This window comes from Rhipicephalus sanguineus, chromosome 6, assembly GCF_013339695.2.
Source record: "Rhipicephalus sanguineus isolate Rsan-2018 chromosome 6, BIME_Rsan_1.4, whole genome shotgun sequence".
Lineage (NCBI taxonomy): Eukaryota > Metazoa > Arthropoda > Arachnida > Ixodida > Ixodidae > Rhipicephalus > Rhipicephalus sanguineus.
The window spans coordinates 68,342,698-68,405,005 of NC_051181.1; the positions used below are offsets into that span (position 1 = coordinate 68,342,698).

The following is a 62,308-nucleotide window of genomic DNA, read 5'->3' on the forward strand; positions in this document are numbered from 1 at the left end:
TCTTCATACAGTCACATAGCAGAATACCAATTTTGGTGGATATCAAGCAAGCGAAACGGCCACGAGTCCGCCATGAGCATCACATGTAAGTCATGTCGTACATGTCATGCATGTCATGATTTTCATGTTACCACATCTCATTTACGTTCGTCATACAGTCGCTGCGCGCAATACCAATTTTGGTGTCCATCAAGCTAGCGAAGCGGCCGCAAATGCATCATGAGCGTGGCATGTAAATCATGACATACATGACATGCATGTCATGGTTTTCATCTTACTAACTGTTATTCATGTTCTTCATACAGTCACTTCGCGCAACACCAATTTTGGTGTATATCAATCTACTGAAACGGCCGCTAGCGCACCATGAGCGTGGCATGTAAATCAGGTTGTACATGACTTGCATGTCATGATTTTCATGTTACCACCTCTCACGTTCGTCATACGGTCGTGTCGCGCAGTACCAATTTTGGTGTATATCATGCAAGCGAAACGGCCGCAAATGCACCATGAGCGTGGCATGTAAATCATATTAATGAGAACTAACAGACAATAACGCCAAGGGAAGTACAGGGGGTGTTATCTGTAGTATTTAGAATGTAAATGTGAAGAAAGTAAAGTGGACGAAAAGATGACTTGCCGCCGGCAGGGACCGAACCTGCGACCTTCGAATAACGCGTCCGATGCTCTACCACTGAGCTACGGCGGCGGTCATCCTCCCGTCCACTTTCTGGGGTATATATGTTGATTAAACCTAGGAGTGTTAGTCAGCGCCAATCGCAGCCATGGCGGCGAGTGTGGAACACTCTTTTTTTTTTTTGACTCTTGGCGTCACGTAGCACGTGATCTTTTTACGAGTTGGCAGCTGACCAATAATCCCTCGCATACTACCTGAAGGCATTAAGTCTGCCAGGACGAGACCCTCGCTATGAATGAAGGAAAGCTATGATTTTTCAAGGGCCCTTGAAAAATCATAGCTTTCCTGCATGTAAATCATGACATTCATGTCATGGATGTCATGGTTTTCATGCTACCACCTGTTATTCATGTTCTTCATACAGTCACATAGCACAATACCAGTTTTGGTGTATATCAATCTAGCGAAACGACCGCGAGTGCGCCATGAGCGTGGCATGTAAATCATGTCATACATGACATGCATGTCATGATTTTCATGTTACCACCTGTCAGTTATGTTCGTCATACAGAAATATCTCGTCATACCAGTTTCCGTATACAGTAAAACCTCGGTGATACGAATCTCGCAGGGTTACCAAAAATATTCGTATCATCCGAAATTCGCATCACCAGAAAACATGGAAAATTAGTATGCGACAAAAGAAAGTTGGCATACGTTTTGATTCAGTGTAATTCCCAGGGCTGCAGCGACGTCATGAACAGCTCTGAATTATTGCCAGTAAAGTTTTTAGACGTCAACGATCACACTTGCGCTCTTCAATATACGGTGCATGCGCGCGTGTGTAATTAATGAACCAGACCAGATGTGTTAATTGTGCCCCGTGACCGCTAGTAGCCCCTTCATAATCTTACGACGCTTTTCTGCATGACAACAGAGTACTGCGGTGAAAGTGACTTAAGAAGCGCTTTGCACACGACAGATAGAGGCCAAGCTCCTTCGCCCAAACCGTCCGCTTCGTCTCTTGGGGTCTTCGTCCAACTTCATGACGGACCCGCAGCCTAAGTTTCAGTCTTGTTTTATATAGAACGTCTGATTGCGGGGACACGGCTTGCATCGACGTGGCAGGCACGTGTTACTGCTGCCTCGAGCATAGGAGCGCGCGTCAATGCGTCGGAAAAAAAAAAAAAAGCGCGACGTCAACGTCATCTGTAATCTAAACGCGAAGACGCCTAAGGGCCTCTAAGATTCGCGCGCACTATCTGGGAGCCAATGAGGCACCGTTGATGGTCGCGCAGCGCGCATGCCCGCGCCCGCGCGTGACTGCCGCGTCTTCCGCGACAGCGCGGGCAGCCCCTGTTCGTACCTGTGCGCTAGCGTACGTTCGTATCAAACGTCGCGGGTGCAAATCGGTTCGCAACAACCGTACTCCAATACATTGCAGGCTATTGTGCCTTGGCCGGGACCAGAGAAAAATTCGTATGACACCGAAATTCGTACGAGCCGTGATCGTATCACCGAGGTTTTACTGTATATCCCTTCATTTAAACGGCCGCGAGCGCCCAGAGACCATGTCATGTAAATCATGCTGCACATGACATGCGCGTCATGATTTGCATGTCAGGACCTGTCATTATGTTCGTCATGAAAATTCTTGTCACGCCGTACCAATTTTGGTGTATATGAAGTTAACGGAATGGCCGCAAGAGCCTAAGGTCGTGGAATGTAAATCATGCTGTTCATGACATGCGTGTCACGATTTTCATGATATGACCTGTCATTTATGTTCGTAATAAGGCCATGTTATGACACACCAATTTTGGTATACATCCGATTAACGAAACGGCCAGGAGAGCACAAAGTCGTAGGCGGCTAGATAGATAGATAGATAGATAGATAGATAGATAGATAGATAGATAGATAGATAGATAGATAGATAGATAGATAGATAGATAGATAGATAGATAGATAGATAGATACGCTCAAAGTCGCAGAAGTTCGCTCAGAAATGCTTCGCATTTAAAAAGGATACTTGAAACGCTTACTTATAACCCCCGGCACAAGGAACACAAGGCCTCCCTTCCCGCGAATGACGGTGCTCATATGCTGAGCTATTGCAGGCAGCGCGGGTGTACTGCTGTGTTTGACAACGCTAGCATTTTAGGCTGGGGAAAGACTAAGACTCAAAGGGAAATTTTGGAAGCTTTCTGTATAAAGGAAGGGGGAAACAACTGCGTCATTGACACGTCGTTGCATCTGTCAGGTAAGAGGACGGCCTTCGTAAACGCCATGATCGCACGTTAGGATTTCGTACAATGCGACGCATCGTTTATCACGTATGCGCGAGGTGGTTTCCGGGGGGTATAAGTAAGCCTTTCAAGTATGCTTTTTTGATCAGTCGTAAGTGCCAGACTGTCCCGTCGTTCTCTTCTCACTGTGTCGTGTGTTCCCCGCTGGTTTTTATCCATTTATGCGTGGATGGGTGTAGGCTAATAATGTTTCAAGGGGTGGTGCCATCAAATTTCGAGGCTATAGCAAGCCTGTTGTGGGTTTACCCTGTATGCAAGGACACTCCACACGAAGGGTCGGACACAGCAAACGTTTAGAATATATTTTAATTCACTTCCAAAGTGTACCTAAATGCCCATTCTCCCGATCAAAACCCATCGCTAGCGCGCCAACACTGACGTAGATCTGTAGGATGGACAACGAAAGTTGTAGTGACGTCACATCAGATCTGCTGTAGTGACGTGAGTGGCCTGCGGACCTCCGCCACCTCCGCAACGTACGTACCGGCTGTAGTGAACTAGAATATATTCTAGTTCACTATAGTACCGGCAAAGCATCGGTTGCTACATCACTCGCCGAGTTTCGATCGTTTTCTGGCTAAGTGCGTCACAGCCTTGTGTGGTCACGTGACCACGCCTCCTACACTTTGTAGCGGCATCATCATCATTGCTCACGATCATCATCATCGTTTTACCATTTACGCGCCGCGCCTCTCGCGCAGCTCATGCTCAGAGCTCGAGGCGCGAGGAGTTGAGAACGAGCTCACGCTCCTGGGGGCTGGACGCCAGCAGCCGCTGCCGCTCTGCTTGTACCAGGGCCTTCGAATAAAGTGGCGAGACTTCGGCACGGCCACGTCGGCCGCCTTCACGTCTCTCTCTCGCTACTATTGGTGACCTGGAGAACACGCCCTTCGCCGAGCGGCCCCCTGCCATGCTTCCTCCACTCTGCCCTCCAGTTCCGCCGTTTCACCCGGCCTACCCCCGAGCGTGGTTTATGCAGCTCGACGCCTGCCTCGCGGTGAACGGCGTCACCGCACAGCCACTGATGCACGACATCCTGCTTGACGCCCTCTCAGCTGAGCTGCGTCATCTGTCCGCCGCGTCGTCATCCAGCCCGCAGCCATACGACGACCTCTGCGCTGCGGTGCTGGCTCGCTATGGCGAGACGTACCGCCCGCTACCGGGGACCCGTGAGTTCCGGGTTTCCCCTCCGCCAACGCGAGCGGTACCACCCGGCCCGCAGCCATCCCATGACCGCGACCTACCATCCCCGGCTACGTCTCTATCCACCTCTCGTCCGGCCACCAGCGCAGTGGTTCCCGCGCCGGACGACCCGCCCGATGATGTTCAGGATCCTACGCCCGAGGTTCCCGCGCCCGACGACGTTGCTGCTGCCATCGACCAGTCCGCCACGAGCCGCGTTTCTTCGACGCCCTCGGCCGACGGTCCATCAGGCATGCCCGCCATCCGCCCGTCGTCCCTGTCCTCGCCGGCTCTCGACACGTCCCTGACCTCAGCTTCCACGCTGGCTGCCTTGCCGCACGACCTGGAAGCTGACACGGACAACCTCTCGCCCGCTGTTCGCCCCTCGCTCGCGGAGGTTTCGCCGACGACGGTACTCGAGCACGATCTTTCACCGACCTTTAAGCTCTGCGCCTCTTGCCAGCAGCGACCAGCATCGCCCTCGACGTCTTCCGCAGCAGCAGTTCATTCCCCTCACCAACTTCGGCCGAACATGCGGGGCGCGACAACGACGACGGAAGCGCCTGGGGACGACATGCCTGCCGGTTCGCCAATAGCAGAGCAAGCCACACATGTGACGCCTGCCACATCGGCCGGCATCCAGCATCCTGACCTGCGCACGAGCCCTCGTGTGCCACCTGCCGTGGGTGCTTCAACGCGCACAGGTGCATCATCCGAGCCCGCAGCGACTACGCCTGCTCGGTGTCACCGCAGATTTGCTCCGGACCTCGTGACACAGGATGCCGCCCACCCGACATGTGGCCACTGTGCAGGCGCGCTGTGCAGATCTCCCTACGTCTACAGCCACCGTACCTGCCGGTATTTCGTCTCGCGCCGAAGACAACGTGCACCGAGTGCGCGCAGTGGTTCCCTTCGCCGATCTTGCCGGTGTAGCGTCTGTCATCGCCTCCAGCCATTTTTGTTGGTTCGGCTCCGACGTGTACGGCCTCGGGTGCATTCGCTCCTGCCTACAGCGTCCATTCGTTGCGACCCCCGCCCTCTACGCTTCTCCCAGAGCCGCCCGCCAGAGACCCAATGGTTCCCGACAGTCCTTCACCGTTGACGACCAGACTGCCCACGGACATTTTGTCTCGCGTCACCAGCCTTGTATATACGCCCCCATAGTTTTTCATTTCGGCTTCATTTCTGCGGGAGGGGGGGGGGAGTAATCTGTAGCGGCATCATCATCATCGCTCACGATCATCATCATCGTTTTACCATTTACGCGCCGCGCCTCTCGCGCAGCTCATGCTCAGAGCTCGAGGCGCGAGGAGTTGAGAACGAGCTCACGCTCCTGGGGGCTGGACGCCGGCAGCCGCTGCCGCTCTGCTTGTACCAGGGCCTTCGAATAAAGTGGCGAGACTTCGGCACGGCCACGTCGGCCGCCTTCACGTCTCTCTCTCGCTACAACTTCTACGTCACTGCCCAACCTCGGCGCCCAGAAACCGAAACCGAAAGTTGTCCACATCAAAAGGCGATATTAAATTATTTAGCGAGAATACATGAATCTTGGTGCGTGCATCGTTCTTCCTGGAGCTATAGGAAACGCTTACAGCAAAGAACGCGCAAGCCACAAACATGGTGGCACCACCCCTTTAAGGGAACACCAGGCGAGGATAGCGAACACTTGAAACGCACGAACACACGGGTTCTTCATTTTCCTTGCCTGGTTGCACTCGTAAACATTATTAGCGATGTCGTACTAACCATGGCGCCCAAACAGCCCCGTTAGCGTAAGCTGATAATCAAAGGATAATGTGTATATTCCTTTACACCGTTGCACTACGGTGAAAGCATCATAAAAAGCACGCATGCGAGATTTTATTGCGATAGCAGCTATATGGACACTCGAAGAGCACCTCTGCCGTCACCGTCGCCGTGATGATCTGCATGAAGTCGAAATCTACCCGCAAGTCTTATGTTCTATGTGCGAGCGATATCTTAAGAAGGCTGCAGAAGGGCGCAGCTCAAGCAGACATGAACCGCGCCGGCCGGCTCCGTCCGGCGAAGGAGCATGAGGGGGCGCCGGTTGGAAAGCGGGCTTGGGAGGGGGCAGTGCGTCGCTTGGGCAGCAACTGCAAGCTTTATTCAAACGGGCGCGGTCGCGCGTGCTGTATCGACAGAGATCGGTAGACGGCTCATAGCCTTGTACGGGCTGTACTCTCACCACTTCGCGTTGAAGCGACAGGCGCCTTGTTCTTTGTTTTTTTTTCGCGCTAATTCCATATGTCTCAAGTCAGCTATTCGCACAAACTAGCTGTTCTCTTACCGCTAGTACATTACTTGCAACGAGATCGCGTTTTCTCCGTAACCAAGCTAACAAGGCACGAGGACTGAGAAAAAAGAACATAAGAAAACATTTAACACAGAGAAAAGTAAACAAAATTACACCAACTCCCTCTAAAGAAGACCATGAGGCGATGCGAAGCCGGAGCACTTGCACGATCGCGTTCCGTTGGCGTTCGTTGGGCATGCTACCGACCTCGCGTCATGGGACGCGAAGAGGAACCCTACGCGCGTCTTGTCTTCCCTCTAGCCTGGCCGTTAATTCTCACAGGGCGAGCGGGGAACGCGGTCGACAGGCGCGCGAGAGGGAAGCAGCGTAGAGAGGAGAGAGAGGGGGAGGGGACGCGCATGAGCTGGCGCTCATCGCGGCGCTTCGCAGGAGAGAATTTCGGCATGTCGAGCCCGCATTTCAGAGGAGTCAACCGAAGCAAGCGCTGGACAACGCGCGCACCGCTCTCCCGGCTTCAAGGAGAGGAGACTAGAGGAGGAGAGTAGCGCATGCGCCGCGACAGCAGAAGCGAGAACGCAAGAGAAGCGCAAGCAGCTGCTGGGAGAGAAGTGGAGAGAGTAACGCACAGTTGTTGGAGAGAGGGAAGGAGGAGTATTGCGCATGCGTAGTGTGAGTGCGGACTAGCAGGCCGCGCATGCGTAGTGTGAATGCGGACAAGCAGGCCGCGGGACATACCCTCGAGCAAGAGATGCTTCGCATCTAAAATTTCGGCAGATCTCACGTCTTGCGGGAATCGGTTTTATGCGAATCAGTCAGCGAGTTTGTCTACGCTGCATTTTTTTTGGCTTTGAGCCAAGCGTTACAAGGTGGATTGATGTGTTTTTGTAAGCGCAGCAGTTGTGTACACATCGCGGCCTTACCAGGCACGCCGACTACACTGGCGTTTAATGGGTAACTCATGGTCTCACGTAACGTCAGCGCTCACTTTAGAGCACAGACGTGAGTATTATAGAAACGAAGTGCACTTTTCGGTGCCATGACGTGAATATCATATGTAACTTTCGTTAGTGTTTTCCTCCGGGGTCGAGCAACGCTTAAATATAGCTTTCCGAATCATAGAAATACAAATGTAATGTTTGTTCCACTTCTATGAAGGCGGAGCCAACACTGAAACCACAATTGACATATATATGCACATATGTATTGTTTAGTGCTTTGTTATAAAATTAGATAGCCAGCACTGGGACCACAATTCACGCTGCACCGACATTACGCTTCCATAGGGTCTTTTTCCAAAGCAGTTTGAATACGTGACGTGGCTCTGTGGTAGAATACCCGATTGCCACGCAGAATGCTCGAGTTCAGTTTCTGCTGGGATCCCGATTTTTATTCTTTGCATTCGTGGTGTCAGCGCTGCCGATTTCGATTTTTCTTTACGCTCTCGCATTTATATTAACAATGTCTGTTCTCGCCGTTCCTGGGAAGATACAAAATATCAATAACCTGTGGCGCATACCCGCTTACGGTGGTGTACGGCTATGTGCCACACGTGTCTGGAGCAAAGAGTTTGACGTTGTACGCGACAGGATTTTCACTTCATTCATATCATCACCAGGCACTGATATTCGTGAAAACCTCTTGCCCTTCCATGCCAGTTTTAGTCTACACCAAATTAAGGAAGCGATCCCGAGAGCACCCATACGTAGGCGGCTGATAGATAGATAGATAGATAGATAGATAGATAGATAGATAGATAGATAGAAATGCTCAAATTGCCTTGGGTCTGCTAAGATATGCTTCGCATTTGAAATGGGGATATGATAGAAAGAAAGCCTGGCGGCAGGAGAGAAGGTTATATCCGAAAGGTTTCCACGTAACGTCTCCGTGCTGAGCGCATCGACACATCACCGCAACGCGTTTTACGCCGGCGCACAAAAACTGCTGAATGATTGATTCCCGCTTCAGCGGCAGAAACTTCACAATCACGAGAAATCAAATTGTTTGCGACTTTGAAAAGCGCCATCGAAATTGCCGCTTGTTTTTGAAACTGCAACTTGCATACTTCATTTTCTGTGCGAATACGCCGCGTTAGCACAATATTTTCTTTATACGTGCGATGAAAATATTGCAGCTTTTCTTAGGTTTCTTGGTTACATCGTTGATTTCCTCGTCTTCAAACCGTAAAATCTATATATGAAAGTCTGAACAATACGCCTGTGACCTTGATCGAAAAGTGTAATATTCGAAAGCTCGCACATTTTCGGAGAAGCGTTCCCGGCATATATCGTTGCCGATCTGTGCAGCACTTCCTGCTTACTTCACCAGCCCACGTTCTCGAGTCATTTATCGACGAACATGAAAGCTCGAGTCTTCCTCAGTGAAGAGCTAGTGGCGACGACACTGGCGAAATTACTTTTTTTAAAACTTGCGCCAATTAGTTGCAGCGTCCTGCAGCGTCCTGTAACAGCTTCTAGCCCTACAAACTCCGAGGATCTCGGAATCCCGTCGTCAATCATATGTCTTTTTTTCCTCCCATGGTCTTCTTTCTTGGCCAAAAGTTCAAGAGATATACGAACAGTGTTACGATGCAGTCAAGAGAGCTGGATAAACGTTTGCTGGCGGCGTAGAAACCACAGTGACATCTTTCTTGGGAGATGGAATACCTAATGCAAAGCAGTGTTTAGGAATGAAGTCGACGAACCACGCACCGTGTTTATGAGGGAAATAAAACGGAAGGAGAAAAGAAAATTGTAGGAAAATATTTTTATTTCTTTGTGTGAATCTCCAGCAACGGGGACTGTTACGCAGTCTTTCTTAAAACTTTGGAAATCATTGAACATAATAGTAGCTGTGGAAACGTGGCCGTGAGCCGCAGTAACATTATTGAAAACCCCCTTCCCCATTGCCCCCGTGAACACACGCGCGTACACACACACACACACACACACACACACACACACACAAACACACGCACGCACGCGCACACACACGCACACACACACACACACAAACGCACGCACGCACACCGATCTACGCTGACCTGCGTCGTTGCAGGATTAACGCCGCGCTTATAAAGGTCCCATTCTTCCTCGCCTTCTACGTGAAGCTCACACTCGTCACAGGTGGGTAATATGTTCCGACGCTGATCTCTTGGATATAGCCTCCCGCTTATGCTTTGTGGCGAAATAGTGTTGTCAAAAGGTAGCACCGCTTATGACTGTCTCCCTTTGTCTCTTGAACCTGCGCAATGCTCTAATTAGGAGTGGGTAGCCATGAGTTGTCTACTACTTGTTTTTTACCAGTAAACGCTATGCACCGTTTTCAATATTGAACATTGCTGCTGTCGCTTAATTGTTAGCAATATTGTACATCAGTTAAAACAAGCAATGGTGAACTTCCCATGAGAGTGTTTTATTCCTGTCACGAGGAAGAATATCGCCAAGAAATCCTACTACAAAAGTCATTAACACGTAGAATGCGGTGTTCCAAAAGCGTTCGCAGTATTGGTGCGAGCCATTAAACGACATTGTCATTTTTCTTTAATATTCTTGTGACTTTCGAATAAATAAAAGAAAAATCTCATATATTTGAGAATTTATGCTCCGCGCGCGTCACACTTCTTCTAAAGCAAACTGCAACTTCGCATCGTGAACGTGCGAGGGACTCGAGGGCCGCGGTAAGAGTTCAGTAAAGAGATCTCGGTGTCATTGGCACGGTGGTCAGCACCACGCCTCTCATCATGGCGTCCTTCTTCCTCAGGTAGTACACGTATTCGAAGAGGGAGCACAGGATTTGGCTCTGCAAAAAAATAAAATAAAAAAATAAAATAGAAGCGACCAGTAAAACGGTGAATGCTAATACCGGACACATTTACAAAGAAAAATTAGAGCGGATTTACGAACATTCAGCAAAGTATCCAATAACTGGAAGGAATATAAAGTTCAAGAATGCCCATTGCTGGGAATTGTCGGCGGCTTTCCACACTATAGCTCGTGTGCTGGCGCTTTACTCGAAACAACACGCAAGAAAAATTCTAGGCGTCCCCTTTCCTTCGCACCAACGAACAACGGAGATGAAGGAAAGCATCAGCGACGACATTCCTACGCCGCTTCACTATGCTTTTGCTCAAACGTCATCGTTAGGTACGCGTGATCCGGCAAAAAGAAACCAATTGTACCACTAGTCAGGACATGTTTGTATAGCGTGTTTTCAAATTAGGTGCTAGTGCATAAGCAACTAGGACGATAAGTGAAATAAAAAAATGATTTGACTTTATTGAAGTACTCGTGACGAGCATAATGGAAACAAAGTCTTGAAGTACCGAGCTTGGAGCTGGGATCGAATATCCAGACCAACTGAATAACGCATAAGAGCAATGAAACTAGAAGGATTTTGTTACGTACAGATTGTTTCCGGAGGCTGGACATTTTAGGGAGCTCCTCGCGGCGTAGACACTTCACTTCTTATACAGTGATTTAACCGCGAACAATGCCTGTTATTTCAGCAGAGACCTTGGTGTCTAATTAGCCAGTGTCACTCCTCTTTAGTTATACACCGTAATCAACATCGGGCTAACCTATTAAGCTGCTGGCAGCGTGATCAATGCACTGGATATCCAAACTAGATGAAAACGGAAGAGGGAGGGCTTGAAGGGCGACTCATGTTCATGTATCTTCCGCTCAGCAATGTTCCTTGTTACATCAATGTTATATTTTATTAGCTTGGACTCTCGCGTATTGGCCTTGACATCCACATGAATGAAGCGGTTAGGGGAGGAAGTGAAAGAGTGACAGCGCTTTCCTCGTCGTGGTGCGGAGGTGCTGCTGCAGTATGACGTAGGGCACTGCGAGAAACCGGAAATGGCGAGTCGACTCATCGCGCTCACGCTGAAGGAACAAACGAAGAGGCGTCGACAGCAGAAACGAGAATACAGACAGCGCAATTGGAGAATGCGGCCGAAAACTCCGAGTCCGAGGAAGGACGTCGCCGTTTGCTGTCTCTCACGCCGTAGTAACGAGTGGAGAAGGGTGTACAGCAGAAACGCGAATACAAACGCGAATACAGCTTCGCTAATCCGTCCCCATATGAATGTTGCGGCACCATGAACAATTTTCCTCGCTCTTCACGTTTCATCATCCATTTTTAATGTGTAAGTATTCTAAGGAATACTTACACCGCTAAAGGAAAGCACTTCGCAAGGCAACGCGTTGCTGCTCATGCGGATGCATGGGGTCTTACGCTGATTGTTAAATGACAATGTCACATTACTGCAGTACGAAACCGGGACAGTAGAGTTGCCGCTACAGGTAACCATACCCTTCAAGTTATGGCGCAGCATAAATGCTGACTAATGTTGTCTACTGTTGGCTAAAATGATGACTAATATTAACTTGTCGTGGCTAAGTGGCGGATAATGACTGCTAGTGTTGGATAACCTAGGCTACAGCGTTGTCATGGGCACTCACTACGGTGAGGGGTCCCGTCTCTTTATATATCTGTACTGCAGAGACGGCGCCACAGTTATCACACACGTGCGGCATCTGAACCGTATGGCCACGCAGCACACTCGAGTGTTCTGCCCGTGTCACTTGGGCGCATGTAACATACTGTTCGGCCAACGCACGTGCATACTTAACTTTTAGATGCGAAGCATCTTATGGCGGAGTTCAATCCGGTGGTGGTGTGCGGCGTGACCACTCTTACTGTGCATGCGCAAACCCTCTCCACACACCTCCTTTCCACTCCCCTCCTCGTTTAGATAAAAGGCTCGCGTTAGGTCGTACACACGCTCAGTCACTGCGCCGACTGCGCCGGTGTCACGAGTTCCAACGTCAACGTCGGCGCCAGTTGCAGTAATACCTTAAAGCCTGCCGAGATCACGGAGCAGCGGGTGGAGCAGCGGAAGGCTCGACGCGCCGAAGCGCAACGTAAACGTCAGCAAGCTGACCCCAAGCTCCGGGCTAGGGAAGCCCAGCGCAAACGGCAACGTCGGCGGGAAACTGCTACGTAACGAATGAAACGCGTGCTCGACATGCCCAAACGCTGCTTTGCGTCGCATCATGGTCCCCTTTAGCGGGAGATGGTGTAATTTATCATTCATTCATTCATTCATTCATTCATTCATTCATTCATTCATTCATTCATTCATTCATTCATTCATTCATTCATTGACGTGGCTTACGAGCAAATGGTACGACGTCAGCCATTTGTTCGTGGATGACCCGACGGAGTTGAGGAGTTGGGCGGCTGGCAGAGGAGACAGCTGGCGCGCGGCTTCTTCTCGAACAAATTGCTCGGTTTGGCCGCAGAACGACGAATTAGAAGGCACAGCACAAGAAGTGTCCGTTAAGGCCGAAACCGTGTCACGTGGTACGAACGCTGGGCGCGTATAGAATGCCATAGTTTGTGTAGCTTTTCGTAGCTCCAGCAAAGAGTAATGACATCGAAAACATTCTGAGGGTTCTTTGCCAAGGGGATTTGGAAGGCGTCATCCTCAATGCCTTTCATGACGTTCTTCATCTTTGCGTCATCGTTTATGGAGGAATTACCGCGGTGCAAAGATCAACTACATTTTCAGTGTAGCTTGAAGTTTTCACCCTGTTGTTGAGCGCGGCTGTACAGCTGTTAGTCAACCCGAAGCTTAGGCCCGGCAGAGTGACCGAGTACTTCTTGGAATTTACCTCGAAGTGCCTCGAAGTGTACTTCTTCTCAATTATTTTTACATCGTCGGTACTACGAATTCATATGCTTAGTTAGGTTCACACTGGGCAAGCATGGGCGCAGGGCCTAGTGTTCAAGACTCGCTTTCAGACCCTGGGGGAACCGCGTTCAAAGCCTGGCCGCGAAAAGGAAATTTACCTTGCTTTATTTGTTATTTATTTGGTACGCGCTTTTTTGGAACACCACCACTGGCAACACGTGTCAGTCGATACAAGCACCACGGCCGCTCGACATGTTTTCATAGAGTGGCCATGACACAAGCTTCGCTTGAAAACTTCACGCATTCATACATATCTATGGCTATCAGCGCTTCCTTTCATTGCATCTGCCCCTCGCTACACAACTTTACACAACTCTACCACGCGCCATGCATCAGGCGGCATAATGACGGCGAGTTACCCCTCGCGGTACGCAGATCTCGGAGGAGCTTGAGCGTGTTCTCTATCACGCAACGCTCCCTACATTTTCGTTCAGACGCGCACGAAAAGTGATCCCTTTCTGTACCCAGTCGCGATAAAGAACGAAAAAAAATCACAGCATATCCACGGAGTGAATGATGATGAGTGGGCGAAGCTGCGGAGGTTCATCGGTAAACCGTGAATCTTCCGTGAATTCTGCCCAGTACATCATCACCGACGTGAGATCGGGTGCGTTTATACTAAAGGTTCGATGAGTTATGACGACTTGCAGCTGACTTTAATTTTACATGTACGCTGTGAATTTTCATTGTTTAGAAAACCATTGCTTTAGAAAACATCTGGCGTCTTAAGCAGCTGGCGTCTTTTTTTTTCGTTTTGCTTTAGAAACATCTGGCGTTCTTTCGTTTTGCTTTTACAAAACATCTGGCGTCTTTCGTTGGTTTATTTCATCAATCAACGGCGTTTTGAACAAAATTTTTATTGTTTAATCACGCACAGGAGAAATCTCACCAGGCACTACCTTGGAGGTAAAGAATGGCTGCTAATGGGAATGAGAGACAGAAGAATTCGGCTTTTAGCTAACGCTGCGAATTTTTTATTGTTCAACAACGCACAGGAAAAATCTCCCACCGGCACCACCTTGGAGGTCAAAGCGTAAGACTGGTTACGCACTACGACTACGACTACGAGGGACGAACGGGTGCCGCCTTAAGGAGCTTCGCCCCTAAAAAAAAATCACAGCATATCCACGGGGTGAATGATGATGAGTGGGGCGAAGCTACGGAGGGAATCATCTGTAAACCGTGAAACTCTTCCCTGAAATGCGCCCAGTACATAATATAAAGATTGTGAAACATCGTGTATATATTAAACATCAAACTTTTATTGTACTGTTGGTTTACGTGGTCCCTTCATTATCACTTGTGATCGGTGAAATGCAAGGAAGAAGTCCGCTCCCGAGCGAAAGAGCGCCAAGAGCGACCGCATTCCCCGCTCGCCCTGTGCGAATTAAAGGCAAGGCTAGAGGGAAGACAGGACGCGCGTTCCACGACGCGAGGTCGGTAGCATGCCCAACGAAAGCCAACGGAACGCGATCGTGCAAGTGCTCCGGCTTCGCATCGCCTCATGGTTCCATTTAGCGTCCCAAAACCAAATATATTGCTCAAGGTGTGCCTTGCGTTTTTCGTAGAAATAATTTCTTTATCATGTACATTAAGACGAAAAGTTGAAAGCTCACTAGAGTGTATCGCCCGCAAAGTATGTCTTTTAGTGTGATTTAACTCTCGTACGGCAGGGTCCTCGCGCCGTTGCCGGTCCACCTCGCCCGTTGACGATCGGGCGAGGTGGCTACATACAACTACTACTACTACACTTTAAGAAAAACATCTGGCGTTCTTTCGTTCTGCTTTTACAAAACATCTGGCGTCTTTCGTTGGTTTATTTCATCAATCAACGGCGTTTTGAACAAAATTTTTATTGTTTAATCACGCACAGGAGAAATCTCACCAGGCACTACCTTGGAGGTAAACAATGGCTGCTAATGGGAATGAGAGACAGAAGAAGTCGGCTTTTAGCTAACACTTACACTTCTACTTCCACTAACGTTTCCTACTGGAACATGCCAATGGCTGCTAATGGGGAATGAGAGACAGAAGAATTCGGCTTTTAGTTAACGCGCACGCTGCGAATTTTTTATTGGTCAACAACGCACAGGAGAAATCTCCCACCGGCACCACCTTGGAGGTCAAAGCGTAAGACTTGTTACGGACTACTACGATGACGACGACTACGAGGGACGAACGGGTGCCGCCTTAAGGAGCTTCGTATTAATTGTTTCTTTGTTGCAGGACCCTTTGCCGCCAGAACCTCAGTTTTTTTTCCCCCAGCAAGTACCCGCGCGAGGGCGGCACGCGGGTTGCGACCATGCCGCCACCGAAGGAACACTTCTTCAACGTTCGTACTCCGCCGGGGACGTCGGTGGACGAAGTAATCGATGCCTTGGAAGGCCTGGTCGGCATTCAGGAAATACACAGTGTCCAGCACCATGGAGGCTTTGACTTTCAAGTCGGCGTCAACTCTGTTGCAGCAGTCCAAACTTTATTAGAAATCGGCGGTCTCCGCCTCGGAACCAGAACAGTCCCACTAGTACCGGTGGCACGACAGGTGGCAAGTGTCACTTGTCTGTACCTGCCCTGTTACGTGCCAGACAACGAGGTCGTCACAGGCCTGAAGTCTTACGGAACCACGTTGAGAATCGAGGAGGTCCGATACAAAGACCGTCCCAGCATCCGCACAGGAACAAGGTACATTAAAATGGACATGCGACTGGAAAACCCACTTCCGAATTTCGCGCGAGTGGGGGGTCATCGTGCGACTCTCGAGTACCGCGGCGTACGTCGTCTTTGCCGCCGCTCTAACCAGGAGGGCCACTTCAAGGCGCAATGCGACACCCCGCACTGCGCCAGGTGCGGCGTCTTCGGGCACCGCACAGATACCTGCACCGAACCGTGCCGACGCTGTGGCGGCGCTCACGCGAGCGTCGACTGTACCGCGAGGAAGTCGTACAGCATGGCGGCGGCAATGGACGTTGACGAATTCCCGGCACTCGGTACGGCGACCGCTGCAGGCCAAACGCAAAGGCGTATGACTACCCTGCGCCCGGCGAAACGACCGAAGCCAAACGAGGACGGCCCGGAACCGCAAGTTATCCCAGAAAAAACGCTCGCGCAAGCTGCGGCCATTACGGCACCAACGGCACCGGCGCAGCAGCAGGAAGGCAGACAGACAGATGCGCCGACGCTAGCGAGCATGCGCAGCGGCGAGAGGCAGGAGGAGGAAGGCAGCCATGGCCATGGTGAGCCCAACCAAGCTGCCGCCGCTACCGAGGCAGAGAGGGCCGCAGACAGCGGCGAGGGAGAGAAGCGCGGTGTACACGGCGCACTAAGCGCAAGCGGCGACGACGAAGGAGAAGACGACGCCGCCAGCGCAGTCAGTTGGGCCAGCGTTGACGAAACGGCCGCCGAGGAGAGCGGCCACGAGGACGGTCAAGGCGTCGGGAAGGAAGACCGCCCCGAGGCGCGCAAAGGGTCACAGGGAGAGCGGAAGCTGAGCCTTAAGGGGAGGACCGGGCCGGCAGCCAGTACCGCTGCGCACAGCCCTTGGTGGAACAAGACAGGAGACGACGACGTGCCGCGCGGCCGGGAGGCCCCGCAGCCCGCAAACGACCAGTCCGTCAGCGGCTCAGTCGAGCAAGAGAAGTCCAGAAAAGCGCCAGGAGAAGGAGACGCGCCGAAACCCACCGAACCGTCCATTTCCAGTCGGAAGCAACCGCGACCCGAGCCGGCGCCGCAACATGGCGGCGCCGCGCAACAGCATAGCCGGGAGGGAGCTCAACATGGCGTCCAACATGGCGAAGCAGGAGGGAAGACAAGCCGAGGAGAGGAGACGGCGGCGGCTGTGTTGGAGGCCCAGAAACCTGCAGGAACACCGTCGTCAGACGAGCTTGAGCCCGGTGAGCTCGTTATCGACGAGAGCGCACCGACATCTCCAGAATCCCCGAAGCGTACTTAGCAGCAACCGTTGTCGATGCCGGCAGGCGTCGGCCGAGGGCGGAACAGCCGGAGCCGAGAGACTGAGGCCGCCCGCGGTGGAACTCTCTTCCAGTCGCTCAGGCCCTCGGGCCCGGGCGCGCACAAGGCTGACGGGGAGCGCCCTCAACGCAGCGTCAAAAAGGTGCGACGTGACTCCGCGGGGCGCCTGCGAAGCCGCACGTCGGGCAGTGAGCACGAGGAGGTGACGTCAAAACAGCGTCCAAGCCAGCGGCCGGCGGCCGACGACCTGGACACAGACAGCGACTTCTTCTGATAGGTGGGTGCGTTCCATGTTTTCCCCCAACGTCCTGTGTCTTCAAGGCTGTCCTCGCCAACGAGGCGCCGTAGACTGACCGAACATCTCCAGCAATATGCCTATGAAACTTTCGAATAATTGTCACGCGGGGTTTTCGCCCCGGCAGAAATGTTAGGTCGCGCAATGTCTGTGAACGTCTCCAGGACGTGCAAGAGGCGAGTGGTAACAAGGTTAAGCGCTGTCAATGCACTATGCATCATAGTCTGTGAACATGTGTCCGCCCCCCCCCCCCCCTTTTTAGGGGCGAAGCTCCTTAAGGCGGCACCCGTTCGTCCCTCGTAGTCGTCGTGATCGTAGTAGTGAGTAACAAGTCTTACGCTTTGACCTCCAAGGTGGTGCCGGTGGGAGATTTCTCCTGTGCGTTGTTGAACAATAAAATTCGCAGCGTGCGCGTTAACTAAAAGCCGAATTCTTCTGTCTCTCATTCCCCATTAGCAGCCATTGGCATGTTCCAGTAGGAAACGTTAGTAGAAGTAGAAGTGTAAGTGTTAGCTAAAAGCCGACTTCTTCTGTCTCTCATTGCCATTAGCAGCCATTGTTTACCTCCAAGGTAGTGCCTGGTGAGATTTCTCCTGTGCGTGATTAAACAATAAAAATTTTGTTCAAAACGCCGTTGATTGATGAAATAAACCAACGAAAGACGCCAGATGTTTTGTAAAAGCAGAACGAAAGAACGCCAGATGTTTTTCTTAAAGTGTAGTAGTAGTAGTTGTATTTAGCCACCTCGCCCGATCGTCAACGGGCGAGGTGGACCGGCAACGGCGCGAGGACCCTGCCGTACGAGAGTTAAATCACACTAAAAGACATACTTTGCGGGCGATACACTCTAGTGAGCTTTCAACTTTTCGTCTTAATGTACATGATAAAGAAATTATTTCTACGAAAAACGCAAGGCACACCTTGAGCAATATGTTTGGTTTTGGGACGCTAAATGGAACCATGAGGCGATGCGAAGCCGGAGCACTTGCACGATCGCGTTCCGTTGGCTTTCGTTGGGCATGCTACCGACCTCGCGTCGTGGAACGCGCGTCCTGCCTTCCCTCTAGCCTTGCCTTTAATTCGCACAGGGCGAGCGGGGAATGCGGTCGCTCTTGGCGCTCTTTCGCTCGGGAGCGGACTTCTTCCTTGCATTTCACCGATCACAAGTGATAATGAAGGGACCACGTAAACCATCAGTACAATAAAAGTTTGATGTTTAATATACACACGATGTTTCACACTCTTTATATTATGTACTGGGCGCATTTCACGGAAGAGTTTCACGGTTTACAGATGATTCCCTCCGTAGCTTCGCCCCACTCATCATCATTCACCCCGTGGATATGCTGTGATTTTTTTTTTCCTTTTTTTAATAGTACTGATGTCTTGTGCGGTTCAGATGCCGAACAAATGTACCTCATTTTCCGCGCCGTGAGTGTGCCGCTGTTTCACGTCGGTTTAGTGCCGACAAAAGTTCTTACCGGGTGACGCGGTGCGCGTGGCATCTTACATCTGTCCTGTCAAGGCGTGCAACGTGTTTATTGCACTTTGGTATTTATTACCATTAGATACGCCATTATTTAGTTATCAAGGAGCATGAAGGGCTTCATGCGCCCACCTTTCCGAGAATGTGTCCTGTGATATGAGTGCACAGCTGAGCAATGCTACCGCAAGCGATCTGTCAGAATTGGCACGGTAGCGTGCCCGCGATACCAAGCAACGTGAAGTCCGCGCCAAATGGGCGCCAGGTTGTTTTTTTTTTTTAATCAGAAACAATTTGTCACACAGGGCATTGCTCAGTCGTGCACAAAGATCAATCAATGAAATTATTCTTGTGTCGCGTGAAAGTGAAAATGTCATGTATCCCACTTGTCATGCGCCGGAGCGGTCACCTGCCTTTTAGGTGGTGACGATAGGCAGTTGGCCGATTCTGCTGCGCACAAGTTTGTGCATTTCGCAGTGCAAGCTGTATTTGACTGCGCCATAAGGTTAACGTCATGTTAGCAGTGATGGAGTGGACGAGTTCCCGATACCGGGCACGTGTCTTTATTTGTTTGTTTGTTTCATCTTGAGGGACTTATGATAGCGATATATTCGCCCGGGAACGACATATATCAAGTTGGACATACAGCTCGAGAAACCTGGCAAGAGTAGATGGCCAGTCTTGTTTTTTTTCCTTTCATCTACGGGGATCAAATAGTAGAGAAGTGCAAGCGCAATATGCGCGTTTCTGTCCTTATGTCCACAGTTGGGCTGCCATACAGTGAAGTGGCATACTGCCCAAACATGAGTGTCTGATGCATTATGTCCGGTTTTTACTTTCTGAGAATAGGGTATTCTCGCCAGTATAATGGTATCTCATGCACGACGGCCCCACAAGAAGCGTGACTAGTCTCCCCTACCAGGTGTGTACGGGGGCCTACCGTAAACTGTGAGTGAGATACTTGTTGCATTTCGTTTGCCTAGGTTCCACTCGTAGTCCAACCAATTCGTGTTCTCGCATCGCTTAGTGAAGAAGCTGTCACTCGGCAATCTTGTTGTGTTTACATGGTTTCTAGAATAGCATAGGCACATAAATTAGGGGCAGCAGGAAAAAAAAAAACCGCCCCGCCCATTTCTGTTGCTCGATAAATGTAAATGTCCCTAAAAATAGTCACATGGAATGTCCGGGGCTTGCGCACCCCACAGAAACAAAAGTTGGTAGCTAGAACAGCCAGAAAGTTGCAGTGCGACATTTTATGCCTGCAGGAGACGAACATAGATACCTTAAGCAAAGCCAGGGAACTCGAAAAGCAGTTCTCAGCCCGCGGGTTTTTCTCATTTCCCACACACCTAGCGTGTGGCACAGCCATAATAGTCTTCAATTGGTCTCTCCTTAACGGGGGCCATTTCACCTTCGACCCAGATGGTCGAATGGTAGCGTTCGACTTTGAGTTTCAGGCGGAGCAGTTTAGACTCATTAGCATATACGCGCCGGTAAAAAGTCATGCCATGGCAGGCTTTTACAGGCAACTGAACCCGATGCTCCTGGAAAGGAAGCACTTAATCTTAATAGGGGACTTCAATTGCGTTTTGAATAATTTAAGTGATAGCATAGGCCCGGGTAGAGAAAAAAAAGACAAGTATAGTCTAGAACTAAGGAAAATAGTAGAACAATTCAACCTCGCAGACGCTTATGTACAGCGCCACGGGCAGATCTTCCAGCATACTTGGTCGCGTACCGGTACGCAGGCGCGCCTGGACCGCGCATATGTGACACCGTCACTACACTCAGCAGTCGTGGACTGTCAGGCGGTTGATCCACCCTCGTACGCTCTGGATATCTCTGACCACAGGCCGGTGGTAGTGACTTTAGAGGTTAAAGACAGGTCGCCATACCGCCATCCGTGGCGAGTCGACAATAGACTCTTTAGTGACGAGACGGCGAGGGCCAGTCTACGCAACCGTCTGGCAGCCTCTATAGGCGGCCATAGTTGGGACGCTCTCAAGCAGGAGTGGCGTGACATCTGTACCGACGAGGGAAAAAAGTTGAAACATCGTTACTCTGGTCTGGTGAGAGCAACGCTTCAGCGCATCCGGATAGTCGAAAGAGGGGAACCCACCTCTCTACTTATGAAGACCTACGGTAATGACTTAAAGTTAAGATTAGCACGACTAAGGACGCTGACGTCCACCACGGCTAGCTCTTACCAGGCCAGACATCTACCCAGTTCTCACCCAGAGGTGCTTAGTTATGTCAACAGTACACGAGTCGGTCGGATGGAAGACCGTGGCAACCTGAGCAAACAGGACATACCTAGGTTTTGTGCACATTTTGAAAGCATGGGGATGAGTGAATTACATCTCGATTTGGATTCGCTCTTAAATCATCCGTTTCTAAGCAATCTCCCACAGCTCTCCCCCGAGGAGTATTGCAGTTTAGTTGCCCCCATAACCCTGGAAGAATTAACGATAGCAATGCGTCACCTCCACAGAGGTTCCGCACCGGGAAACGATGGTTTAACTGTTGAATTTTACAGTGCATTCTGGGATGTCATAGGACCCACCCTGTGTGAGGTCTTTAATGTATTCACGAGTAGGCACACGCTGCCACAGTCATTTAAGAGCGGCAGGATCATCCTGCTTCCAAAGACGCAAGAACGTCTCGAGGACCCCCGTAACTGGCGTCCGATTACTTTACTAGGTACAGATTACAAAATGTTAACCACCGTTTTAACCCTGCGTCTACAGGGAGTCATGCCCTCGCTTATCACGTCTTGGCAGTCGTGCTCAGTGGTGGGCCGTAATGTCCAGACCCTGAACATGCTCAACAGGGATATCATAGATTACACGAGACAGAGACAAGCGAGGGGATGGCTCACCTCCCTGGACCAGGCACAGGCCTTTGATAGGGTAGAGCATAAGTTTATATTCGCCACCCTGCTGGCATTCGGTTTTCCTAGACAGTTTGTATATCTCATAATGGAACTGTACAATGACATAAATAGTGACCTGTCCATAAATAATGAAACCGTAGCCTCTTTTCCAGTGACGAGAGGCGTGAGACAGGGATGTCCCCTTTCCCCCCTGTTGTTCGCGCTGACGATAGAACCCTTCCTGATCCAAGTAGAAAAACACCCAAGTGTCCTTGGGTTGCAGACTCCAGGCAGCGGTACAGTTAAAGTAGCAGCTTACGCAGATGATATAACGATATACCATAGAGACGAGGACAGCCTCGCTGCCGTCCTCAAGGTTTTTTCTCTGTACGCTGAGCTCTCCGGAGCAAAACTTAATTTACACAAGTGTAAATCCTTATGTCTTCATAGGTCTCCGTTAACAAGTCTTCACGGCATCGCTGTGGTAGATAGCGTGTGCATTCTAGGGATCAGCTACAGGGCCAGTGGTGCGACCAGCAAGAGCTGGGAGGAGGAGGTGAAGGAGCTAAAACAGCAGATCACCAGGGCCCTAGAGTTTAACTTCCCGTATTATGTACGCCGGTACTTACTCATGGGCGTCTTTACAGGTCGCCTCTGGTTCTTGTCAAATTCATTAGTTATGCCCTATCAGGTCGCACGTAAGGTAAAGTCTCAGTTTATAAAGTTTTTCTGGAACTCAAAGACCCCTCTGGTCAAATACGAACAGTTAGGCTTGCCTCGCGAGAGGGGCGGATGGAATATCCCTTCGGCCGTCGTCTTGGCAGACACCTACGCTCTGAAAACGACCCTCAGGGTTTTGCAGTTACCTGAGGAGCACCCCGCCAGGAAACTGGCAACGTACTTCCTAGGAGTCCAGAGCCGTCTGTTTTTACAGACGCAGCCATCGGGGCCGAAGGCGATAAACCCGACGCCCTTCTACAGGCATGTGATCGGAATATACAAGCGCATTGCCCAACTGAACCTGGACACTCCTCTCCTGGAGTGCCGAAATACAGAACTAGCACAGGAGTTATTGGTCAATTCTGGTTGCGAGGCTAAAAACCCCGGGTTCCCGTGGGTCTTGCTGACCCCCAGCTGGCTGCCAGGCAGCATTCAGGATGTGGTGTGGCGTTTCGGGTGGTCCGTCTTGCCTACGGCGGACCGGATGTACAAGTGGCATTACGTTCGTTCGGAGCAGTGCGTGCACTGCAAGAAACACGAAAATAACAAACACGCGTTGATAACGTGCCGCGTTGCCAAGATTTTCTGGTCCCTCGTGGACAAGGCGTACCACCCGTTGGGTATAGAAAGGTTCGTTAAAAGAGACAGGTGCCCCAACGGCGCACTGGCACGACTAGTGTTGGCCGCCGGGATGTTTACACTGTGGGAAAACAGGGGATTAGCAGTCAAGCAGACAAAGGCTCGCCAAAATCAGTGGCCGCTGCTGATGCGAATGTACAATATTGTTTTGGATCACTTGGACACAGAATTTTTCCTCTTGGGCGAGGAAGAATTCTTGAAACGCTGGTCATGTGCATTTGTTAAAATTGTCAACAACAGAGTTACGCTCACTTGTGGCCCCATACAGGGTCTACGAACAACATAAATCCCACTGCCATGTCTTGTGGTGTGATGAGTGCTAAAACATTGACTGTGACAATGTGAAATATTGTGTGTGACTTTATTGTGGAACCTGTGGCGATGTAACCCAGTGTCAAATCGATTCTGGAACCGTACTTTGTGTGGAACCAGTGCCTTGTACTTTATTGTGGAACCTGTGCCGATGTAACCCAGTGTCAAATCGATTGTGGAACCGTACTTTGTGTGGAACCAGTGCCTTGTACTTATAGAGGAAAAATAAAAATTCCCTTTTCGCCCCTAAAAAAGAACGCCGGGCACACCTTGCGTCAGACGCCAACGCGTGGCAGAAGACGCAGAGCGTTCACTACCACTGACCTCCATTAAAAAGGTCACTACACGCGCCGCAGCTTAAAGGGCCCCTCACCAGGTGACACAACGAATTCTAGTTAGACATTGGAAGTTGTTGCGAGCCCAATAAAGAGCATTATGCCACAATAATTTTTCTAATCGCTCCGTTAGAAGCCGAGAAAAACAATAATTTGTAGCGGCGCGAAACGATGATGCGAGCTGCAAACCCTTGCGATTATTGTAGCGATTATTGCGCAAGAGTGAAGCCGTGCCCACGAAAAGATGGCGGCTGCGCCCGCCATCTTAGTAGGGGCACGATAAACGATCGGCGTTTGGCGAAGGGAAGCGAGCGTTTTCCTCGCACGCCAGACGAGTTTAATATGGGAATATTTACGGGTCAGATACTGCTCCAAATGCGAGCCTCAAATTCATGGCAAATTTTATTGGAGATCAGTCGCCAATACTCCTCTCGACGGGTTACTTTTGTAGGCAACAACGACCTTTTATTTTATAATTAACGTAGTATTTACACTGACAGATCAAAGTCATTTGATCTCTAAGTAGGCATCTCCAGAAAAGAGCATGTTTCCGAGCTCTTTGGTGGGCAAAAGATGGCTTCACTTTTGCTGGCAAGGCGTTCCGAGAGTTTCCACTCCAGAACTTTTTTAGATGCGAAGCAGCTCTTTGACTAGCCTGTGTAACGCTGTCCCTCCGTGCGTCCCCTCGCCACAAGTGTTGGAGCGGTGCCAAGTAGGTCACGCCGCAGCTGGGCGTTGACGTCACGCTCCCCTCGCAGTGCGCGCTGACGTCACTCTCTCCCTCGCCTGCCGCGCGCTCGCTGCAGCGCCCGCAGCTGCCACCTCCTCCGTTCGCCCGCAATACCTGCCGCTACCGGAACGCTACCGGAACGTTCGGCGGCGGGAGGAGTCGCCGTTTACGCTCGGAGTCGGCGTGCGCTACGCGCGTTTAACGTCGACCTGGAAGAACGATCTCAACCTCTCGAAGACGCTCCTGCTCCGAGTGCGTTGCCGTGCGCGTAGGCGACGTCGCGATCCTCGCGCTGTACCTCGCTCCCAACCTGCCGAAGGACCAGGTTCAGCGCTGTCTGGAAGAGACGCTAACTGACTGCGGCGAGGCGTGTCGACGCGCGCCTCTTATAGTCGCTGGAGAATTCAACGTTGACGTCAGCGGAGGAGGAGGACGTCACATGCGTGACGTGCACGTCACATGCGAGTGCAGCGAGTGCACGTCACATGCGTGACGTGCACTCGCTGAAGTGCGTGTCGGCGGAACGGAAACTACCCACCACGATAAGGAGAACGTGCGTCGATCTGGTCTTTGCCAACTTGGACGTCGAATGTCTGCAGGGACCTCTCAGCGTGCACTTCACCGATCACAAGGCCGTGGTAGTCAAGGCGAAACGCGCGCCAGCTCCGGTCCAGCGCCCGTGTCCACTCTGAAGAAACGACGAGACCTACGCCAGCCATCGCTTCAAACAAATCTTCCAGCGCTCACCGCAGCACCCGCGTTAGCGCCGTCCAACCAGTGACGCCACCCGTGCGCAACGCTGCTGCTTCGCATCCCATCAGAGTTCCCTTTGGGAAGATGGTGTTAATTTTAGGGGCGAAGCTCCTTAAGGCGGCACCCGTTCGTCCCTCGTAGTCGTCGTCATCGTAGTAGTCCGTAACAAGTCTTACGCTTTGACCTCCAAGGTGGTGCCGGTGGGAGATTTCTCCTGTGCGTTGTTGACCAATAAAAAATTCGCAGCGTGCGCGTTAACTAAAAGCCGAATTCTTCTGTCTCTCATTCCCCATTAGCAGCCATTGGCATGTTCCAGTAGGAAACGTTAGTAGAAGTAGAAGTGTAAGTGTTAGCTAAAAGCCGACTTCTTCTGTCTCTCATTCCCATTAGCAGCCATTGTTTACCTCCAAGGTAGTGCCTGGTGAGATTTCTCCTGTGCGTGATTAAACAATAAAAATTTTGTTCAAAACGCCGTTGATTGATGAAATAAACCAACGAAAGACGCCAGATGTTTTGTAAAAGCAGAACGAAAGAACGCCAGATGTTTTTCTTAAAGTGTAGTAGTAGTAGTTGTATGTAGCCACCTCGCCCGATCGTCAACGGGCGAGGTGGACCGGCAACGGCGCGAGGACCCTGCCGTACGAGAGTTAAATCACACTAAAAGACATACTTTGCGGGCGATACACTCTAGTGAGCTTTCAACTTTTCGTCTTAATGTACATGATAAAGAAATTATTTCTACGAAAAACGCAAGGCACACCTTGAGCAATATATTTGGTTTTGGGACGCTAAATGGAACCATGAGGCGATGCGAAGCCGGAGCACTTGCACGATCGCGTTCCGTTGGCTTTCGTTGGGCATGCTACCGACCTCGCGTCGTGGAACGCGCGTCCTGTCTTCCCTCTAGCCTTGCCTTTAATTCGCACAGGGCGAGCGGGGAATGCGGTCGCTCTTGGCGCTCTTTCGCTCGGGAGCGGACTTCTTCCTTGCATTTCACCGATCACAAGTGATAATGAAGGGACCACGTAAACCAACAGTACAATAAAAGTTTGATGTTTAATATACACACGATGTTTCACACTCTTTATATTATGTACTGGGCGCATTTCACGGAAGAGTTTCACGGTTTACAGATGATTCCCTCCGTAGCTTCGCCCCACTCATCATCATTCACCCCGTGGATATGCTGTGATTTTTTTTAAACCTCCTTGCATAACGCATACGCCTGAACACGTCATGTCACGAACGCATGACGTGCCCGAACCAGCCCTAGCCTCCGAGACGCGAGCGGTGTTGTGGCGGCGTTCTTTGCGCTTCGTCTCTGCAAGTTATGCCGAATGCGCCCTCGTTGATCACTTGGCTTTGAACCTATTACTGAGCACGAAAGCTGCGACATTTGCACGGACGCGAGACTAGCGGTGTGCCGCATGAACATCTAGTTAGACACGGGAGGATAAATAAGCCTAATGAGCGCTGGAACGCGGTGGAAAATTAGTTTCGTTGTAAGAGGTGGCGTCTGCACGATGTGCGAAGCGCGAGAACACGAACGCGTGCGAAATGGAGATCTCGCTGCGATTCGAAGTAAAAATTAAAAAAGGCAACGCACACATTCCGTTTGTGTGTCTTCCACAAGCTCTCAAGTTTTATTCATCTATTGAAGCAACAAATTACACAAACGACACGTCGTGTCAAATATTTATCGCGGTGTCACGTGCTACTGTTGGGGACGTCAGAGCACAGTCGTCTATGTAGAGGACCGATGTCACAGCACTACCATCTACGTAGGGCCATTCCCTCATGTACATACGTCATCTCCTCATTCTTTGGGCGCGCGGCCGCGAGAAGAAGGGCAAGCAGCGTTCAGCTTGAAATATGACCCATTTCTGCGGCGCGTAGCGTTGCAAATATTGGCAGACGTGATCGTGAACGCCCAGTGTATACATTGCGCTCGTCAGCTCAAAATTGTCAAATCTGGTGAGGAGCCCTTTAAAGGAAAAGAATATCTAAGAACGTCGGGTTCTGCATAGTCGCCACTTGCAGCGCGGTGCTCAAACACAAAGACGTGACAACTATGACAGCTGTTAGTTCGCGTTGTCTTGTGTATACCTGTGCATTCTTTACGAGCGTCCTTCGTTGTGCTTTAGCGACGCACTGCAAGTTTCAAGCTGCCTGTCGGTCTTCGTGTGACATTCCAATTTTTTGCTATCGCATTCATTGCTTCACCCTTGCGGCTAAACTGCGCCTTTTTTTAACTAGCAGTCGTTTGGTTAAAATACGAAATGGAAACATAGTTGCTTTTTTCGCAATACTCTTATTGTGTAGGTTACAAGTAAATCTATCTGGGTAAGCAGCCGTACTATGCAATATAACCAAATCGAACACGGTGGCTTTTCAGCATGACTTAAGCGAAGTGTGCCCAAGTGTTTTGGCTCTATAGATAGTAAGGTTTCGGCTGCACAGATAGCACCAATGCTGTACTACCGTTCACCTGTAGTCGTCTCTATAGTAATCCGAGAGCATTACTTAGACCAACGTGCGATCGCGCTGTCGTCAGAAAGCCGTGGCAGAAAAGCGTAACGTAAATTACGCCATCTTCGCCGGAGCGTACGCGTTCTTCGAACAAAGAACGTTCGGGAAGGGAGCGTTCGAATACCGAACGTTGACAGGTGATTTACTAGGTGGCGCCCAAGTTTCCGACAACGCCAAAGGGAGAATATTGCGAATGTGTTCTGCGGAAACCCGCAAGGTGGCCGAAGGCTTATGAAAGGGATGAATGACAACCACTCGTTTGTACCACGAGTCCACAAAAAAAAAGAAGAATCCATGCATCTTTATCAGAAAGGAAATCTGCAAGGTTGAAGAAAAATTCGTCTTGGTCCAGGGATCGAACCCAATACCAGCGCCTTTTTCGGAGCAGTTCTACCGATTGAGCTAGCCAGAATGCTAGCAAATGGCAGCGCGAGGACGAATTAGTCAACAACTCTAAACACATGAACACCGAATATTACAATTAGTTCTGCGTGCTTCCTGGAACAGGGTGGAGACACTGCTTTTGTGGACGCCATATTGGTTCTAACGTTCGCTTCGGGGGCAATGCCTGACATGCAAAGATGGAACGCTTTCAGCGAAATGCGCAGTAATTTGGCTCAGTTTATCCCTTCTGGCGGTAGGGCGTGCACATATAATGTTGGTAACAAATAGATTAGGTACTAATTATTACGTACGAAGCATTTGATGGCGAAATAACGGAATGTTAGAGCGTATCTACCGGTCTATCTATGTCACTGGCTACGTAGGCCCTCGTGCTCTCGCGGCCGATTGATTAAGTTGACGGGTACCAAAATTGACATGGCATGACAAGAGCATGTGAAAAACATAAATGACTGCTCATTACATGAAAATCATGACATGACATGCCTTTAATGTACGCCATGACATACGTGACATGGTCGAGGAGCTGCAACGGTCCTTTGGTCAACTTCATGTATACCAAAATTGACATGGTATGATAAGAGCACGAGGAAAATATACATGACTGGTCATAACACGAAAACCTTGTCATGCATGTCATATAGGCCACGATATACTTGACTCGGTCACGGAGCTCTTACGGCCGCTTTATTAACTTCATGTGTACGAGTGTTGCGGAATGGGCGCCTCCATTCCATTCCAATTCCATTCCGGAGAATTAAAACTTGCCTCAATTCTATTCACTTCATTTCCTCAGAATGAAAAAACTTAGCCCATTCCCACTCCGGGAATGGCCGGGCAGTTCAATTCCATTCCTGTAATTCCTCAACGTAGGAAAGACATCGTGATAGCTTTATCGAGTTAAGAATGAACGTCTCATAAAGCTGATGCCATAAGATGCATTCAGAACTGCAAAAGTACGCAAAACACGTTACCAAGGTCGAGGGATAGTAGCTTGGTGACCTATCTCGTGCAGGAGAACCACCCTACTAATTCCCATAGGGGCAGTTCTTCCGCGACGTATAGTATTTGCATGGTCAGCATGTTTGAACGAATGGTGATGTCTTAATATTATTTAAGCTTATATGTGTTAATGCTAAAATATATGTGTTAATGCTAAAAGCAGTGCTCAAAAAGACTAAGCAGTTTTGCCAAGCGTCTGGAACGGTCGTGAATATGAAGAAAACTAAGAATTCTTTAATGGGGAACAGAACCCTATTGATCTGCTGGTATTAGTTGGAACAGTGCACCGCTAAGGCACCTTGTGTCTTTGCATCGAATACGGAACACTGCGCTGCACTGCTCGTCAGCACACACGCTTGTCAAGCGCGCCTCGCAAGCATGGATGGAGTGAGAGAACTTTCTGTGTTCGCCTGTGCGCAGGTATGCAATGTCTTCCTTGTCGCAAAGGTTATTTACGTGTGTCAGGTATTAAACTGCTCGTAAGATAAAGATCATGCTGTGCATGGAGTATCCGCCACTTTCATGTGGGGGTATCAATAGGAACCAACGCGCAGGGATAATTTGTTTCTCCCTTCAGTATCTGCTGGGATAATGCATTTGTTTGTACACTAACTTATGCCTCGGTTTGTCGTAGGCGCTTTGCTTATAAATGTACCATGCTTGTAATCAGCCAAGCCATTTTAAAAATACTACTTTATTGTTAAATTGGAGGCTCTGACTTACTAATGTTTGGAGTTTGAAAAACAGCGCGTAAACAAAAACGTGCTCTATTTTCGGAAAAAGACGTAATTCCATTCCCATTCCATTCCGTACAAAAAGCGCTTAATTCCATTCCCATTCCATTCTTCCAAGCGTTGTCCCCATTCCATTCCCATTCCATTTCGGGGTCGCCAAAATGTGGGATGATTCCGGGGTCATTCCAATTCCGGAGTGGCCACTCCGCAACACTGATGTGTACCGAAACTGACACGACATGATAGGAGCGTATGGTTAACATGAATGACTGGTCATAACACGAAAATCATGTCATGCATGTCATGTGCGCCCTATACTCTTACTGTGGTCATACTCAGTCATCCAACTGGCTAGGCAATCTCAGCTTACTCAAAATAGATTTCTTTAGGATTAGCTTATTTCGGATTAGCTTAATCCGGGCTGGCTTAACGTGGACATGCTCAGGAATCCAACAGGCAAGACGATCTCACTCCAAATTCACTTGCTCGTGATTAGCTTAATGTAGATTAGCGTAATCCGGCTTAATCCACATTGCCTTATTGTGACCATACTCTGTCATCCAACTGGCTAGGCAATCTCAACTTACTCAAAATTAGACGGCTCAAGATTCGGACTACCTTTATCCAGCCTAATCGAATTTAATCAGATCGGCTTAATGTGACCATACGCAGTCACCCAAACGACTAGTCATTCTCAGTTCACTCAACAATGACTTGTTCAGGATTAGCTTAACCCGGATTTATTTAGTCATGCTTAATCCGAAAGAACATAGCCTAGTCGGGTTTAATCTACCTCACGGCTATGCCATCACATCTTGGACCGGATTAGCGTGATCCGACATAATCTCCACTAATCTTGCCTAAACCCACTTGATAGGTATCTATCAGTATAGATTGCTATCGACTAGCGTTAAATTGCCTTGTCCAAACTCAGTTAGGCTGCGATATACTGGCGTAACTAGGCTTTTTCTAAGGTAACCCTGGTTTATCCGGCGGCTTAATTAGTATGAATGAGTACAAATGAGTATTGATTTGTATCGATTACTATTGATTATTTTGACAATGCTCATTTAGCATGAGCTAAGATTAACTTGTCTTGACCAAGCTTATCTAAGCTTATCGGCAAGGTAGCCGAAGCATCTGTTCACTCCGCACGGCTTAACGCAAAGCTTAACATCCTCTTTGTAAAAGCAGCTTCACGCGATTATTATGCGATGAAGCTATAGCGAGACAAGCAAGGATTTCTTTAACAGCATGCTCACTGCCAGCGATAAAAAATGCACGGCCACATGCTGGACAATGTAACAACTAACCACGCATATCTTGGTGCTGTCGGTCGGATGCCAGCGGTCGCATTTCACTTGTGCTTCCCATTTTTTTCTTCGCTCGCTGTTACGAGGGAAGTGAAACATCCGCTGGCCTTTCGCGTGTCAACTAGTACACAGTGGCACACAGCAGCCTGTCATAGCGGCCAAAGAACGGATCTCAATACGTCAAGAACAACGTGTTTACAGCACCATTCCCGCGCTAGCCTCTGCGCGCCGCCCGACACTTTTGAACCAATTTGGCCGCCAGGCGGCGCGGAGTCTTTCAAAAGGTGTCTCCACCCTGGAAGCGGAGGCGCGCGCACATCGAGGCACCCTAAGCGGCGCTCTCCTCCTCCGCTTTTGTTCATCCTCTGTTTCACTTCGTTTCGCGCTCCCTCCTCGACCGTGGCGCCGCCTGCACCGCTCCAGCATAGCAGACGACATTTCGCAGAGTTAAAAGGACACTAAAGAACAAAACGATTTTTCTCATATTAGTAAAGTACTCTTTCGCGATACCAAAAACACCACGCTTGCTGGGAGAAGACGTTTAGTACGCGAAAAAACGCGCAAAAACAAGATGTAGGTGGCGACGCCACCTTGAAGTTTCCGCACCATTCCCCGTGTCGTCACATGTTTTGACGGCGCCTACTAGGGACTACGTAGTTCGTAATCGGTAAAAATGAAGTGCATTGTCCTCTGAGGGGGCCATAGACTTAACATACCAAGTTTGGGGTAACTTTGTTGAGCCAATGGCGCCAAAATACGATAAATACACATTGAAATCCGTGACTTCACGCGGGGAGATTTCGGCGCGAAATTTAAGAATGAAACTTTGAACTTGATTTTCTACTCTATTAATAAACCTATGATGGCGAAATTAACGGCATTAGAGTTCTCAGAGCACAATCTATCGATCTAAACCGATTCATTGTTTCTCTTTAGTGTCTCTTTAATACACGCACCGCCAGGCGGTACGCTACAAACAGTCTGACTGCGAGAATCTTCATTTGCGGAAGAATATTTCTTTCCGCTGGTTATACAAAATTAATAACTGCAACTTTCCATTGTTTTGATAACTATTCCGCAATCAACGTGTCTAAACTAGCGTAACGGTGGCCCACATATCTGAAGACACTGCGTAGTCTACACTTCAGTGCGCAACTTTTGTAAAGAGCCCGTATCACCAGGTCCTGTTACGAATCGTTGTAAATGACACGTTCGAGACTGAACGCTAACGACCCGGTATACAGCAAATCCTCTGAAACCTAGATAATCCTCGCCTAATGCCAGGTGAATTCGCTGTGTATATCGGTTATGACGTACGAATGCTGGCAGGAAGAATGAGTGGCAGTCGCTCCGAAGGTTCGGAAGGGTGTTACAGCTTCAGCACCGCTTACGTACCAATGTTTCTACTAACCACCCACAAACGCACAGATGGTGGGCACCGGCGCTATTATGTCTTTAACGCATCAGCGTCAACAGCAGTACACGCTGCGAAATTGCAAGTGCGTCTCCCAGGCTTGTAATGCTGTCTAGCGAGGACCGCACTACGTATCTCGGTCACGCCCGCACCTTGTGCAAAGTCACATAATATACCTTTCTATCGCGAATCCACCGCCTGATCGTCAGCGATAAAGTGGAAGAAAGCGCCATTATCTCTAAAAAGCGATAACGTTGTAAAAAGAGACGCAATATTGCAATCCTACCGTGAGCTTTCGCGACCCAGCCTCAGGTTTTATCGAAAGAAGTGTGGTGAATTTCCAAAGTTTCGAAACCAAATTCTTGTACTACGTGTCCACGCGTGCCCGTAAATGAGTCAGTTCGTTTTTTTAACGCTAGGCTCGCGAAATATAACCGCGACTTGAAGCAGTTCGGCGTGTATAGCGTTAAGCGCACTACATCGGACTTTGTATTGTTGATACAAAGTTTAAGATCCCACAGAAGCTGTGTTAGAGCGTCAAGGATAAACAGTGACGTGCTTCTTGAAATTTAACTTGTTTGCGGTGTTATAGCGCGCAGCAAATTACGCAAACCTAAAAACTTACTACAATGAGATACTCATAACTTAACTCGAACCGAAGATATTGGCCTGAATTTCTGCGTTTTAGTTGAATGCATTCATATGTCTTTCTTTGTAACTGGTCACAGCTATCTACGGGACGGTGTCGCGAGGTTTTGCCATCGCTAAATCTGTTTCGGGTTCATAAAGCGCACCACCCACCCATGGCGATGAAAAGTGACGCCGCCCTTGTAATAAAATTTATGTCGCAATACAACGCGGACGGAGTGGCAACTACGTATAAACGCGATATATTCATTCTTTGCCAGCACGCGGGTAGATCTGGAGCAAAGATGGCCATCCAGAGCGACTGTGAACAAACGAGTTCTGCGCGCGTCCCACGTGACGCCAGTTGGCCAATAACGACACGTTATTGAGCCTCGGAGAGGGCGGAGAAGCGAGAAAAAGGGAGGCGCGCTTTCTTCAAAGCATTCCGCTAATTTACGAAATTTCAGGGGCTTAGGCCCCTCCCGCACTCATTCGCGCACCAAACGCTACGGGCTAGCGCCACTCAAGGCACTTTAACGAACATGACGGTCGCTTTATTTTTGAATGTGAAGGCCTTAGATGTCGCATCAAACGCGAAAATTGACAGTCGGCGGCGTCGGTGTCAACACGAATGATGCAAAAAAAAAACCATCATCATGCGAAGACGTCAACATGTGAGGTCCTCATGCGGTCACAGATAGGTAAATTTAGTGATGTCGTTATGACGTCATCATGACATCACTGTGGCGTCACATGATCGTCATCACATGAGATTGTCGCTTGGTCAAAGGTGGGCCAATCACGGAGGCAGTGCGAAACCACGTTAGGAACAGAACGCTTTCGGAAGGGGAGGATAATACATCGACTGAGAACAAAAAGAAGAAAGCGCGGCTTCGCCTTCGAGTCGTCTTAGGCGAATGCACTAGGGACCCTGCGAGTTTTTAACAACGGCGCTGTTTAAGCTTGAGTTTCAGCCGTGGCTGGCGACCGCTCAAAACTCGGTGCAGCTGTGCAAAACGAAGTGGAAGCATAGCAGAGCCTTGTATGGTATAGTATAGTATAGTATAGTATAGTATAGTATAGTATAGTATAGTATAGTATAGTATAGTATAGTATAGTATAGTATAGTATAGTATGGTATAGTATAGTATAGTATAGCAAGTCATGGGAAAGATACGTGAGGAGGAGCCGAAGACCACCAGTTCCACAGTTCTCTCGGTCTTCGCACCAGTTGTGCGTAGCTGCTCCAGTATTTTCGCTTTCCTAATGAAAGAAACTAACAATAGAAGTAAAAAGATTTCCACATCCAGTAAGCTGTGCTTGCGTTGTGATTATAAGCTATCGTTCGAAGGTTTTACAACACACTGGGACCACCAAATCCGGTGTGAGTTTATGCGCTCGTATTTCAGAGTTCGTATTTTTGCTGTTCAGAGTGTTTGCTGTTCGTATCAAGAGCTCAGTATAAAGCGGCAGCCAGCAACGCACTCTTCACTACTTTCCGTAACAGGTGTACGATCAAAGTGCACTGATGAAACATGCTCCCCGATGCCAGCGTCAGTGATGAACTATCTCTAGCAGACACCCGCCGCGTCACTAACAGGTAACGACCAGTAGTGCGGTGCAGTAAGCGGGAACTAGTGTCGGTTATAACTGGTGGTACATGCAGTAATGAAGCAGGGCATAGCGAAATACTTGACAAGGCTACGCAATGGCGAAGAAATTGCACGGTATTTAGTAGACCGTTCACAAAATATTGTGTTGGTTTTGGGCCGCGGCAAAGGCGACACTTGTACACCTTGCATGATGTGAGGGCTAATGCTGCACAGTTCCACTGCCTTCCATGTACGAGTTTGGCTGAGATTGGCAACACCATAGATTTTGCCAGGGCAATAAAAAGTGAATAAATTCGACGCCAACTGAATAAAATAAAAATACGAATACCCAACCTTCAATACAAGTCGCGTTAGAACCCAGGTGAAGTGGTAAAACTGTCTTGCGACCTGCAGGAAAATGAGAGACAAAACGAAAGAAATAATCTTACTCCATCGCTGCATCCGTCAGTCTTTGCTGAATACTCGTACAAATAAGAGCAACAAAAACTCAGCGAACCATGCAATAGTAATACCGAACTAAGTTTTTATACGCATATGAAGATGTAAAAACATAAAGGGTAAAGAAAGAGAGGATGTACAGAGGAAATGTAGAGTGGCCCTCAGGATGCGAAATTTGTCTACTATATTATGATAGCGAATCATTTCGTTTTTTGTTTCTGGGAGCGAGGGTGGCGCGGTAAAAACACATTTCATTTCTGTTGAAAGGCTGCAATGTTGCACCAGCATTCAACCGCATTGCCTCTTCGAAGTGTACAGTATTGAAATTTGCCAGCTTAAACAATCTTTTTCTTGCAGAATGCCTTTTGTCAGGGGTGTAATTCTTCTTCTTCTTCTTCTTCTTCTTCTTCTTCTCCTTCTTCTTCTTCTTCTTCTTCTTCTTCTTCTTCTTCTTCTTCTTATTATTATTATTATTATTATTATTATTATTATTATTATTATTATTATTATTTGTGCAACAAAGTAAGATTATCAAGGCGCCTGCCGCAAAAGGTGACGTTAAAAAAGGTCACCTGACTAGGCCTCTAGCACCATATACGCATTGATCTGCACAGAATGGCATAGGTGTGGTACATATTATACAAAATTAACGCAGTAGTACTGATGATTGAACAGTAGAAGTAACATATAGACAGTAGTGGAATTACATAACACACAAATGCTACTATAACATCACAAGACATATGATATGGTCCACTGCCTCCAAAATCTAGTAATTGACAGCGTCATATCATGAGCTACCAGACCACGGAGGCCAGCTTTATAAATACGGAAAAAGCAACTACATTCTCGCAATCTGTTTCACTCTGCTGTGTTATCTGTGTAGCAACGAGTCTGGACTCGGCGTTGATAGGGTTAACCGTCACAATTATGTTTGTATGCTTCAGAAATATTGACAGCTGCAGGCGTGCGAAGGGTTCTTCATTGGGGAGAGGGGGGTGTTGCACCGCACCCCTTTCTCCCCGCCTCTTCCCGACCCTCTCCCAATGAAGCATTCACAATCAGACCATACGAGAAATTAGGGATGAGGGGCGCGGGTGCCCTGCCATATGTTGAATCATCGCCATCGAGTTTTTAAGGGTACTTACTGCCGTTTGACGCTGTCGTTCTAGAAGTTCGTCTTGTGTCTGCGCAAAATTCAAGCGACGAAACGTGTGTGAGAGATTGCTTTGTGAAAGGTGCAAGGAGTTTATCGATTTCAACATTTCAAGAAACGATGACACATTCCATACGCTCAGTCCAGAGCTAAAGTTCAGCCAGAATTACCGCATACCTTCTATCCGGTGGCATGCAATGTCTACGAAGGATGTCTCGCAAGAAAATCGCAGTTTCGCCATAAGGGCGAATCAATGAACGGGATAACAACAAATTGGGATGTTCTACGAAGTGAGGCTAGCAGCTAACTCCTTTAGGATCTGATCTGGAGTAACTCTACAAGGTGCGGGCGTAAGGGAATACGGCTGCTCCAATGAGCGAAGCGGCTTTCGTGCTGTCCAGTCGCTTGACGAAGCGCTGGTCTTGCCCTCTTCGTTTCTTCTTGTGCCCATGTTTTGCTGCGCTATCAGGATGGCATTTCAACTATGTCTGACGGACAAGACCATTTCGCCTCCTTTATTGGTCTTCTTGCTGTCTGTCCTTTCAGTACAATGTAAGCGGCGAGAGAGCAGCACGTACAAGAGTATGCGTCGTCTAGTGATCTACACTCTAAGAAAAAAAGGACTAAAAGGGGTAGGGAGGTTAGTCCTTTTGGGGATCAACTGATTTGCCACAACCAATAGTCCTTTTGGGGATGAACTGCAAGGGGATAAACAGTTAGTCTTTGAAGGATTAACTGCAAAGGACTAACGGTTGCTCCTGTAAGGAGTAACAGTTGATTTTCGGAAATGGTCCCTGAAGGAGCAAATGTTACTCCTGTAAGGACTAACAGTTGGTTTTTGGAAATGGTCCCTGAAGGAGCAAATGTTACTCCTTTAAGGAGTATTGGTTGATCCTCAGAAATGATCCTTGGGAGAGCAAATCGCGCTTCGCAATTGTAAAAAATGGTGGCGAAGTTCCTGCGCTCTTAGGAACGGACATTTCACGGAAACATGCCACTTAAATAGTGCTTCAGAAGTGGTACCCAACTTATATGTATTAACTGCTATTAATGCATTCAGTGAGCGCTTGCAAGCAATAATGCTGATGATTAGAATTTACTTTGCCGAACTTGAGAGAAATTGTGTATACCAGCTTCAAGACTTGCCCTAGCGAGAATATTTAGTTGCGTGCCCTGATCTTTCAATCCTTTAAAGCACTTTGAATCCTATGAACAAGGTAAAAACTTGGCGAGAAGCGGCAAACCACGACACGGGAACACAAGTCACATGAATCACACAAAACACACACACATGCACAGTGATTCAGGTTACCAACGGTTTTGATTTGTTGATTGTGTAAGTTGCAGATAACTTACGGTGTTCTATAAAGTATTCAAGGAAGAAAGAAAAACACGATTCTATGAACATCAATCTTTATTTTTACGAAAACAGCAAAAAGGAACGAATGCCATCATTTAGTTGGTGTAGGGCCTGTTCCCGAATTACTATAGGGCGAGTCCTACCTGGAAGAAATACAAAACAAAAAATTTTGTTACAAAATAAAGTAGCTAGAAGAGAACGACTTACTCACGTAAGCCCCAATAATTGCGCAGTCGCATGTTCAAAAACATGCGACGCACAATGCTTTTTTAGTCTTCATATTATTTATAATACAATGTACCAAGGCAATGAAAATAATAAACTTACCTTCAAAATTAGCAGAGGGACGTTGTTTGCAGAGCAACTAAATCCAGAAATGGTTGATCACACCTCGATGTGACGGCGTCCATCTCTGAAGCTTTGCAGAAAGGAAGCTGCGATGGAGTCTTGCATGTAAGCTGAGGTGTCCATTTTTCCGCAGGAAAGTTATGATGCTGGGTCCAATAAACAGCCGGTACACAGAAACAAACGCGCATGCGCGTCCACAATTGCAGCCCATGCAGCGAGGTATGTTCTTCACAGCTGCGTTCATAGTCTGCGTAAATAGCGGCACTCGCTGACCCCGAAACAAGAGCAAGGTAGATCACAAGTGACGAACACGACCCGACACTCCGGCGAGCGATACTGAAGAAGAAGGAGTGCGGCGCGGAAGGATACCCAACATAAGCGCTGAAACGTCCGTCAGATTTACACGATGGTCACCGCCAGTGAATATTGGGAAGCTTATTGGTGAGCTAAGTTTCAAGTCCTCATAATTGATGACACAATATTAACACCCTTCAAATTAAATTAATCTTTTCTCGCGTTATTTTCTTGATCGCAGCAGTGAGCGGGCCGACGCGCCGATGCCTTCTTGTCACCTGTGCAGTGGACGTTTGGAGCATGCGTTCGCCGAATTTCTCACCCCTCAGGTCATCGCCGCCTGCAACCCGCACCGCGACAGAGTAGAAAGGAGGGCTTCGGAACAATAGGGCGCACCTGGCCGAGAGCTAAGCTCATGACCTTTGAAAGGCATTCGTGGGTCTACGGTCACTGCTTCGCGTTCGATGCTGAGCCTTGCTGCAAACAAAGGCCACAGAAAAAAACGTCTTCCCTTCAACCTCTACCCACGGGAGTAAATGCAACCGTTCGTCCCCCCATTAGTCTTTTCCGAGGTATGTCTAGTCCTCCGAATTTGCACACGACACGCACTTCGCGACACTTGGTCCTCTCGCGGACTAACGACACGATTTGAGGACTAAAGCTGACTTTAGTCCCCCTTCAGCCGGTTTTTTTCTTAGAGTGTACGTGGAGACAGGCGCTGCGCCGTGCTTCCGACCGGGCTGCAGAAATTAGGCGCCTTTTTCCTCTTCAAACCACTACCATGTATGTGGAGATAGTGCGCATGACAGCGTCCTTTTCGACAAAGTTCCCAATTGCGGCCCGAGCAACGCAGCCCTTCCCATCAGAGCCTTCGCCCTTATTGCTCCTTCGCTTGACAGACCCGGCCGGCGCGCTTTCTGTCTGCTTGAGCTGCGCCCATCTGCAACCTTCGCAAGCTTTCACGCGTACGTATACAACGCGTGAGGCAATGCTATCGATTTGGACTTTATACGGAACATGACGGCGACGGCAAAAATGAACCTCGAGTGTATCTCAAAAAAACACAGCGAACCCAATGCCACCCCATTCGTGTCGTTCTCTCCTGTGTGATCTCCCCTCTGCGTTCGTACTCTCTACTCACGTAGCGCGTGCAAGGCAAGTCGAACCCTTGAGAACCTTCTCAAAAACTTGAGAAGCTTCTCGGAGTACCGAGAAACAATCAACGGAATCCAATAAAGGAACAAGTAAAAAGGCACTTAAGCGCACACAACGTCTTACAGCAGACAATTACGCCTACAGAAGTAAAATTCCTTACCTGTAAGACTTGGGGGGCCTAAAATTGTGAAGAAAACGCCAGCGTTATATATTTCACAAACGCTGAAAACGCGCCACGTCTATATTGTACATGTCTATAACTAGTTCCCCTATTAATCAAACGATATGTATAAAAAATTGGACCATCTTCCCGAAGGGAACCCTGATGGGATGCGAAGCAGCAGCGTTGCGCACGGGTGGTGTCACAGGTTGAACGGCGCTAACGCGGGTGCTGCGGTGAGCGCTGGAAGATTCGTTTGAAGCGAAACTCGGTGTAGCGTTTACTGGTGTAAACGTTTGTTTGATACGCAGACACGGGAGGCGAGCGGCCGTTGGAGCCGGCAGCTGCGGGCGCTCCGGTGGGTGAGGGAAAGTGACGTACGCGCGCACCTGCGAGGGAAGCGTGCGAGGGGAGTGTGACGTCAACGCCCAGCTGCGGCGTGACCTACTTCGCACCGCTCCAACACCTGCACCGTGGGAAGCCGTTGCCTCGCATTTGTGCGGACGGAGGGACACTAGTCAACGAGCTGCTTCACATCTAAAAGCTGATGAACGCAGGTGCGCGTAAAGCCTTACAGAAAGGCAGTGACACTTCGCTACAGAGGCGGAGCGCAGGATAACGCTCTCGCGTTACACTCATAGAGGCGAAGCTTTCTTTGTGATCAAACTATTTGGGAATCACTGCAGAATGCCAAGAAAACATCGAAAATACTTATGAAAAGATGAACTGTAGTGAATTAGCTAGGAAATCTAGGAATATATCAATTACTCTGGAGATAGGGATGCCTGATGTTGTGTGCCCCAATATAAGAGTAACAATACATTAGAGAATTTGGACAGGTTCACTGTCCGCAAATGTACACATGAACACCTCGCTACTTTGAAAGCCTTACCGAAAATGCTCGAAACCGGCTCCGACGGTGAATACCCTGCCGAAAGAATCATAATGCGGAAATGACATTCGATTCATCGTTTCTTTTTTTTTTTCTGTTGGCATAGCAATTATATATGGACAATCTCGACGGGCTTTTGCCGTCAGCGTCGCGGTGCCGCTCCGTACACACACACATATCTCTATATACATACATATGTACAAGTCACATAAAAAATAGTTGAGTAGAAAATTTTCCAGAAGAGCGCGGCCGGAAATTCTAACCTGCGACTTTTCGCTCCGCGGGATGATGCGTTAAGCCGCTCGGCCGCCACGCATACATCCTCCAACGTACTAACGGTGAACTATTTATTAATCCACTTACCTCTGGTGGTACGCACATCTCTGATGTGCTTCAGCGTTGCGGAGAATTGTTCGCTATCACCCGCGAGACTGCGCAACGGACCTAAGGGCGCGCTTTAAACGGCGTCACCTCGCGGGGTTTCGTAGCGCTGCGCGTAGCCGAACGGCGTTCGTACATTGACTTACAGGGTGTGGCCACCTGTTATCGCGCGCTTATCTCTAGACAGGGGTTCAGCAGGCGGCTCATGGTTTTGTATGGGCTTCACACTCATCGTGGCATTTTAAGGCGAAAGTCTTAGATGCCTCATCAAACGCGAACTTTGACCGTCGCGGCATCTGGGTTCTGCAGCGTCGGGGGCGAGAGATGCAAGAAATCATTGTCACGAGATGACGTCACCATATAACGTCATATATAGCCAAAATTGGTGACGTCATTATGAAGTCACTCATTTTGTCTTAATGTCTCGTGATGTAACGTCACATGATGCCGTCATCACATGACATCGCAGCTTGGTCAAAAGTGGACAGATCACGGAGGCAGTGGAAAACCAGGTCAGGGATCCTGGAGGCAATGCGAAACCACGTTAGGTGCACAAAGCTTTCGCAGTGTGGCGGGGCGGGATCAGTGCATCGACTGGGAAGAAATAGAAGATGGCTTTAGCCTTCGAGTCGTCTTAGGTGAATGCATATGGGACGCTGTGAGTTCTCGGATTACAAGGCTTACCATTTCATTGGGCTCGCTCGTGGTGAAGATTGTTCTACATATTATTACTCGCACTTTTCATATCTGTCGCTTAAGCCATTGTAGAGGTCACAAGGTGCATAACATATTTTCGTAGCTGGAAGTGAGACTAGCATCAACTTACCCTTCTACTCTCAAACTGAAAGAAATGAAAAAGAGTCGAAAATTTATCAGTGAAGATAGAGATAAGGGAGTGGGACATGTCAGTGCGTCCCCAAAGACCACACGGACAGATGGTTTGCTGTTAGTTCGCTGTTCGTGCATTCGGAACAAGAAAGAAAGAAAGAAAGAAGGAAAGAAATAAGGAAAGAAAGAAAGAAAGAAAGGGCAAACATGTCAACCAGGGAGCGTTTGTTTTGATACCTTTCACTGGAGGTAAGGAAATGGGGTATCAGGAACACCAACACAGGTCACATACGCATAACCATCACTAAGGCAGGCCGGTGCACTTTAACTGCAACAGCCTTATGCCTCAGCAAGAGTTAAACTGTGAAATAAGAACGTCAGAGATTCAGCGGCAAATAAAACGGACCTGTTACAAGCATAAACAAACACCAGAAAGTTTAAGCAATTAGTAAGAACAGTAGCAGATGATGGGCTACCCAATCGCTTGCAGCCTCTCACGTGAGCACGAAGACTGTGCATGATGTCTATGTGACTCAAAACGTGAACCTAACATTCGCTGTTTAGTTTCCTATAAACACTACTCTTAGTTCACAGCACACGTGTTCGAGCGGTGGCTTTGCCAATCATTGTGAGGTCTTTCTGCCGACAGGCTTCTGCGACCTTACCGTTATTTTATCCATGACGTGTCTGTGAATTTAAGGAAGGTGCTAACAGTACGGAAGCAATGAAAGCAGAGGTTCTAAATGACTAATGACATATTTCTATTGAAAAATCGAGAAGAAATACATGACCTTGCATATCCCAAGGCCCCATGTGAGAGGCCTTCAGTACTCACGAAATAAACCTATAGGCTCGGCATTCAGAGGCTAGGTAAAAAAATACAGGTCTTCTGCATTCTGGAGTAATTGATATTTTCCTATCAGGCTCATCTACATTCTTTGTTGACAGAGAAATAGATTTGCTAAGAGGTGCCATTGGTTGAATGGTATACCCGTGCTGAACTCCCCCTTTTTGTATCTATTTGAGTTCTTACAATAAAAGTGTCATGCTTCAGTACCACGTTCTTCTCTCTTGTGCGCACGGCTTTGTTTTAAAATAAACGTTAGCAAACTCGCTCAAATGTTCAGCGTATTCTTTAACGCTCACAATATTTGTCGCAGATTGGAACAGCGTCAGCTGCATGCTACTTACGCGCGTACTCTTTTCATAAATCACTCTCGCTGACTTGCCTCGCAGGCAATGCAGAGACTCACTAAAACGTGCTGGGACGTAATCACTTGCTGAGGCGAATTTTCAGTGCCTTTCATTCCATCGCGCCACCATCCTTCCTAGCATTTCCTTTTCACCTCTGCCCAGACTACACCTTTCGGACAGGGACACCCCGAGTGGTAGCTGACGTTATAGACTGAATGTCCTTCTCAGCCTTTTTCGCGAGCGGTGGCTGTATTCTGTCAGAAATATCTTGCTCTCACATTACGTAAAGAATGTGAAGGGCATGAGTGATCGATAACTAAAAATTGGAACACTGAAACTATTATACATGGCCTCAATCGCGTCCTTACCTGAGCTCTGTCCTTGTTCAACTGCAAAGAAAAAAAAGGAGAGTAGGAAAACTCGCATTTTTGACATAATTTGGACATATTTAGTAAGGCAATGAAGAACAAATGGACTATAATTTAATTTTAGCTAAGTTATAACTATAAAATGCTGGGAAACATGCTGGAACGCTGGTCTCTATTATTACAAACTTTTCGCAAACATCTATTATTGCATTGCGAAGAGTATTGTAAAAAAGTTTTTATTGGCTTCGGTTTAATCTCGATGTCGTCAGATATTAGTATATAGAAAGTTATGCAAGACGCGCGACATTGCGAGTTGCTTACTTCAGTTGCGGTTACAGTAACTACGTGCTATTGATCAATTTATGCTTCAATAAAGCTCGAAAACAGCAATGTAATGAAAAGTTATAGGCTGGCGAAGAGAAAATGCAGGACAGCTTAAATATAGGAAGTTGAAGTTAGTCACACTCAGTATCTCGAGGCAATTACGGGGCGTAAAACAATTTCGCATTAACATGTCTCACGCATTAAAATAAGCATGAGGCTCTAAATATTCGCGCCGAAATTTAGAACGTTGTCGAAAAGTTTCATGCCTGAAAAATCTAAGAATATCACCCATGAAACACGTTGTATTCTGTTTCAATCGATTATGTTCGTACCACGTTTTCGAAATGAAGGAACTGCTAGAAGAATACTGTTAGTACAACTACGTTATACGTATGCAGCTGGTAGCCAAACCTACGTATGAAACTTGACTTTCCGCGGCCTATTGCATCCATTTTGCCGATTTCGTTTTTGAATTGAAGTTTCTAATATGCATTCCCACGTGGTCTGGCATGGTTTCAGTAAACAATTATGTCTGTAGCCTACGCCGTGGCGCTGACGAAGGGCCGGATTTGTCTCAAACATGCAGAACTGTGGAATACATTAAAATAAAGCGGTTATTTTTATGTAGCATACAATTCACCGCATTAGGAACTAAAGCTTAGACTACTCGTGAGGGCAGCGATATGCAAGTGTGCACTGTAAAAGATTCCTTGCTTCCAATATGCAGAAAGGCTTACAAATAGGAAGTCTGATATTTTAAGAAACCGATTACTGCGGGGTGTTCAGAGAAAGTTACATAAAATGAAAAGAGTAGAGTGCACGCTTGCCAGAGCCTCACAAACATTCGACGGTGAAATATCGTATTCCCATATAAGCTATTCATGACCAATGGCTCACATTGCGCCGGAGTATGTTATTAATAAACACGAGATCGCAATGGACGAAAGAAGGGAATTTAAGGGCTCGTTTTGCTTTGATAGGCACAACGTTAATGAAAACAAACAGACTGTGAAGCCAAAGATGGTATAGGGAACGGTATTTGTAGTCTTTTAACTGCACTCTAGTAATTAGGATAACTATTACATCCTAATCATAATCCTACAATCGTAATTACTACAATACAGTTTAAGGACTACAAATAATGTCTCCTATATGGCTTCATTGTCTGTTGGTTTTTATTAAGATATTAGATTGCAATGTTATTCATGGTCAACGCTCAAAAGCGTGCTAAAACATGCCTGAACAACATGAGATCATAGTACACTATGCATTCTGGTCGAACTAGTCAGCAGTTGCTTTCCTCTCTTGTAGACTAGATTAAACACCATGTGCGCACAACACTGAAGAGTTCATGCCACTGTAGATTATCTCACTGCAACACCGCGCATGAACAGCGTATATATGTATATACGCCAGGAGGCAATTCCATAGCCCTAAGTCAATTCGGCATTACAGTTGCGCTCAATTTTCAATTCATGCACTGTACGGTCCACTGTTAAAGGAACACTCGAATAAGCATCTTTCCCATTGCTGGCCCCTTAACTTCAAGTGGACGTGGAAACATTGTTCGTGAACGGCGCAAGTATGTCAAAAAAGAGTCAGAAGAGTCGAGCACGGTAGTCTTATCCAACTCTATGCCACTATGCTTTTGCAAGAGAGAGTGAAATCTGGGCACGCCTTCTTGCAAAGAAGTGTTCCCTTTAGCAGTGTACGCGTCTGTACATATACGCTTTATGCAGTGTCGTTCGCACTGCGGACAAAGTAACTTTGTGGATACTAACGAAGGCAGGTAGTGTGTAGTTGGCCGACAGGAACCCAATAACCGCGTCTGTGACGCAGTCGATCGATCCCCAGAGTCCGGCGATCTCTATCAGAAATACGTCGTTCTGGAATGCGTGAAGAAATGCAATAGATATCAAGAAACAAAAACTGTGACTGCAAACGCGCAGTACGATACGATGATTACTGTGCTTTCCGCTCGCCAAGCATTCCTAACTTTTCTTAAAGAGGTTTAAGTGATGCGTCAGGTGACGGTTTAACGAGAATCTTTGATGGGCGTTTTTTTAATGAGTTCCTTGTTCCCACCAAGCGCACGTGTACTCCAATATCCGATGCATGGTCGTAAGATTAAGACATACCGCTGCAACCAGTGTTCCAGTTTGTCGGTCAATATAAATGGCTTCGAAATTTTGTGCACGTGCGAATTAACCTCAGTATTTATTGAAAGATGTTATATAAGACCGCTATCGTAGCTTGCGTTAAGTACATCACGGTACCCTCTAATCACAGTCACGTCTATTGATGTGAACTTTCCAAACCTTAAATTATTATCGACAATAGCACGTTTCAGCATATAAATGATATTCTCCTATTTGTGATGTTCTGGTTGTTTTTGCCAGGTATAGGCAACAGATTTCGTGGCTCAATATGGCAACATCTCGCAATTATGAAGCTGGCATGTCTAAGCGTGAAAACAGCGCGCCAAGACTAGACGACGAAATGAAGCACACAGACACAGCGCTGATTAAGAATTCAATTTATTATAAGTTGACAAGCAATAAATAGAAACAGTGTGTCCTAGCAATAGATAGGAGAAATAAATAGGACCGCTGTGTCTGCGTGTTCCATTCCGTTGTGCCGTCTTGGCGCGCTGTTTTCATGTTCAGTATGTAAGAGGCCCGCCTGCAATCAGTGTTGGCATGTCTAATCTGTTAGGATACGGCCTTCAATTACGTTGATCTTAGTTTTAATTGCAACGCGTCGCTGGAATTCAAGCAGAAAACTAAGGTTGAATGTTGTGCTCGTATATGCCTGTATTTTGTGTGTTTCTTTGTCCATATCATGAACGGAGGCATGGATGAAAAAAGAAGTTGATACGCATCGAGTTCGAGATCTGCTTTTGACATTTTTCGGAATAGAGAACATCACTTGGCTTTGCGCAATAAGAACGTGATCACCAATTTGAATTCCGAAAAATGAAAACTATGTGACTAGGTGCTTGAGCATCACGCGCTCCTCTAAGATGCTAAAAAATTCCGTTTGATCACCGATTTTCATGGGGTGCAGCTCTAAGAATTGAGCTCTGTTAAAGAACACGAGCCACCGCATTTTAATTGTCATGCTTATTATATCAGCGTATACCTTGAGGGCACCAGTGAAGAGAGCGACGTCGAACAGTAAGCTGACGCCTGCCAGGCCCATGGTGATTCTGTCAGAGGTTTTCCGGTTGTTCACTAAGCACAAAAACAGAAATGGCGTAGCCTTTAGAGCGGATCACAAAGCCATTGCGAGTGAGCACAAGCGACATGCATGCCATAAAAAGAAACCAAATTGCTATTAAACTGCTATTCTCGTTGCGTGTTTAGTTTTTTTTTTAACACAGATTCTCGCACACCTGCACGATATCGCTGCCATTCGAAGTGCTAATTGTCCACGCCTACGAGCACCCTCCGTATTACGCACTCTCAGCTTTATTTAATAAAAAAATTTGTATTGCATGATATACAATTGTTGGAGGCGGGCGAAGAGGGTTCTTGAAGCTTGAATTGTTAGTATAGATGTTTTGCGCTTAAAAGTTACCTGCAGCAGCCATGTAACTACATGATCGCTTTAAAGGGGCAGCAAATATGTTAAGTGATAACAAGAACACATTTTATACATGACACTCAAACAGTCTTTTATAGAATGCTTAACAGGTATAAAAGTGGGCGCCGATCAAAATGAAAAGGCTATTCGGCACTAATACCTATGGCATTGTTTTTATCGTTTCATGGTGATCTGGCACACGGCCACACTAAAAGGTGTACGAAAACACCGTATCAAGTAGGTGCAAAGTGCAATCATAAGCACTATTTTTGCAGTTTAGGCATGCCAAATTGACAAACTATTGTAACAGCTCCTTATTGTGGAGTTCATTGCATCTAAACCTTGTTGACGTCCTATTCATAACTTCAGAATGGTCGCGCGTATGAATTATTAACTCACCCCATTTCGACAGATCGTACACGTCAGGAACGGCTTGGGCTACTTCGTACCTCCGCAGTGTATAATAGTAGCCGAACAGCCTGGACGTCAGGTTGAATCCGTTCATATACTGCGCGTAGATGTAATAATACACCATTTAAAGTATTTTCAGTGCAAGTATCATTTGTTTACTTAGCGCGATTGGTCTCAGATTCAGGTGGACGATTTAGGCACTCACCCACCTCCCTCGTTTCCACACGCACGCACGCACGCACGCACGCACGCACGCACGCACGCACGCACGCACGCACGCACGCACGCACGCACGCACGCACGCACGCACGCACACACACACACACACACACACACACACACACACACACACACACACACACACACCACACACACACACACACACACACACACACACACACACACACACACACACACCACACACACACACACACCACACACACCACACACACACACACACACACACACACCACACACACACACACACACACACACACACACACACACACACACACCACACACACACACACACCACACACACACACACACACACACACACACACACACACACACACACACACACACACACACACACACACACACACACTGAGATGCCAACGCAGCTCATATGTACACCGTGTAAGCATTAGCAAGCATAAATAAACATGTTACGCAAGAGATTTGAACTCTGGGCATCTAGTGGCACCGTCCGTTGCGTGAACCATTGCGTCACAGGCGCACGACTGATCTGGCGGAATAGAACGCGTTCATAACTGTCCCGCGTGTCTTCCTCCCGCTGTTATGCTGTCCGCACTCACAACGATAATTCAAAAGCGTAAGTTTGTGCTGCAAATTTTCGATATGTACTCTTGAACTAACGCGAAGAAAGCAAATATCAAATTCTCTAGCGTGATATCTCGAAGACTCACGGGGTTGATATGCACTTTTTTAACGGTGACCCTCTTGCTATAGCGCCAATCCAATTACTTTCTGTCCAGATGCTTACAGGCCGAAGCGGTAGTGCCGCGTGTGAGTGCGAAAACAGAGGCATAGGCCCACTTTTTTTTTCAGACCATACGTATGACACGTACGTGTTCGTGGACATAATATTGTAAGGAATGAAAAAAAAGATTTCACTGCTACCATAAAAGCCTGAATACCTTACTCCCTCGGTACTTCGAATCATTGCTTCAGACGGACGAATCGCAGTAGTGCACTCGCAATTCGCGCACAAAAAAACAGGTACGAATAAAATATTGAGCAACCATGGTGCAACATTTAAAGTGCGTGGATTTATTTCGGTGGGCCCATTCCTTCACCAGGCGATCTGATCAAAGAAATAATTCTTTGTTTGACTTGAAGGAGGTCGCTGTAGGAAAGGCTGAAACATCGCACATGCACAGAAAGCGAGCAACCAGCGTCAATCTGTGAACGGTGTTAATAATAATTGTTGGGGTTTAACGCCCAAAAACCACGATATGAATATGAGAGACGCCGTAATGGAGCACTCCGGAAATTTCGACCACATGGGGTTCTTTAAAGGAGCGGCGACAGAAAATTTGTGAACCTCTGTTTTTTTGATCTTAATCAGTGGCTACTGACTCGTTAATAACGGCAACGAAACTCATCTGCCCCAGCGCGACACGAATGGGTAATTATACGCTCGAATGTTACGACCAGAGACAGTTGCGATTTCGAAGAGCCCTCGGTGGGACCGTGACGTAGACGGCCTACTCGTTAACAAACACTATCAGGTGACCGCGAGAGCCAGTGACGTCACTGGCCAGCTTCTACCATGTTGTCAGCGCTGCTGTTTCGTCTGCTGTGTTGAGTGTTGCAAGTGCTTGTTTCTTCGATCGTCAAACAATGTTGCTTATCTAGTGCGGCGATGGACGGAAGAGCTGGGAGGAGCGTAAAAACCAGTTGGAAAAGCTCGATTCACTTTGCGAAACTCGCCGATGGCTGCGATTTTGTTCTTGTCGTCGTCCAACTGAGGCGAAGTTGCTGTGAGGCTTAGAGCAGCCGCAGCATTAGACGTGCCGAAACATTTTCACTTCGATCATTTGTAAAGTGGCAGGCTGAGAAGTAACGAAGGAAGCAGTGAAATCACAGCATTGGCGCTCCGTAACAATGTTTCTGTGTAACATGCAAGTGACGTGGTGTACGCTTTACTGACTCGTATTTAGACTGGGCAACGCAGCATTCTCAAGGCATACCAATCCTACGTACGCACGTCGGAACTCCGAAGCAGGTATCTGTCCACTACGAAATACGATCCCGGCAATATAGAGCTTTACTTTGTCTGTAGACTTCCTAACGTTTGCAGATACCTGGTTACCGGAGCTGTTGACGGCTGAAGCAGTAGCAGCAGCCGCGAAGACGGTAGCGACATCTTGCGGCGTTTTGTCCAACTACAATAATTCTTAGTTCTGTTTTCTCCATCGCGTTCTGTTCTTGTCGAAAAAAAATATAATGATAATACTGTGAGCTGCTAATTATCTCACTGATAATGCTTTACACAGAGTCAGTAAGCGGGTAAGTCGCTGCAATGCTATTTTGTAGGCCTCTGGTTAGGCTGTGCATCATGAGGTGTCGCCACCAGCGTTGTCCGTCTCGTGCACGCCACCGGTAACCCGGCTAGAACTCGTGACGTACGTTGTTTACAAAACGGCCCCGCTTGATGACGTAATCGCTTTTAACATGAAAGTGCTTTATGCCGGGGTCCATCACAGCTCCACTGACGTATTTCTGCCACGGATATGACGTGAAATGCACACTAAGAGAAGGCAAAGAAAAAAAACTACGAGGAAAAGGTTTGTTGCCGGGAGTCGAACCTAGGACCCCTTGCTCCGCAGCGCGAAACCACTCGGCCACAGAGCGTACGTTGTTCAGCTTACTAATGGTGAGCTATTTATATAGACCATTTACCGTTGGCGGTAATCAAGAGCTCGGTGGCTTCAGCGTGTTTTTGTTATCACTACCGAGATGGCGCGAAGTGCGTGGAGGCGCCGCTTTAAAGGTCGTCGCCCTGAGCGTTGCGAGGCGAGCGCGCCTATACAAGGGGTGTCTCTCGAGCGCGCGCGCGCACTTATCTCGTGATGGCGGTGGTTTGTACGTCTTGTGTTTTCACCGCAAGTTTCCGTTGACGTTACAGAGAGCACGAAGATCATTTCGCTCGCTGCAGCGGCCGCGTTTCCGAAAGGAGCGCGCTGCTCACACACAAAGAAGTAACAATTGTGACAGTTGTTAGTGCGCGCTCGTCCTGTGTATGCTGTTTTCGTGCGTGCTTTCTGCTTTAGAGCGCTCTGCAAGTTTCGAGCTGCCTGCCGTTCTTCGCGTGACATTAATATTTGTTGATGTAGCAGTCATTCCTTCACCCTTGTGGCGAAACAATCCGCAAAAAACGCTCAACTACCCCCGTGAAGACGTACGTTTCACTTTCGCGTTATACCGATTCCTATGAAAAAGGGATCAAACGTGTTTTTTGCTTTTATTTCCGATTTGGCACTTGCACGAACTTCAAAACACAATTAAAATAGTTTTTAGGCTGTATTTGTGGCTGATATTGTCCAGATGGCACCTATATGCACCCAGTAGTGTGATGCGACAGTCAGATTGTGTCCGAAGTTTTGTGTCACCACTCCTTTAACATCCGCCTAAATCTGAGTACACGGGTCTCTAGGATTTTCGCCTCCATCGAAAATGCGGCCGCCGTACCAAGAATTGGATCCAGTGACCTTCGGGTCACTCTCAGCGTGTTAGAATACTGGATGCGTGCAAGCAATAAAGCCACCGCAAAAAATAAACTGAACGGTTGGCATAGTGCTTTAAAATAATAAGCGGTTTCTTTTCCCTGTGGAACACTATGACCAAGCCATTGCGCTTCTAGACATTGTAAAGCAATTTCGATCAGAAAAAAGTTGAACGAACTAATTTGCTGCCTCCGCAATGGAACCCCTCAAAACCTGAAAATCTCTGCGCCAATGAGAAATCCAGCAGATGACACATAGATCTCTTTATTAAGGCGATAGCGTTAGATACTTCGTCAAACGCGAAAACTTACCGTCGGAATGGACCGTCGTCCAGCGGCGTCGGCATCAACAAGAGCGATGCAAAAAATAATCACGTAATGACGTCGTCATGACGTCATAGACCGACAAAATTTGTGGCGTCACCATGACATCACTACGATGTCACACAACGTGAGGTCACGTGATGACGTCAGCACGCTACATCGGCGCTTGGTGAAAGGTGGGCAGATCACCGAGGCAGTGCAAAACCAGGTGAGGCGCAGAAAGCTCGCAATGCGCTGAGCACGTGACTGTCATTGTGACGTCTTGACGTCACAATGACAGTTTATTCGTACTGCTGCTGCATTAGATCACGATAACTTTCCTCAAACTTGATACGTTATCTGGCTCCCTTTGGACGCAGTGTCGCCCATATCATCGATAAAGAGTTATGTAGGCCTTCGCAGCCCCCTTCAAAAACTCTAACTTCGCAGCGGGCTGCTGCGGGAACGCGAAGGTGCAGTTTCCATATCTGTATTTTCTTTTCGCCTATTTTCTAGTTTACCGAGTGTCATCTCATGGCAAGACGGGCGATTTCGCTACTTCGAGACGGGAATTTTTTATTACGAGCGATGTGGCGTTTTGCTAGTGTCCCCTTAGCTTGTGTTGTTTTTTACGATAGCGTAGCGGATGTGTTTCAAAAAAATCGAAGTTGAATAATATGCTTACAACGGCAGCTAACCAATAACGCGCTGCAAATACTTTCAGCTTGATTTCCCCCTTGCTACAGTTGTAATGTTTCAGCATATGCTACCATAGTATTGTTTACTGCAGCAACATTTCCAGATGGCCCCTCAAATTCCAGTAGAGGCCAGTGATCAACAAGGTTAGCAGTCAAATGCCACATAAATCGAGTACAGATTCGCTGCTGTTCTTTCATCGAAGTAGTTTAGCTTAGGTGCATCTGGTGCTTGTTTCTCCAAGATACCACGGATTTTAATGATTTTGTGCTACAGAACGGGGCAGCAGTGCTCGGAGTATTGGATCGGTGTTTTACACTTTCTTGCTGCAAAAGGCCTCCTGGAATAAGAATGCAAACGCGCGATCTTACCATGCACAGTATGGACACAACCACGAGAGTCGTTCTTGTGCTTGGCCAATACATGCTTCTTCAGCTTCGTGAACCTGTATTGCAGAAAAAAAGGAAAGAAAGAAAGAAAGAAAGAAAGAAAGAAGGAAAGAAAGAAAGAAAGAAAGAAAGAAAGAAAGAAAGAAAGAAAGAAAGAAAGAAAGAAAGAAAGGAAGAAAGAAAGAAAGAAAGAAAGAATCGCAGATTTACGTTATGGCGAACGATATAAATGCGGCATCAGTGTATGAGAATAATAACAGGAATAAATTCCATCGTATTGCGGTCAGTACCACTGCAGTGCTCATTTAATATATTTTCAAACGAAAACCTCATCCTTTTATTCATCGTTTGTTATTATTCCGATAGCAATTATGCTGACACTCTCGGCGGGTTTTTGAGGTCCGCCGTGCCGTTCCATGTATGAAAAGTATGTATTTATATATAAAACCCACGAAGAAACAGTCCTTAAGAAAATTTTTCCGAAGCACGCGACAGCGAATTCGAACCTGCGACACCTCGCTTCGCAGCGCAACGCGTAAAACGATTCAGCTACGAAGGCATTCACCCTCCAGCGTTCTAACGGCGACCTATTTGTATACACGACCACCGCTGGTGGTGCGCAGATCTCCAAGGTGCGTCCACGTGCAAAGGCTTGTTCATAATCCCCGCCGAGAAGGCGCAGAACAAAAAAAAAAAATCACAGCATATCCACGGAGTGAATGATGATGAGTGGGCGAAGCTGCGGAGGTTCATCGGTAAACCGTGAATCTTCCGTGAATTCTGCCCACTACATCATCACCGACGTGAGATCGGGCGCGCTTATACTAAAGGTTCGATGAGAGTTATGAGGACTTGAAGCTCACTTTAATTTTACATGTACGCTGTGAATTTTCATTGTTTAGAAAACCATTGCTTTAGAAAACATCTGGCGTCTTTCGTTAAGCAGCTGGCGTCTTTTCGTTTTGCTTTAGAAACATCTAGCGTTCTTTCGTTGTGCTTTTAGAAAGCATCTGGCGTCTTTCGTTGGTTTATTTCATCAATCAACGGCGTTTTGAACAAAATTTTTATTGTTTAATCACGCACAGGAGAAATCTCGCCAGGCACACCTTGGAGGTAAACAATGGCTGCTAATGGGAATGAGAGACAGAAGAAGTCAGCTTTTAGCTAACACTTACACTTCTACTTCTACTAACGTTTCCTACTGGAACATGCCAATGGCTGCTAATGGGGAATGAGAGACAGAAGAATTCGACTTTTAGTTAACGCGCACGCTGCGAATTTTTATTGTTCAACAACGCACAGGAAAAATCTCCCACCGGCACCACCTTGGAGGTCAAGATCTGGTACTAGCGTTACGACTGGTTACGCACTACAACTACGAGGGACGAACGGGTGCCGCTTTAAGGAGCTTCGCCCCTAAAAGCGCACTTTAAAAGGCGTCGCCCCGCTCGTTTTTCGCCGGAGTTGGGCTGCGCGCCTCCGGTCGGGTACTTTGACCTATAGCGCGTGGTTGCCCGTGCTCGCGCGCTTATCTCTTGAGGGGGTTCAAGAGATGGCTCCTAGCTTCGTGGGTGCTCTGCTTTCATTGTTCACTTTGCGTTGAAGCAATAGACTGCATGAAGCTCACTGCGCTTGCTGCAGCAGCCGCGTTTGCCAAAGGAGTGACCTGATAGCCTTTCTTCAGATGACATTCTCATTTGCTGCCATGCAATTCATTGCTTAGCTCTTGCGGCGACACTGTGACTTTATCTATTGCCATAGCACTAGCGGTTCCAGTGATACGCGAACGTCCCCAACGAACGGTTGGGAGCGTTGCCAACTGCATACATCTTGTGCCACAGCTCCTGCTCCCGTGCAACCCTTTTTCGCACGGGAAGATTGCTCAGTCGCCAGAATTTCGGCGAACCCTTGTCTCCCCCACTGACGCCATTACGCTGCGGTCCCGTGGGAACAGGTCCGCGTTCGACGGTGCTATGTCGGCCTAGGACCAACTGTCAATGCTCCGCCCACGCAGGTGGAATTCCTGACTTCTTTCCCTTGGGAACTAGACTGTCTTCAACAGTGCCGTGCAGTGTCGTGCCTGCTTCACGACGAACGGTCAACGCCCCGCCTACGTAGGAGAACTTCTTTGAAGTGGGAGGCGGATGTGGACCACGTACCATCCACCGTGGAGGAGACGGAAGACAATAGAGGAAATGTTATTTAGGGCCGTGCCGGCCTCTTGTTAGAGCAGTCACCCCAGCTGACCCTGTCGAGCTGCAGGATACGTTCAGCGAAACCTTTTTACGTACTATAAACTTGTTATCGTTTTGCAAAACGCTCGCCTCCTCGCTCAGCTTTTGAGCGAAAGTCCGACTTCGGCTAGGACGGTTCGAGAGCCTTGAAGCTCTCTACGACACGCTGCCCTTGCATCGCAGCAACTTCTCAACAATACACGCACGGCCTTTGCGACGAGATGATAAGTAAGCAACCAAGGAGAGAGCAGAGGAAACAATGCCGCTTCTACGAGCAATACAGTCAATCCATGAGGAAAGGAGCGGACGGCCAAGTCTTGAAACATCGGCTCTATCTAAAAACTGTTGCTCTTACCAGTTCAGCATCTAGAATTATTTCACCCAGCCAGACTGATCTCTGTAAGAGATGTTTGGACAATTTCAATGTATAATTCTCAATGTTTAAGGGATGACTTCACACAATGAAAGGGAAACCGGGATCGCATATTTCTGCATCGCACGAAGCAATCCTCATAAAACAGTGAAAACAAGAAGAAGAGTACGAACACGTTTAAGTTTTTCTGTTTACTGCGATACATCGAGTGGGTCATTTCTGGGCAAAATCACACGGCGCGGCATGTTCCAGTACCTTAAAAGCGCAGCACCTAAACTTCCAGCCGCCGTCACATGCGGGAGAGTCACATGACCAGAGCAGAAACAAAGTCTAGGCCGTCATACCACCGCCAAAATTTTAATGAAAGGAGATATTTCTGCGTGGCGTCTCATAGCTGTATCGTTATTTCGGCAGTATCACTGGTTGGCCCGTGTCACTTCTGGCCCAGTAACCTACGCCGAGCCGCTTAGTGGTTCTCACTATTTTGTCGGCGTCAGTACTGCCAGAACCAGAGTTCCGGAGCCAACAGTGACGTTCCCCTCTACAAACGACGTCGCACGTGACGTTTCCGCGCGGGTCACGTGACTCTCCAGTACGTGACGGCAACGGGAAATTCCGCTGCTGCTCTTAAAGGTACTGAAACCAGCCACAGCGCACGGTACAAAAGCGTGAAATAAAAAAGTGGGTGAAAAACTTTATACCTTCCACTCGAGAGAAGTGCTGAAAGGCAGATTGGCCTTCATATAGGCAGCGCGGGCAAGTGCCGCCATCAGTGCCCTGTCCAATATCGCGATACCGCATTACGAAGGCACGCGATGGCGATAGAATGAACGCCATGAGAGCTTTGACGAACGACGATACGCCTCAAAGAATTACGAGTGCAACTCACGGGTGACGGTGTCTCGAAATCTTCTGAAGAAACCAGAACCAGGCGTTGGCGGCGCTTTCTCGTGGGGACGCGTTCCCGCGGCGCGTTCGAGAGAGACCTCTCGGTGGCTTCTCAAGGCGGAGAGAGCACGCACTATTAGATGATGATGGTGACGACACGCCGCGGCACATACCCACAAAAGCTGACTGGAAAAATAAGAGGGCAGTATATTCATATTATTATAATAAAGAAAGAAAAAAAGAAGGTAGCGAAGGATTTAAGAAGGAAAGAAAATTTGGCTGCTTTTTTTTTTCAACGTCCCAAAGCGACTCGGGCTACGAGAGACGTGATGGTAGAGGACTGTGGATAATTTCGACCACCTGGGCTTTTTTAACGCGCAATGAAATCGTACAGCACACGGGCCTCTGGCATAGAGCCTGTGTCACTCGGGTCAACACCCGAGCATCGCTATCATGGTGCCACCGTAGGAAGAAAAAAGAAACAAACAAGCAGCTGACGAGCCGAAGCAAAATAATGTGGGGTGGTGTTACGAGGAATAAAAATAAACATATACCTTAAAATTTCCAAGAGCGATGCCAAGAAGCAAAGCTATAATTAAACGGATTTCACGTGCCAAAACCCCAATTTGAGTTTGTCGAATGTCGTAGTGGCAGACTTCGGGCAGACAACTTAATCCAAATGTGCCAATAGAAAGTCCGAAACAAGCTAAATTTCTTCGCTGGGTTATGTCACAGTTACGATGCTCGAGCTTGTCTGCCTGGTGGTGCTCATCGAAGCAACTCACGTCTGGTGGTGAAAATAGCCAGGCGCGCTCATAGTTTGTCTGCAGACTATGCCGCGCTGGCAGTGTACACATGCCCGCGCCCAGCAAAGTACGTCAGCGTTCATACGTGGCCACAGGTAGCGGGAGGAGACGACACGTGTTGCTCGCAGTCCTGGGTGCGGTAAGGAATGAAGAGCGTCGAAAACTTGCCGTCGAAATCGTAGTGGGACGCACGGTTGAGTCCCTCCCGTAGACACATCGCAAATGACGGCCAAGTTGCGACCAGGCAGTATGACATCTTCGACGCACACAGAGTTGCTTCAAGCTCGGACGTTGGAAGTTCTGCATGGGCTAAGCCGTAACGAGGCTTACGATGTCAATGCCAGAACGAGTTACCAGGCTTGCGTCGATATAAATCCATGACAGAGCGCCAGCAACGGGAAAGCTTCAAAGGCCCCTCGAGCCGTGCTGTTTCAATAGCTGCCTACATACCTGGTCTTAAAAAAAAATACCAAAGAAACGTGCCCTGCAACTACCCGCCGTGATACGGGCCACCAAATGTGCACATTTATGGAGCATTTGTCTAGCTTTTAGAGCATGCTGCCTGATCTGGTCTTTGACGCAGCCTTTAGTTTGGCTGAAGTGCGCGTTTCCGTACGTAAAAGTACGCAGTACACAACCAATGCCTATTGTACACAATGCTGTCGCACACCTCACGAAGGGGCACTCATGCTTAGTTTGGAAACCTCATTTGCTGCATCGCAAATACAAGCTGATAGCTTGGAAATCTTATTGGGAGCAGTAGATACCACATGAATACCACGCCTTCTTCCCCGTGTTGAGCAGGCTCCTGCACAGTTTGTGTCTTTATATTTTCCTGCGAGTAAATGCTCAAATGAAGTTTAGCGCCGAATCCTGTTTGTTGGCTTCACCTTGTCCATATTTTTTGCGCTAGTTAGTTATGTCTGTCCATAGAAGGTTTTGGAGGTTCTGCCTTATGCATAGAAGGCATGACCAAGGCTCTCGCCGCCTGTCGCTGGGTCTTAGCCAGTTCTCTTCCAGCTCTGTTATTTACCTTCTGCAGGGCAGATTCGGCCACTGCGCCAACAAGCCATTCAGCGAAACCTGCTGCCAAAAAGTGGCCAATCTGATGTTCGAAAAGGCGCGGCATTCGTTGCGCGCACGACGTTTGGAGCGCAGCCTCCAGGCACGGAAACGGGATGCCCCTTTAAACAACAGTAGAATGGGCAGAATCACAAGGCAGAAGACCCTTCGTGATCCGAGGCAAGTATTGCTCCCAACGTCGTGACAGATTTCTGGTTGCCGTTGAAGCTTAGCCTGAGATCCAGGAACTGCTGCCTCTCATCGTTGGGCAACTCATGTGTAAAACTAAGTCTCTGCCCTGCTTGCATAAAAACGCCCATACCGCTCATGCGGATATGAAGTAAACCAGTTTCTTTAAGAGAATAAAAAAATCACCTTGGTATCTTGATGCCTTAAAAACTCTCATACCTTTAAACGCCAAATCAAGCGCCCTATCATTTTCCTCAAAAAGAATATTGCATAAAATCGGAGCACCGCACGACCCTTTATTTTTTATATGCGAAGAATTTCTTAGCGAACTTCTGCGACTTTGAACGTATCTATCTGATGGAGGCGAAAATGTTTGAGGCCCTTGTACTTTAGGTGCACATGAAAGAACCCCAGGTGGTCGAAATTTCCGGAGCCCTCCACTACGGCGTCTCTCATAATCATATCGTGGAATTGGGACGTGAAACCCCAGATATTATTATTATTATTCGCGTATCTATCTATCTATCTATCTATCTATCTATCTATCTATCTATCTATCTATCTATCTATCTATCTATCTATCTATCTATCTATCTATCTATCTATCTATCTATCTATCTATCTATCTATCTATCTATCTATCTATCTATCTATCTATCTATCTATCTATCTATCTATCTATCTATCTATCTATCTATCTATCTATCTATCTATCTATCTATCTATCTATCTATCTATCTATCTATCTATCTATCTATCTATCTATCTATCTATCTATCTATCTATCTATCTATCTATCTATCTATCTATCTATCTATCTATCTATCTATCTATCTATCTATCTATCTATCTATCTATCGACTGCATTGTGCTCTCCTGGCTGTTTCGTTAATAGTATACATACCAAAATTTGTACGACATAACATGACTGCATGATCAACGTAAATGACAGGTCGTAATATTAAAGTCATGATATGCATGTCATGAACGATATGATTTATATGTCTCTTGAGGCCGTTTAGTTCATTTGATATCAAAATTGGTATCGCATTACAAGAGTGTATGAAGACATAAGTGACTGGTCGTAACGTGCAAATCACGACACGCATGTCATATACAGCATTATTTACATGACATGGTCTCTGAGCACTCGCAGCTGTTTAATTGAATGGATATCAATCAATATTGGTATGGCGACAGATTTCTGAATGACGAACAGAAAGAGCAGGTGGTAACATGAAAATCATGACATGCATGTCATGTACGGCATGATTTACATACCACCTCATGGTGCGATCGCGGCCGTTTAACTTGCTTGATATACACGAAAATTGGCATTGCGTGGAGCAACTACATGACGAACATAAATAACAGGTGGCAACATGAAAATAATGACATGCATTTTATGTATGGCATAATTTTCATTCCACGCTCATGGTGCGCTCTAGGCCGTTTCGCTAGCTTGATATTGCCACGCGTCTTTTATTTCGATGCATTCGGATTTCACCCGCAAAGACTGTTAGCAACGCTCCGCACATACCGCGCCGAAATGTTTGAGAAGCTTCGCGATTTTTTTAGATCACTCTGTTATGATTGCGTGCAGGACGCGAATAGTCTAGTTTACTTCAGAGCTTACGCTGCCACCAGCGATAACGCAGGGATCTTGGAGGGCACATGTATAAAAAAATTTGCAGTGGCTTAGCTCGGCTCTGCCAGGATATAAGTAGCGTTAGCTAAGGTTCAGCTGATTATTCTTAGCTTTCTTGGTTGTCAAGCTTCTCCGCTTTTCTGCGCCGCTTAGCAGCATTTGCGCGCTCCTTCTCCGTGGCTATGCCACACTAGGAAACGCCAGCCAGCCGGTCTGGCAAATGGCTAACCTCCCTGTCCTTCCGTTTTTCTTTTCCTCCACCTCATCCCCGCTATATGTACACCCCCACTGATACGTCTGCGTATGCACGCGAAATTAAGGGGCTGATATACTCCACCGTAACGTCGACGCGCGCGCACGCTCGGCACAGTGAAGCTACCAAACGCGCAGCATTGTATCGACGCCTCCGGCGTCCGTCAACGCGCCCCGGCTGCATCCGGCGTGAGATGCGACATGCTGCATTCAGCGCCGGCGACGTTACCCAGACTGCACTGCGTCTGCGTCTCTTCGGGAAGAAGGGACGCCGAATGCGCTAAAATGCGCATGCGCAGACCAGAGCCGTATATTCCTTCGGAGAGTTCGGCGGAGGGGCGGAGGCAACAACCGTCCAAATTTAGCAGCGGCGCTGTCCGCCATTTTGTGCCGCGGCACTGTAAGCTCGCGTTGGCGTGCGCCCGCAACGCTCCGTCTCTGGCGAACCCTTTCTTCAGCGAGTTAAGGGGCTGATATACTCCAGCGTAACGTCGACGCGCGCGCACGCTCGGCACAGCGACGGTACGCTAACAAACGTGCAGCATTCTATAGGCCAACGCGCAATGCGACTGACGCGCCCAGCGTCCGTCAACGCGCCCCGGCTGCAGCCAGCGCGAGATGCGACTTGCTGCATTCCACGCCGGCGACGTTATCCAGACTGAACTGCGTCTGTGTCTCTACGTGAAGAAGGGACGCCGAGTGCGCTCAATTGCGCATGCGTCAAGGCGACGTAGTGCGTCGCGCAAGTGGGAGTATAGAGAGCTCTGTTTTCGCGTCAACGTAACGTGACGAACCTAGCGTCGCCGTCTCCCGCCGCCGCGGGCTGACGCGAACGCACGTCGGAGTATAACAGAGCCTTTAGAGCAGCCTACTGCGCTGCAAGCCCCCATTGCGACGTCCGTGCAGGTCCACGATGCTCCACACAGCCGACATGTGCACGAACAGCAGCAAAGACACACCAGGTCGGTCACAGAGGAAGCATAAATGCCGACAGCGACGTCACGGGCACAGCATCACGAGAAACCTCGGCACGAAATGGCGTCGGCGGCGCGGAAGCGCGCTGTTGCCAGACTGCAGTGCAGCAGTTGCCAGACTGGCGGCGAGATAAAAAGAGCGCCGAACTCTCCCAAAGGCGCAGACAAGCGAGCCGCGCGCGGCGGTGGCTCTGGTGCGCCAGCTGTGTGCCATGTGATGTCACTGCTCCTCGCGCATGCGCAGCACGGCTCTTGTACGCGCACGCAAAACCGCTCCGGCTCGGCTAGTGTAGCTAACGCTACAAAACTTCGGCAGATCTCACTAATTCTGGGAGTCGATGTCGCCGCAGTAGGCGAGTAATGTAGTAGCAGTCGGCGAGTAGTGGCCTCTACCACATTTTCTTTATTGTATTGAGTCAAGCGTTGCGAGTTCGGCCGACTTCTTTGTGCATTTTGAGCAGTCAAGAGCATATCGTCAGCGGACCCATGGCGAGGAATTTTTTTCTGGGGAGAGGGGGGCACTTGCTGAAGGCCTCGGCTATTTGAGGAAAGCAGCTATATTGAGGAAAGTACCTATTCGAAGAATGAACAATATGGAAGGTGCAAGGGGGTGGGGGTGGGCATAGATGTCTTATGCAATGACGTTAAAACATGTTCGTGTTCAAAAATAGTTGGATATAAAGCATCATTAGATTTACCCGAGGTCGACATAGTCGGGTTTTACTGTACTTATATTTTACATCTATATGACTTACACATATGATAGATATACCGAGGAGAAATACAGCGAGAAGATGGCTTTCGCCTTCCAGTCGTGTTAGGCAAGTGCGCAAGAGACAGCGTGACCTTTAGGCCCTGGTAACAACGGTCGGTGTGAACGTAATCTTGTCAGGCAGCCACGACATTGTAGATAAGTATACACATGGAGGAGTATACATGTAGGG

At 48.1% G+C, this 62,308-nt stretch overlaps 1 protein-coding gene across 1 annotated transcript; it reads right to left on the reverse strand.

The window, feature by feature from the left end:
- Positions 1-35,919: 35,919 nt before the first annotated feature.
- Positions 35,920-52,999, reverse strand: LOC119395869 (uncharacterized). Its single transcript, XM_049416529.1, has 6 exons — positions 52,921-52,999; positions 47,788-47,896; positions 46,945-47,036; positions 45,585-45,689; positions 43,480-43,500; positions 35,920-35,949 (listed from the first exon to the last, which is right to left on the reverse strand). The coding sequence occupies exons 1-6, from the start codon at positions 52,972-52,974 to the stop codon at positions 35,920-35,922; spliced, it is 411 nt and encodes a 136-aa protein (XP_049272486.1). The 5' UTR covers positions 52,975-52,999.
- Positions 53,000-62,308: the final 9,309 nt, after the last annotated feature.

What these genes read in the sequence shown, in the direction of transcription:
- LOC119395869 (XM_049416529.1), bottom strand. Translation starts at nt 52,974, where the DNA reads ATGTATTGGCCAAGCACAAGAACGACTCTCGTGGTTGTGTCCATACTG. An exon ending in TCTTCACTGGTGCCCTCAAG is followed by an intron (nt 45,690 to 46,944) that starts GTATACGCTGAT and finishes CACGCATTCCAG; the next exon opens with AACGACGTATTTCTGATAGA. An exon ending in ACTACACACTACCTGCCTTC is followed by an intron (nt 43,501 to 45,584) that starts GTTAGTATCCAC and finishes TTTTCTTTGCAG; the next exon opens with TTGAACAAGGACAGAGCTCA.